General features: G+C 36.5%; 6 protein-coding genes and 1 non-coding gene across 8 annotated transcripts; 4 read left to right on the top strand and 3 right to left on the bottom strand.

Moving 5' to 3' along the window:
* Positions 1 to 7,529: 7,529 nt before the first annotated feature.
* On the top strand, positions 7,530 to 11,684 carry LOC104892958 (NAC domain-containing protein 71). Its single transcript, XM_010678984.4, has 4 exons — positions 7,530 to 8,358; positions 8,739 to 9,007; positions 9,112 to 9,396; positions 9,668 to 11,684. Exons 1-4 carry the CDS (start codon positions 8,202 to 8,204, stop codon positions 9,944 to 9,946), a joined length of 990 nt encoding a protein of 329 aa, XP_010677286.1. The 5' UTR covers positions 7,530 to 8,201; the 3' UTR covers positions 9,947 to 11,684.
* A 1,583-nt stretch (positions 11,685 to 13,267) lies between these two features.
* LOC104892960 (hypothetical protein) lies at positions 13,268 to 14,480 on the bottom strand. Its single transcript, XM_010678985.3, is given in 3 exon segments — positions 13,268 to 13,836; positions 13,839 to 13,861; positions 14,259 to 14,480. Coding segments are annotated over 3 exon segments (690 nt in total). The 5' UTR covers positions 14,428 to 14,480; the 3' UTR covers positions 13,268 to 13,338.
* A 2,986-nt stretch (positions 14,481 to 17,466) lies between these two features.
* TRNAC-GCA (transfer RNA cysteine (anticodon GCA)) lies at positions 17,467 to 17,538 on the top strand. The gene has a single exon. It is a non-coding gene; the product is annotated as a tRNA-Cys (tRNA).
* Positions 17,539 to 17,627: 89 nt separating this feature from the next.
* LOC104892961 (aluminum-activated malate transporter 12) lies at positions 17,628 to 20,621 on the bottom strand. Of its 2 annotated transcripts, XM_010678986.4 has the most exons (6): positions 20,018 to 20,618; positions 19,731 to 19,871; positions 19,348 to 19,620; positions 18,702 to 18,814; positions 18,465 to 18,608; positions 17,628 to 18,366 (listed from the first exon to the last, which is right to left on the bottom strand). In XM_010678986.4, the coding sequence occupies exons 1-6, from the start codon at positions 20,322 to 20,324 to the stop codon at positions 17,713 to 17,715; spliced, it is 1,632 nt and encodes a 543-aa protein (XP_010677288.2). In that variant the 5' UTR covers positions 20,325 to 20,618; the 3' UTR covers positions 17,628 to 17,712. The 2 variants fall into 2 exon arrangements, with proteins under 2 accessions (XP_010677288.2, XP_048500788.1); XM_048644831.2 differs by lacking the exon at positions 19,348 to 19,620 and having other exon boundaries at positions 20,018 to 20,621.
* An 11,847-nt stretch (positions 20,622 to 32,468) lies between these two features.
* LOC104892962 (MND1-interacting protein 1) lies at positions 32,469 to 38,220 on the bottom strand. Its single transcript, XM_010678987.4, has 2 exons — positions 36,021 to 38,220; positions 32,469 to 33,235 (listed from the first exon to the last, which is right to left on the bottom strand). The coding sequence occupies exons 1-2, from the start codon at positions 37,713 to 37,715 to the stop codon at positions 32,729 to 32,731; spliced, it is 2,202 nt and encodes a 733-aa protein (XP_010677289.3). The 5' UTR covers positions 37,716 to 38,220; the 3' UTR covers positions 32,469 to 32,728.
* Positions 38,221 to 38,886: 666 nt separating this feature from the next.
* Positions 38,887 to 39,423, top strand: LOC104892991 (uncharacterized). The gene has a single exon (XM_010679019.2). It carries the CDS (start codon positions 38,887 to 38,889, stop codon positions 39,421 to 39,423), a length of 537 nt encoding a protein of 178 aa, XP_010677321.2.
* A 762-nt stretch (positions 39,424 to 40,185) lies between these two features.
* On the top strand, positions 40,186 to 43,213 carry LOC104892963 (tobamovirus multiplication protein 2B). Its single transcript, XM_010678989.4, has 5 exons — positions 40,186 to 40,406; positions 42,168 to 42,230; positions 42,315 to 42,379; positions 42,518 to 42,608; positions 42,818 to 43,213. The coding sequence occupies exons 1-5, from the start codon at positions 40,272 to 40,274 to the stop codon at positions 42,857 to 42,859; spliced, it is 396 nt and encodes a 131-aa protein (XP_010677291.3). The 5' UTR covers positions 40,186 to 40,271; the 3' UTR covers positions 42,860 to 43,213.
* The last annotated feature ends 15,579 nt before the right edge of the window (positions 43,214 to 58,792 follow it).

Here is a 58,792-nt window from a genome sequence, read left to right as displayed (position 1 = left end):
TGATAATTTCATAGAAAATTTTCTCTATTCACATTTTGTATTTCTTAATCTTTGCCTTTTTGTGCTACAACTGCTATCCTACCCTGATTCTCTATATATACAAGGCAAACATAAAACCTAGAGAAGTATCTCTATATGAAGACAAAAATACAGAATCTATCCCAGCTGTACAAAGAGACAAAATAAAGATACAAGATCAGTCTAGACTAATATTAGGATTTAGGAGCACTGATATTGTAAGGTACATGACACAGCAAGATGTGTGGAACTCCATGCTTGTATATTTGTGCCAGCAACCAAAATACCAATTAGTTATAGCAAACGAATTAATAATTTATCATTATTAAGTGTAATAGCTAAAATTATTCTTCAGAGAAGTCCATTGTCATTACCTTTGGTAATGCTACTCCACCTAAGATATCCATTTTCTTCCTAAAATTTCATTAGTAGCCATTACCACTTACGAATGTGGTATTGGGTGGTAATGTAAATTTATAAAAGGAAACCCATGTTTTGTGATAAAGTTTCACTCCCATGGTCATTCACATGAAAATTTCTTTACATATCTCCACTAAATTTCATTACTATTTTACCCCTATTTATCAGTTATCACCACTAACCAAACGTGATATAAGAGCAAGAATCTACATGACAGGAAATGGAAATAGTCTCAATATTAAGTTAATTAGAGGTTCATACAACAGCCCAATGACCCCCTATCAAAGTATTGTACTAAGTCACTTGGAAAGTATGTCGTATTACTATATATGAGTAACCAATACTTTACCATCCTTTCTTTCCTTACTTTGTTACTCTAAGCAGGAAGGAGATATAATTGAACTTTTTGTTGTTATGTTAGCCTTAAACTGTTGAGATATTTTAGGCATATTTCCTATGGTTTGTTATGATTCTATCCTATCTTGTATTCCTATCTTTTAGGAAGATTTACTATCTTTTGTATGTGGCTCCCTACTATATTATGGGATGCATTTACACGTGAGAATCATAACAACAAAATCTTCTTCCTCTATTTTCTATTTTATCATGGTATCAAAGCAGGTTCTGCAAACCATCATCAAACCCTAAATTTTTTTCTCAACCATTTTTTTTCGGCATGGCTGGCGAGGATGCTCCTCCGCCACCGCCACCCAAAATCGATTCATCATCACCTTTTTATCTCGGCCCCCAAGATCGGCCTGGTGATTTTATCACTCCTACCCGCCTTCGTCATGATAATTATGCGGATTGGGCTTCTGACATTCATCTTGCGCTGGTTGCACGACGCAAATTTGGCTTCGTCGACGGCAGTATATCGGCGCCTATTCCACCATGTACCGACAGTGATTGGCAAACTATTCAAGCAATGCTCGTCTCCTGGATCACCAACACCATCACCCCTGAGGTAAAAAGTACATTAACTAAATTTCGTGATTGCAAACGCTTATGGGATCATCTTCGTCAACGTTTTTCTGTTGTTAATGGCCCTCGCATTCAACAAATTAAATCCTCTATTGCTCGTTGTGAACAACCTCGTAACATGTCAATTTCCACCTATTTCGGCCAATTGAATGTCTTATGGGAAGAGCTTTCTCTTCTTGAACCTCTTATCACATGTTCTTGTTGTTCCAATTGTACTGCTGGTGATCTTCACAGTCAACGTCGTGAAACCTCTAGATTGCATGAATTTTTAATGGGCTTGAATTCTGATTTGTATGCCAATTTGCGCTCAAATATTTTATCTATGGATCCCTTGCCAAACCTTGATCGGGCCTATCATCTTGCCATACAAGATGAACCGGTTCGGCCCTCTTTATCCGCCCCCCTTGACAAGCCGACAGAGGCTCTCGGATTCAATGTTCGTGGTCCCGCCCCTGCTGGCCGTGGATCCTCCAAACCAGTGTGTGGTCAATGTCACAAGCCGGGTCATGACACATCATCTTGTTGGGCTCATCTTACCTGCACTCATTGTAAAAAGAAGGGTCACGGGGCCTCTCATTGTTACGAATTACATGGTTATCCGCCCGAACGCACCAAAGGATCGGGCCGCGGCAAACCCCCTGCTCGAGCCAATGCCGTGGCTGCTGGTTCTATTGGCGCGGCTTCCAGCACCTCGCCTGCCCCTTCCGCCGTCACGGACAGCAGCCCTTCTTCATCTCTATTCAGCCCCGACCAGTGGAAGGCTCTAGCGGGCCTCTTTGGTAATACTTCTGTGTCTTTTAACAGATTGAACGGTACGTTTGATAACTCTTTGTGGATTATAGATACTGGTGCCACTCACCATGTCACTGGTGTTAGTTCTTGGTTATTTGATGTAGAATATAATGCTTGTCCGGTTGGCCTACCCAATGGGTCTTTTGTTGTTTCCACCATGGTTGGTTCTGTTCGCCTAACGTCTCATATCACTCTTAAGAATGTTCTTTTTGTTCCAAATTTGAACTGCAATTTACTTTCTGTGTCGCAACTTAGCGATGATTTACAGTGTGACGTTCAATTTACATCTTCTATGTGTGTCATACAGGACCCCATGAAGGCGCTGATTGGAACGGGGATTAGGAAAGATGGCTTATATTATTTTTCCGGCTCTGATTCTATCCATCATGTCTCTACTTCTTCTTCCCCATCGCTTATGGAGCTCTGGCATTGCCGCATGGGACATCCATCTGAAAAGTCGTAAAACTGCTCCCTCCTCTATGTAATCATAAGGGTCACTTAGATCCAAATTGTGAAATTTGTTTTCGTTCTAAACATTCTAGACACAAATTTCCCTCTAGTGATACTCGTGCTTCTCGTATCTTTGAAAAAATTCATTGTGATTTGTGGGGGCCATATCGCCATGTTTCTTCTAGTGGTGCACGTTATTTTTTAACCATAGTTGATGATTATTCTAGGGCTGTATGGACATATCTTTTGATTGATAAATTGGAAGTGTTTGCTGTTTTCATGTCATTTGTTGCTATGGTTCATCGCCAGTTTTCTCAATCCATTAAAATTGTTCAAAGTGATAACGGCACTGAATTCAATTGCTTACTTGAGTATTTTTCGGCCACTGGCATTTTTTTTCAAACTTCCTGTGTGGGTACTCCAGAACAAAATGGGAGGGTAGAACGAAAACATCAACACATTCTAAATGTAGCCCGTGCCTTGCGTTTTCAAGCTCACTTACCTATCTATTTTTGGGGGGAATCTATTCTTGCTGCTGCTCATCTTATTAATCGCACTCCCTCTCTCTTACTTAATGGCAAGTCTCCTTTTGAATGCTTATTTGGTCGTATTCCTGCATATGATGCTATACGTGTCTTTGGTTGTCTTGCTTTTGCTCATAACCAAAAAACCAAAGGGGACAAATTTGCAAGTCGTAGCCGTAAGTGTGTGTTTTTTGGGCTATCCTTTTGGTAAAAAGGGGTGGAAATTGTATGATCTTGACACTCGTGAATTTTTTGTGTCTAGAGATGTCAAGTTCTTTGAGGCTACTTTTCCGTTTCTATCTCCTGAAGATGTCAATATTGCTCCACAAGAAATGTTTCCTGACCCCCCTTATATTCACTATGACTTTGATGAATATGATTCTCCACCACATTCGTCTTCTGCAGCTCCACAAAATTCCCCTTCCACCACCATCCAAAAATCGGTCTCCCCTGCTCAGCCCACTGCTCCACAAAATTCTTCACCTACTCCACACCATTCGGCCCAAACACCACAAAAATCGGCCCAGCCCCCCACACCGCCTGCTTCTGCTTCGCGTGCCCAGCCACAAAATGATGCGCCAGCCCCGCCCACATCTCCAGCCGCTTCCCCTTCCGGCCCAACACCTAGTAATCCCCCATCACTCTCGCTTGGGCCCTCCTGTGCTGACCCGTCTTCTTCTTCGGACGCGGCGCCCATTTCTTCTCCCTCTGATCCGGATGCGTTCCCCTCTTCTCCCACGGCCTTAGGATGTGGGCTTCGTGCCAAAATTCCCTCCACTCGACTTCGAGATTACATCACCAATGCCGTCAGTGCTCCTAATATAAGCTCGTCTCATCCTTCTCTCTCTTCCACTCATCCTTCAGGTACTCCTTATCCCCTGACTCACTACGTAAATTGTAACAATTACTCTGTGAATTACAGAAAGTTTCTTGCAGCTCTTATTTCTGAACAGGAACCACGTTCTTTCAAAGAGGCTATGAAACATGACGGCTGGCGGGCCTCCATGCAACAGGAGATCCGGGCCCTTGAGGACAATGGTACTTGGACGCTTGAGCCCCTTCCTTCGGGCAAGCATGCTTTGGGTAGCCAGTGGGTGTACCGCATCAAATATCATTCAGATGGACGAATTGAACGTCTCAAGTCCCGTTTAGTTGTCTTTGGCAATCATCAGCAGGCTGGCATTGACTATACAGAGACTTTTGCTCCAGTAGCCAAGATGACTACTGTTCGGGCTTTTCTTGCTATTGCTGCCTCCAAGAATTGGGAGCTTCACCAGATGGATGTACATAATGCTTTTCTACATGGTGATCTTGATGAGGAGGTTTATATGAAGCTTCCTCCTAGCTTTGCTCGTTCTGATCCTAACCTGGTCTGTCGCTTGCGTAAATCTTTATATGGGTTGAAACAGGCTCCTCGATGTTGGTTTGCGAAATTGGTCACAGCTTTGAAAGGTTATGGTTTCTCACAATCCTATTCTGATTACTCTTTATTCACCTTTACCCGTGGCACTGTTCAGATTAATGTGTTGGTTTATGTTGATGATCTCATTATTTCTGGGAATGATTCCGCTGCGTTAACTCTGTTCAAAGCATACCTTAGTGATTGTTTTAAAATGAAGGATTTGGGGGCGCTCAAATATTTTTTGGGCATTGAGGTTGCTCGTAGTTCATCTGGGCTCTTTCTTTGTCAACGCAAGTATACTCTTGATATCATTTCTGAGGTTGGTCTGTTAGGCGCCAAACCATGTGGTTCTCCTATGGAGCAGAATCACCGCCTTGTACATGATGAGGGTCCCTTATTTGATGATCCTGAGCGTTATCGTCGTCTGGTGGGTCGACTTATATATCTGGTTGTTACTCGACCTGATCTTGCTTATTCGGTGCATATCCTGTCCCAGTTTCTTCAGGCCCCTCATGTGGCTCATTGGGATGCTGCCGTGCGCATTGTGCGCTACCTAAAGGGCACCCCTGGTCAGGGTGTTTTTCTTCGGGCTGATAGTAATCTTTCTCTTCAGGGTTGGTGTGATTCTGATTGGGCTGCCTGTCCCATTACGCGACGCTCCTTGTCTGGTTGGCTTGTCTTCCTGGGGGGTTCTCCTATTTCCTAGAAGACTAAGAAACAACACACTGTTTCTCTTTCCTCTGCTGAGGCCGAGTATCGTTCTATGATGGCTATTACATGTGAGCTTAAGTGGCTCAAGGGACTTCTTTTGAGTCTCGGCATACAGCATCCTCAGGCCATTGCTCTTTTCTGTGATAGTCAGTCTGCCATTCATATTGCAAATAATCCAGTGTTTCATGAACGCACCAAGCATATTGAGGTTGATTGCCATTTTGTTCGAGATGCTATCAAGGATGGTTGGTTGCTCCCTCCTATGTTCCTACTTCTGCCCAATTGGCTGACATTTTCACCAAGGCGCTTGACAAGTCCCAATTTGATCTTCTGATGTCCAAGTTGGGCATCTTTTCTCCACATGCTCCAACTTGAGGGGGAGTGTTGAGATATTTTAGGCATATTCTCTATGGTTTGTTATGATTCTATCCTATCTTGTATTCCTATCTTTTAGGAAGATTTACTATCTTTTGTATGTCGCTCCCTACTATATTATGGGATGCATTTACACGTGAGAATCATAACAACAAAATCTTCTTCCTCTATTTTCTATTTTATCATAAACATACTTAACCAGATTGAATAAATGGAAATGGAGAATTAGCAATAACGAGTAAGAAGCAACTTTTTGTGTTTGTCATGTGAACTTAAAAAGTGAAAAAGGAGTTTGGAGCTTCCACTACGTTAATGGCGTGCTTTTGCAACTCTTAAAAAGGTTCAAAAAAAATGGAGTTTACACACTTTCATGGTCATCAGGGCCATTTTTTAGGAGCACTGGGCCAAGCCCAATGACGCTAGCACTTTAAGAACAAAAGCGATGAAAGTGTATTTGTCCTACTTCATGATGACGTGGAACTTGCTTGGACTTCCATAGCTACATGACTTGACCAAGAAAGCCACTTATTCCCTCCATTAATGCATCCAAAGCTTCAAACTAGGAGGTAATACTAATACCCGCAAGGTAAGATGGAGTTCTCTTACAACTTAGAAGTGGCGGAGGAATTTGGAAATCTCACTTTATTCGAGGCAAGAATCGGACCTTGTTATATGAATAATAGGATGGCTTTCAACTAACTAGGTCAATAATTGATTGTTTGTGCCATTTTCAAATTATTGAGTTAGTATTAACTATTGTGCTTTTTTTTTTTTAAGAAAGAGCTATTATGATACTTTTTGCTCGAAGATTAAGATGATCATTTGAATAATAGTGGAGTTTAAAAAGTGAATGTGATTGGAAATAGTAAACAATATCATACTCCTTTCATTTTCTTTTGTTGCTCTTGTATTTTTCATTGGGAAATTTCATTATGTTGTTTTTATTTTGAATTTTTCCATAAATAATACTACATCCGGTCTTTATTAGTTTATCCATATTCATTTATGGAATGTCCCTTGTAGTTTACCTATTTCTTTTGTTTCTATGTTTGGAATGAGACCGTTTTTATGTCCCACAACATTTTTCTCCTAAAACTTTGTGCCAAATAAATGAATAAACTAATAAAGGACGGAGGGAATATAATTTATGAATTAAATTTCTCATTATTTTTATGTTGCAATAAATATGTTTACATTATTTAGTAGTCATTTTGTACCTTTTTACCTCTTGACCCCTCAAACATTTGCCTAATTGGTTGTTTAACATAGAGTAACTCAAAGAGCAATAAATGTGCCACACTAGTTTTTAGTTATTTTACTTTTTTACCCCTTAAACTTTTCGTATAATTAGTTGCCTAACCTAGAATAACTGAAAGGAAAAAAAATCTTTATTTTTAATTAATTTAATTTTATTTAAAATAGTTGAATCTTGCCTATTTTTTTTGAGTTGCTTTAGTTTTTTCTTTGATTTCAAATAGAAACAACAAAAGACAACCGATGGAGTATTAATAAATAAGAAAATATTAATATGAATTTTCTATTATATTTACATGCATAACAATAAGAGAAGAAAATGAGATTCAAATACCCTCACTACTTCCTCCATTTTAAAATATTATTCATCTGAAATTTTAAATTTAATTGAAATAAAACTGTAAAAAAATATTAACTGAAATGAACTAAATTAAATTCAATTTAGAAGAACATGACCTTACTCTATACTTATTTTTCTCAAGTAAAAAAAAATTAAGAAGAAGAAATGGGGAAATGTGAACAGAAGAGGGCTTTTATGAGAGACATGGCCCCACAATCTTGGAATTTATGAGGGTCGCTCCAGACAAGCAAACTCTTAAAGCCTTTCGGTGTGTGCAAAATTGGACTGCTTGTCTGATGTCTCTCTCCCCATCACCTATATATAAACTCTTCTTCCCCCTCTTTCTTTCACTCTTACACTCACTTGCTCATTTTCTCTTTTCCCGCCTCTTTTTTTCTTCTCTCTCTCTCATCATTTTTCTTCCTCTTATAACAACTTTCCATTTTTAGCCGTCAAAAATCAGTAACTAGAACGATTTTTAGCTTCTGGGTACTTCAAAAACTTCCAACTTTCGTAACTTTACCTAGTTTTTCGTAGTTTTCACTCAATTTAAAGTTGTGGGTATTGCTAAGACACTAATTTTCTGTAGTAATTTGAAGCAAGTTCTTGTTTTTCATTGGATATAATTGGTAAATTAGTGGGGGGATATCTTGACCCACTAAGAACAATATTGGACTTTACCAAAAAAATGCCATTGTTGTACAAAGGATGCATCCTATGGGAGTTCTTTGCTATTCTTGAAGCCAAATTCTGTATTTGGAAAAGCTTCTATTTTTGGATATTTCAAATTGTGGATAGGTATATCATGGGCACTTAGCTGTAGATTTTTGACACCCACCAACTGTTTGTGGAATTGCTTCTTTGAGTGAGTGTACACTTGTGTTTTCTTTGCTTAACTTGATAGTTAGATCCTTTTTTTAGAGGGAGTGACATAATGGGATGTGCAACATTGCCACCCGGTTTTCGATTTCATCCCACTGATGCAGAGTTGGTTGGATACTACTTGAAAAGGAAGGTTGAAGGTCTCGAAATCGAGCTTGAAGTGATTCCTGTGATCGATTTTTATAAGTTTGATCCTTGGGAATTACCAGGTATATTGTTCAATTCCAATTAATACTTTAGAAGGAGATATTAAGATTTGAAAGATTTGCTTGTTTCCTTTGAAAGACTGATTTTGTATATTGCGTATCTACACCTTGATAGAATTTCAAATGAAGACTGCTATTTTACTAGAAAGCAGATGTTTTCTGAATCATAATGATATTTGTTCTGTCCCCATCTACTTTAGATCCATCATTACATGCTAAAACTTTTTCTATGTTTTGGGTGGGGTATCAAACTTTTTACTCTTAAAGCCAATTTAATCGGCTTTCATTTATTCTTCACTTGTGTTGCACGAGGAATCTTTTGTAAGAACATAAAGTTCTTTGATCGTTTATCATGTTTTGATGATGTTTTACATGGGCTGCAGAGAAATCTTTTCTTCCCAAACGCGATATGGAGTGGTTCTTTTTCTGTCCAAGGGATAAAAAGTACCCAAATGGCTCACGTACAAACCGAGCCACCAGAGCTGGCTACTGGAAAGCCACTGGAAAAGACCGGAAAGTAGTGTGTGAATCCTCTGTGACTGGATACCGGAAAACACTTGTTTTCTATCAAGGGCGCGCTCCCTTAGGAAATAGAACTGATTGGGTGATGCATGAGTATCGCCTGTGTGATGAAATGGCACCAAATTCACAAGTAAGAAACCCAAACAGTGATTTGGTACCTTAAATTCAAATACAGTTCATGTTCTGAACTATGTATATTAATATCTGTCCTCTGTGTGATATTCCTTCTCCCAGGGAGTTTATGCCTTGTGTCGTGTTGTTAAGAGGAGTGGTTTCAATGAAGAGGTGAAAGCTAAAAAGGCCAGAAGCAGTTCTAGCAGTAAAGAATTAGTACCAACTGAAGTTTCAAATGAGCCCTTCAGTGTCTCCAGTGACTATCAGTACAACAGCAGCAACTATTCTACCCCTATCTCTTCTCCATATATCACACCAAGGGGAGATTTCGACATAACAGCACCATTGAGCTCACAGTCTCCAAGCATGTGGGTCTCGCCTGAATTCATTCTTGATTCCTCCAAGGTAATATGAAACGAGTGAGCTAGATGACTAACTGTTAGCCACGTAACACTCAATATAACAATCATAATTGATTTTTTTTCTCTTTTATGTGGCTACACTTGAAGCTATGCTTCACATGTTTTAAGGATTTTTAGGTGTTAGATGGCTTGTTAGCCATTTAGAACTTCTCAAATGGAGTTCTTCTCGACTTTTCATTTTCTAAATTCATTTTTCTTATTTTGAGACGGAATATCTGAACATGTCCCTTTGGTGTCATATTGGCTTGATACAGGAATACTCACAAGGGCAAAGGATGGCAACTGACTGCTTCTCACAATGTGACTTTCAAAATTCAATGGCTTCACTGATGCCTTATCAACAACAAGGTATTTCTCCATGTTCTTCATACTCGACCTTCACGGAGATTGAACATGTCGATGATCTTAGTCGAATTGGCTGCATGTCACCCTACTCTGCTAACATGGATTACATGGCATATGTTGGAAATGTCAATATGGATTACGATGGATATGATGCAATCAATCCCCTAAGCTATCAAAATCCCTTCTGAAACCAAAAAGAATCCTTGCAACTCTTTGTTTTGCTAAAATGTGATGCTTGGAGTATTGTTGGAGCACTACTTGGTGTTTGGCGTTCACGAGTATGACTTAACTAGGGCTATCTGAGTCAGCTTTATCTCTCTTTTTCATGTAATATGTAAATTCATCCAAGACAACGCCTTTTTTTGTGTGTTCTTGGATTATCTAATAGACGTTTGAACCTATAGAAAGCTTGTAAGGAATATATTAGTTTGACTACGTAATATGTGTTGAAAGTTAAGACCATTGGGGAATATGCCTTGGGAGTTGTGACATTTGCTTTTTAGAGATTGTCTTCAGAAATGATGTATTAGTCCTTGTCTGTCATGATTGAAATTTTCTTTTCTCATTGTAATATAAGCTCATTTAATAGAAGCTGTTCATGTTCATTGTCAGCTTTTTGAAGTTTTGTTTGTCTCATTTTCAAGTCATTTAGAAGGCTTTTTGTTACTTACTATAATGTTACATGGAAATAGTTAACCTTTTTACTGGCATTTCTGCTTGTAGTCGTGTACTTCATAGTAATTACTAATAGGGGACAAAATATTCCTTAATCTGGTTTCCAGAAATTAAAACCGATTACAATGACATAACATGATAGTGTTATTGTCGATCAAAACAAAATTAACACTACTAAGCTACATACCTATAAAGTGCTTTTATTGTTACATGCTAGCATAGGTACAACTGACAGCGATGGTGTATTAGGCTTTCTGAGGGAATTGGTTTCCCCGGGCGCTTTCTGATAGGTGTATCTTTCCCCATATACTCGTTTTCATCTCAATTATAGAGAGGGATTGTGTTAGTAGCTGCAACTTTTCACTCTATTGTTGTAGAAAACCAGAGAGATGTTGACGAATATACAGGAAGTTGCATTTTCTAGGAGTTGCTTACCTACGCTTAGCATCTGAAACTGCCCATGCGAAGTCCTGCTTCTTGCAATCAACCAAACAATTTTATACTTCACAGAAGTGAATTATTATGGGAATTGCAATTTTCTGAGAAGTATGACTTAGTTTGTCCAACCAAACAACCACTTATTATTTCAAAAATACCTTTCGACCAATCATCAAAAAGAAATGGCCATATATTGTTTTTTCACATGATTTAACGCTTTGAACCACTTAACTATATGGGCACAACAGTATGAAATATTGACTGCCATGAATTAAGGGTGTGATGGAATCTAACTTTATTTTAGCTTCAGTCCTTCATTGCTTTTCCCTGTGCTAATGTCCTCAATTCATTGGAAAATGGTAGTGAATGTTTGCCATAATTTTATTGTCTCAATATCTGAATGATAATTATGCATTGCTTTACTGGAAAAACCAACATTTTGGCTGAGGCTGTTGCTTTTAACTTTTTCGTTTGCTACTCGAATTTGCGGTTGGTAGACTTGGTACTAGATATTAGTGCAATGCAGCTTGAAAGAAAGAAACTCCTGAAGTTAAGTGTTGCGTTCAGCTTTTCATGATATTTTCCTCCCAGTTTCGACATATTCTGATAATATTTTTTCTGTAATACCATCCTTTATCTCCACCTAACCTTGTTGTCTCATTTTCTTTGCCTTTTGTGTTTTCTGTTTTCTTAGTAGAACTCATAAAATCTCTGTTTTTCTTTTCTCCTTGTCCTGTCCCTCTCACCTTCTTATGTTAGAAAAAAATGTACCAAAAGAATACTCTTCATATGTCAATATGCTGGTTGTGTTAAGGTCATTTTGCCAAAAGCTTTTGGGAGAACTTTGGTGCTTTACTGTGATTGCAGGCCTTAAGGACCATCAGAGAAATTTATGCATAAAACTTGTTGTATCTTTATCGTGTCTTATACTTTGTACAAAATGTGTGTCGATATTATTGGCATCCAAGTTTCTCGCATTTTTCCTCTTAAGTATGACACGCTTTTCTATTTGCAGAATTGAGGTAACATCATCAGCAGAATGCTGCTTTTCTATTTGCATGTAAAATCACTGGTATAAATAAAATGAAAGAAGCCAACATAAGCATGCATGAATGAACTTATACCCTGCATTTCCCAGGTGGTTACAACCCTCAGAAGTTAGAATCACTGAAGGGACCAGAAATTATTCTAAAGCCAGTCCATTAGCAGAAGAAGGGCATGAAAAGGTGGCATTTTTGTTAAAGCTACTGCTTTTACCTTTTGCGTTGCGACTAAACACCATAGCAGAACTAGCGCATCAATGTATGAATGCAAGCTTCAGAAAGGGCCTAGACTGTCATTTTCAGCTTCTCCCGTCCCTTTCTTCTTACCTTTTCTTTTATCTTTGTTTTGCCCCACTTACCAACATATGCAAAATAATTCTCTGCTATAAGCCTGTATTACTCGAACTTTCCAAATCATCACTAGGACCTGTGTCACAGCTTATTGCAGAAGTTCTTCACATATGACGAGTATTCAAGTCCATGTAATATATGTATAAGCTTTATAATTGCTTTATCAAAGGTCATGTGCGTGCGCATGGTATCTGAGCTTTCCCCAGACTCTGAAATCTTAAAACCAGACGTGCTTGTCAGACAAAAAAAATCGCCATGGTAAAAATAATTTGGGTAAAATCAGACTTATTTTCTGATGAATTTCTTACAATGTTCTACAAACTTTAAGGTGCGAAAACAATGTTAATATTTCAAACTTTATGTCAGAGATCATATTGTTAGTGGAGAAGCAAAAGGCGAAGCAGCAACTCGTTGATGTCACAGAAAGCTCTGATGACCAGTGGATCACCCAGGCAAGTTATAATCATATTCTCTATTTGCTGAAGTTTCCTCATTATGCTTGTTTTCCCCTTTCTTTTGAACTCTCCTTTAGCAAGCATCTGATAAAAGAAATAGCAAGTAATGAACTTTAATTAAAAGCACTGGAAAAAGGGCTACATCATTAATCTCTTTTCTTTTAACCCTCTTAAGATTCTTCAAAATTTGATTCGCCGGCCTCTAAGAACTCTTTCCATGAGACCTAGTCACCCTACTACTCTATTGTGGATTTGTGGGGCATGAATTAGTTTGGAAACCCCCTTTTGCTTCATCCTTCCTACCAATAATTTTTTGCTACTTTAAGGGGTGTTGAAGGTGGTGTCCTTTTCATGTATTTTGTTTAATCTTCTGAGATTAAAGAACAAAAAATCAGGTGTCAGACTAATCAGAGTTTTATACTGTCATTGTGGATGATGTTTGTTTCTCTAGATCATAGATCATTATAGTAATGCACTGCTTTTGCTCTTATTAGTTTATCAGAAAGGCAAAAAAAAGAAGCTTAGGAGTTTCCTAACACAAAGCATTCAAAAAGCTCTAGAATGTTTTCATTGATCAATTAATTGTCTTGCTTTACAAAGCACATAATGTATGATACATTAGTATAATCTCGCAATATCTGGACTGCAGAAGACTTGGACCTCTTCAAGACTTGCCTTAGATTCCTCTCCAAAAATAGACTCCTTTCCATCAGGCCTCTTAGCATAGGATAACCCCAGCCTAGATCTTGCTTGCCTTAGATCACCAACGCCCGAATTTGCATCAGGCCCCGTAAACACACCCATGACAGGCGCTAGGGGTGGGCCAATGAGCAGCCCATCAGCGCCAAATTGTGGTCCCCCACGAGCATAATCGAAAAGGGCTGCTCCACTGCCTCCAACTTTGGGTAGTATAATTGGATCAGAATTCCCATCCTCTTGCCAATAGAAGAGGAATGCATCAAAACTGTCATAGTAGTCATCTGTGCTTCGGTAACCTTCTGGGTTGAATGCCCCAAACTTGAAGGGCCCGTTTGTGTAACCTATTATTACACAAGGACCCTTGAAGTCACAGAAGTTATGGAAGTTAGCTGCACTAAATCCGTCAATGCTTGCTCTCTATAACAACATTTCAGTTCCTTTCCTGCAGTCAATATTCCCAACAAAAGAAATTAATAGGGGATATATCAAGATTTTAGAATTTCAAATAATGGTTAAAAATTGTGCTTTGGTAATCTTGTCCAAAATCAAATTCTATAAAAGTACAAATCCCGCTACTTAGGATCTAGGAAGGTTTAGTCGTTTAGATGTATTCAGCATTATCCGTAAATCATTTAAAAATGACTTCTTAAAAAAAAATTCCATCAGTGTTGCAACAAATGCAATAAAGCAACAAAGAATTAAAGAACAATCGACAGAAGGATTTAACATGGTTCATTAACAAACTTTTTAACAAGTAATCAGAATTTCTGAATAGTAAATATGATGCACTTTTTTTTTTTAATATGATGCACTTTGATGATATAGGGTAAAGAGGATACCACTTAGAAATGTTTTGGAGACCAGAGAAGGTGGGAAGGGAAGATCAATATCATGGTACTTAGGTTGTGGCCTGTCATCAACGTTATTTTTGCCTGTGCTCCATCCAAATAAATTTTTTGGGCTTCCTCTCCACCGGTAGAATACAGTATTTGAGACACAACAAGCCATTAATTTGTTCAAATAGTCAGCTGACCACCCATTTTTATTCTAGCTTTATATATATGGGGCCAATGGGGGGAAGAAATTCTTATCTTCATGTTTTTGTTACTTTTGAATTTCGTCACTGTTTTCTCTTATGCTATGTTTGGATAGCAAGATTTCATTTCAAATCCTGGATTTGGGTGAAATCTATTGTTTGGATGGCATGGAATTTGAAATTATGGAAATTATCCAAATTCTTATCAAAAGCCTATATTAGTAGAATTTCAAATTCAAGTTAATTCCTTGTCATTTGAAATTCTTTCCTCATACATATCCCAACTCCATGAGTAAACCCACATTTTCTAATATTTATTTCTCTCTCTTCTAGTAAACCCACACTTTTTCTCTCTCCTCTATCAAACCCCCTTTACAAAACAGTGATTAGGAATTGAAATACAAACTTTAAATTCCAGATTTCAATTCCATTATTTGAAATGAAATACAAGTTTCCAAACACTACCTTATATGATTTGAATTCATTTGATGTTGCAAACTTGTGGAGTTGTGGTCCAATATATTTTTACAATGATGTGGGACAATGCTGGAAAATTTGCCAAAAAAAACCTTCTACGAGTTTATTTTGGCGAAAAAAAACCTTATAAAGCATTTTTTGCGAAAACAAACCTAAAACTTTTTTTTTTGCAAGAAGAAACCTTACACCATTTTCCAGTGTTGACCTCTTAATTTTCGGTGTTGACCTTGGCAATCTAGTAATTGCACCCACTCCTCCACCACCTCTGCAGCCCTCACTTCACCCCCACCCTAGCCCCCATCACCTGCAGCCCACCCCCCATCAGCACCCACAACCCCTCTCTCTACCCCCTCAGGCGGAAGCCCCCACCCCCCTTTCGCCCCTACCTATCTCCTTTCCCTTATTCTTCCCTCCCTCACCGCTCCCCCTCTCCTCTCCCTTCGTTCATTGTTGCTCCACCTAGAACCCCCCTCCGCAACCCCATCCCCCCGCAGCTCCCCCTCCCACCCAACCAAGGTTTTTCCGATGCCCTTAAAGCATAAAGATAGGAGAAAAATGGAGAAAGAGAGAGGGGGGTTCGCGGTGGGAGGGGGTGGACGAAGGGAGAGGAGAGGGGGGAGGGAAGAAGGGAGAGGAGATATGGTAGGGGTGAAGGTGGGTGGAGGGTATAATGTGGGGCTGCCACCTGAGGGGGTGGAAAGAGGGGAGGGTTGGAGGCTGCTGGTGGGGTGGGGGGCTGCAGGTGGTGGGGGTGAAGTGGGGGCTGCAGGGGTGATCGGGTTGGTGGGGGGCTGGTGGCAGGTGTTGGTAGTGGTGGCTAGGTGGTGATTAGGGAGGAATAAGGGAAATCAAAGTGGTCAACGCCGGAAAATTTTTGGTCAACACCGGAAATGAGTTTAGGTTTCATCTTGAAAAAATAATTTACTTTTTGTTTTTTCTCGCAAAGAATGCTTTATAAAGTTTTTTTTTTCACAAAACTGAACCTTTTAAAGGTTTTTTTTGACAAATTTTCCGACAATCCTTTTTAATTTTTTGTAATATTACTAATACTTTAAATTTGCATCCTTTACCTAGATGTTAATTCAAAACTCACAATTATTCCTTCATTTTAAGAGATTGCTTATATTTAGGATTTTTTTTGAAAAAATTGAAAAAAATGTGCATTTAAACTTCTAAAATTCAAATTTGTTGTTGGTTTTGGCTTTTAAAAATGTTTGCCGTTGAATCAAGGATGGTGATGTAAGGTTGTAGTAGAAAAATCTGTAGTTTCTTTGAAATGTTTGTTGAAGGAACGGGTACGTCAGATGGATGAGAAGTGTGAGTATGGTCAAGGTGGTGTTCGTTATTCATGGTTGGACTTTGTGTTTTCCGGTTTTATAAACTGGAGGTGTGTTCGAGAGCTCATTATGTTTAGCTCTCATTTTCGCTTGGCAATGATCGTACTGGCCTTTGCCTTGAAAAATTCAAATCCTCAGGCGGCACCCCAGTTTCATCTAGTGGATTTCAGCACGCTCCGTTTCTCCTCCATTATCGAGAAACATGACAGACTCTCGAAAGAGAGTCATGAGTCACCTAGGAATGTGACTCTTCACCAAATCATGAGCCAAGAATCCCACGCGTCAGAAGTTCGTTGGAATTGCTCATGGGGCGAGATGTGAATCTTGTCTTTGGTTCGTTGTCTAGATCGTGTTCGACATTTGTTTCTCCTACCACATCCATCAATCATCAGAATATTGACTCCACCAGCACATTCATCGACCAGCGGCGCCCTACTTAAAAAGCGACTCTTTATCGAATTTGTTTATCTTTGTTTTTTAGGGCTTGTAAGAGCTTATAAAGCTCCTGTAGGTTTTCCTTTATTTTCTGTATGATTGTATTAGTAATAGGTTGTACTTCGTTTTTTAATCAATGTACGTTTTTTCGATGTCAAGAAAAAATCTTCTAAAATTTTGTTTGTAACTTTTCAAATTCATTAATTTAGGTGGAAGAATTGATTGGATTCCTGCTCCAGCACGGCAGCACTGCCTAAGTTCAAACCCATTAGGGAGTGTTTGGTTCATATGATTTTGGTATGAGGTATGGGTTTAGAATGAGCAAAACTCATACTTTGTGTTTGTTTAATAATTTGATAAATTTAAAACCCATACCTCAAACCCATAAGGTATGGGGTTTAAAAACTGAAGGGGAGGTGGGTTTGGCTCATACTAATACCTCTAGGTATTAAATAGAAGAAAAAATTTCATTCCCAAATAAAACCAAACACATGGTATTAGGTATCAAGTTCCAAACCCATACCACCTTAATTTCATTCCTGATTCTAAACTCATATCACTATATGAACCAAATGCCTATATATCAATAATTTGAAGAGGATTTATTAATTTTACTTTGAACTCTAAATAAAAATGTTGTTCCTATCAAAAAAAAAAAAAAAATTAACAAAGTATACGTGACGTGTTAGTTTTAGCTTCACTAGTAAATGGTCAAATCGATTAATCATATAAATAAGTTTGATTTTGTTAGTATTCAACAATGGGTCCATAGCTCAGTGGTAGAGCAATTGACTGCAGATCAATAGGTCACCGGTTCGAACCCGGTTGGGCCCTATGTTTGTTTTTTTTCTTTTGGCATTTTTTATACTCCTTGTTTGTACAAGATGAAATCTAGGTGTAAAACTTGATGTGTTTGCTACCAATTAACAAATTATTCACTAGTAATCGTTAATGACATGCACAATTTTCAGCTAAATCTACACAAATGAAGTACAAATCGATTTATTCTCAGTCAAAACCATGGGAAGACAGGTGATTAAGCAATCCATTGGCAACAGGCTTATCATCATCACAACACTTAACAACAATATCATCCCCAGGCCTAAACTCTTTAAAATGAGCTATCCTCCCAAGCTCTTCTACCTCGTCGATGACATGATCCAATCTAGCAACCGTCTCCACTAGCAACGATGCAAATGCTGCAAATGGGAGTGCCTCAGCAAACTCTAAGCTTGTGATGGCAATCTTGCTCAATGTAGGTCTCAACATTCTTCTGTCTCCTACAATGTCTTTCTCCTTAGGTGTTAAGGCCTCAGTAGCACTAGCAATTTTCTGATCTCGCTTACTCTTCCACTCGAGTAGGGCAGAAGAGTCGGTCTTAAAACTTGATATGGCAACATTTGTTGGGAGCTTTGTTAAGGGAAATAAATTAGGTGGAGTAGGATTCTGGCTATCAAGGGTGGGATTAAGAAAGAGACGAGGTTGAGATTTTAAGGCGGTGTCAAGGTCTTGTAATGCTTCATGGAGGTGGTTTGAGAGGATAGATGGGGAGCAATGACGCCTGTTTTTTATGCTGTTCGAAAGTTCTATAAGAACTTTTGAGACTTCTGCTGCTAGCCGGATGCAGGGGTCCTTGAATAATGCACGAACTGCTTTTGGAGTCTACATGATTCAAGAGGGAGAACAATTATTGAGAAGAATTGGTAAGAACAAATAAGCAAAAAGTAGTATGAATCAATAAAGAAGTGCAATTGCATTACCTGAATTTCAGTCTGCAAACAGCCATGCAGAGCAACAATGGTGTACCCGAAATGGCGAAGAACTGTTCCTACCTTAACATACTGCTTCCATGGGAATCTGAAGCAGTGTCTTGGCAAACGAGGCTCCCAGCTTGCATATAAGGCCTGAAAATTACCATATAAGTTAAATTCATATCAAATTATCAACCATTGTTGTAGCCTGTAGGTAAGTTGAAGCAAGATTTTAGTGCATCTTACCAGGACCTCATCTGCAGATTTTGAATCTAAAATTTCTTTATAAATGGGGCCGTCAGATAAATTGTCTTCTAAATCTTCTGAATTGGAGTCACAAAAGTATTGGTTCACACATGCTGCATTCATTTTGTACAAGACATTGTTATAATTGCTCCATATATGATGAAAATTAAGAACATACAAATAAATTTAAGCCCACAAAAGAAATAAAAGGGTACTCCTGTTTAAAATACAAAATTGTCACATTGTCCTTCATAGTTCATATGAGTGGCCAGTAGGGGTATATGTGAAGTGTGAACATAATAATATTTCTATTTAGGATATACGGTAAATTTTTTTAGGACATCCCAAGTTAGTTTTTATGATAATTACTATTTTCGAATGAAGTATCATGTTGTTCTAATGATGCATATAGAAAGAGGGCTTCAAAGCTCAACTTTCATTAATCATGTGACCGTGAACCCATAAAAATTTTCCCTAGATAGAGATCTCAGGTCACACTCACAATTCTCTAATAGTAACCTGTCAACTTGGATTGTTTTTGGCTCGGATTCTGTCTTGAGTTCGATTAATGAACGAGGATGACTATATTCACATATCACATATAAAAGCACAAGTTATACATCTCAGACCTCTTTGTTCTGTTTACCTTCAATAGACCTAGCAAGGCCATCAAGTTTGGAAACAGTAGAATTATGTAGATCTTCCCCTGACCAATTTGGAAAAATGAAAAGACTCATCAAGAGGCATATCCCACATCCCATGACAATGGTATAGAGTCGTTGTTGCGCTATATGCAGGACATCATCGACACGATAACTAGACACCGTGATCAAGTTGAAGGTTAGCAAGAATATCACCACTCCGTAATCATAATTCTTCTTTATGTATGGGAAGAATCTTATATATGTAGCTGATGCTCCTGCCAACATCAAATCACAATTCACAAGGGGAATACTATTCAGTAAACTTGTAAAAAAGATGAAAGTGTTCATAAGATTGGAGATATGAATAACCTACGTGGCTACGTACCAATCAAAAATACGGCAAATCCGATGAAAATGGCGCGAAAGACATGATTAGATCTATTGGCAACAAACTCAATAAAAAATGCCAGTGATCCTGCCAAGACTGTCCCAAGTCCTCTGTTCAATCCCTTACATAATGTTGCCCCTACATCAAACCATTTCACAAGTAAAAATAAACTTCCTGAACACCAACATACGCATATTGACATAAATCTAAATACTGACCTATTGTTTAATATCACACTATCAAGAACTCAAAATAATTTACTATTAATCAAGCAACAAACTAACCTGCAGTAAACTCGAGCACAACTACAACAGTCATGACTGCCCAAATAGCATTTTGTCCAACGCCATTGAACAAAGGCTCCAAGAGATACAACAACGAAACCAATGTCAATGACAACCCCACTTTAAATGCATGGATGAGCCGCCTAGGGTCCTCCCTACCCACTTTCCAAAATGTGCTCCATATTAAACCTCCAAGCTTCATCATCCTCTCTTTATAGACTCCCATCTTACCCTTCCCGGAGCTCCACTCGTTCGCCTGCCTCGAAACTGGATCCCTTGCTTTAGCTTCCATGTTTGTAAGCTCCATACACAACTTCTCAATGGACCTAGTTTGCTCCCTAGAGGACTTCAATACAAACAAAATGATGATTAAAGTGGCTTATAATGCTATGCTTAGATGTTACTTTTGAATATTAACATGAAGATCTTAATCACTGTTAATGGATCATTTTAAGTTGTAGTGTCTTTATATAGGTTATTTGTGGGTGGCAGATTTTATTGGGTGGCTAGTGGACTTGAGAGTTTTGGGAAGTTTCTGGAGTTTTAATGAGTGTCACAAAGTGTTGATACTAAGAGGGAAGGTATGGTGTTACTTTATGTGAACAAGAGAGTGATCTAATACTTCTTTTCTATGATATTCACAATTTCACATGCCTTTCATTAAGAGTATGGCTTTGATAATAAGGGTGGTTGTTTTCAGTAGGTACGTAGTTTTAGCCTTTAGGGAAGTCAAACAAGAAAAGAAGCCAAATTTTTTTCAACTCCTAGAGTCCTACTAAACTAAGGCTCCGTTTGGTAAGGCGTAAAATATTTTCAGTGTAAAATAATTTTCATAGAAAACAATTTACAATGGAAAACACAATTCCAAAATTAGTTTTTCGTTGTTTGGTTACATGTAAGAAAAATGATGAAATGAAAGGAAAATGAAAGGGAAAGTAAGGAGGTAGTGAGAGGAGTTAACAAGAGAGATAAAGGAAAATGGTTTTCCCTTCATTTTGAAAGGAAAATGGTTTTCCATCATTGGGAGAGTAATTTTACCCCAAAGGAAAATGGTTTTACACTCTTTTGCCAACCAAACAATGTAAAACTAAAAATAGAGGAAAATAGTTTTCCGGAAAAACATTTTACGCCCTACCAAACGGAGCCTAAAAGATACCCATTTTCTATTCTAAATACTAACCTGTTTTTGAAAATTTGTACATTTTTTTTTCTAGGTCGATCTAACTTGTTTTAAAAAATTTGCACATTTTCTTTTCTAGGTCGATCTAAATATCTTCTTTGTTTCATTGGTAATTCGGATATGGTTCCTACTTCGGTCTCCACAACTCGCCCGAGTACTTAACATGCACACCCACACCCAAAATACTTGGTTTCTTGTGGGATTCAAGACACATAACAATTCTCCATCTTGACTTAAAATCAATAAAACGGATTTCTTTAAGCTGTCTCTCGTAGTGAAGAAATATGCTACATTGAGTATTGTCCGAAGTTGCTTAAGCATGAATCTACAAAGAGTAATCATACAACTTTGAACAAAATAGGGAAACTATACTGGAAAAATGTAAATTAGTTGCTACGCTCACACACCATGGTGAGAATTACAATACCCTATGAAGAATCATAATTTAACAAGCAACATTATTAGATCAATAATAAGTAGTAGTTTAACCACTAGGCTTTCACTAAGGTCTTATGATTGAGCCCGGAATGGGAAAAAATATACTTTTAACTACTACTCTATTCCATAATATAGTGCATATTTCATTTTTGGTGGATCAAACTTTAAAATCTTTGACCAAATTTTCTCATTAATATAAAAAAAAAACTCATTTGAGATCTTCGTTCTCAGATTTGTCACAATGTGTACTTTCATAATATCAACTTTATTTTTATATTTTTTATCAATACAAAATTGAAGATATTGAAGGTCAAAGTTATATCTTAGAGACCTTGTAAAAAAGAAACAAGCACTATATTCTGGGACGGGGGAGTATAATTTATAAGTGTTTTATGTTATTAGTGCACGTTTTAATTTGTACTCCCTCTATTTCTTTTTTTTTCTTCCTATTATGACTTTCACATTCATCAATGCACGTCTTTGACCTTAAATTTCTTTCATTGTGTATTAGTAAAAATTATAACGATTAAATAATAATAAAGTGCTCCTTAAGACGAATCAAACAAGACCCCACATGACTATTTTTTTATCATATGTTGAAATAATTTAGAAGAATTTCTTTAATTATGAATAGTGTCAAGATTCTAGATAGAAAGAACAAAAGAGAACGGAGGGAGTAGTACATTACATAAACAGAGTGTGACCTGTAAGTTACCAAATTTAGGCTATGTTTAGTTCACCTGAAATTTTCTAATCTGAACTTATCTTATCTTATCTGAACTTAGTTTTTCTGATTTGATCTGATCTGAACTTATTTTTTCTGATATGATTTACAAGATCTTATCTTTTATAAAATATGTTATTACTATTATATTATTACTTTGTAATTCATTATTATGCAATACATTATAAGATCTTATTTATAGTATTACTATATTATCATATTATTTCTATCAAACTTTTAATAATAATAATTATTATTATTATTATCATTATAATAATAACAACAATAATAATTATAATCATATTAATAATAATTATTACTAAAAATAATTCTATAACCCAAGTCGTTAATTTATAAGAGCACTTCTAAAAAATTTCACACTTTTCCTTAAAAAAAATGTTTCACACTTAAGAAGTCGGCAAACTTAACTCATTTTTTTTCATATAAAATAAAATAAGATATACAAACAACTATGAAACTTTACCTAAGTACTACTATTAATTTCTTTTTTAATACTAATGGATAGGGTGCAACTTCAAATAGCTAGAGAGATTTGGAATTCGGTAGAAAGAGGTATACCGGATCTAAATTTATAACTCGCACTTAGCTTATTTTGAAATGTAATCCGAACTTAGTAGTTTCGTTGTCATATATTTGACCTACCATATTTTATATTTCTTATTTTGGTCAATCTTTTAACAAGTGGTTTTTAATATTCTATTATTTAAAAACAATAAAATGACTTAAAATAATGATAACAATAACATTTATAATGATAACAATGAGATTAATAATAATTATCAATATTAATAATTAATAAGTACAACAACAACAATAATAATCCTTTTGAACAAATGTACTTGGAAATAATAGTATTAATAGTAATAATGAGTTTTTAATATAAGCATGATCTAATCTAATCTGGTGTGATGTGATCTGATCTGAACTTATTTTTTCTAATCTGATCTGAACTTATTTTTTCTGATCAGATCTGATCTGATCTGAATAGATCTGAAATAAGCAAAAATAAGTTGAACTGAACATAGCTGTAATCTCCCAACAAAGCAAGCCTGATTATTCTTATATACTTCTTCCGTCCCATAATATAGTGCTCACATTTCTTCTTGGATGTCCCAAAATGTTATGTTTGTTTTCTTTTTTATTAATTTGTTTGGACTAAATTATCCTCAATTCCTACACAAACTTTCCAAAATACCCCTATTTTTCTTTCAAAATATGTGTCCCTATTTATTGTTTTTCACCATTCCAACAAACATTCATTGCTTTTTGATTTTTTTAAAAGGAAAAATAAAATAAAGAGCTAATTCCAAGACAAAAGTACCAAGATAGATACTTTATTAAATATAATTTTTTAAAAATCCTACTATTTTTTCTAATTTCTTCCATTCTCATAAAACATAAAAAGTGAGCACTATATTATGAGACGAAGGAAATACATTAATATGACAACTACAGTAGCGCAAGCTTTTTAACCAAGGATGTCTTGGCCTAGTGGTTAAGATTGAGGTGCTGTGAACGATAGGTCACAGGTTCGAATCCCCCCCTCCCCTTCTTTGTACTTTGTACCACCTTCGTGGCTCATATGGATCAAAAAAAAAAAAAAAAAAAAACAGTAGCGCAAGCTTCACGAGTAACAGATATTGACCTCTGACCTCAACCTACATCAAAACTGGCTATATATGAAAGAAAAAAGTCAAACCTCTTTTTTCTTTTGTTCTCTTTCTTCATCTTTTTCTCTCACCCTATTCATTAACCATTTTCTTTCTTGTACACGAGGCCCTGTTTATTGATGCTTAACATTAACACATTGCTAGTTGCTACCAATACCATGCGTGCTGTCTGGTTTTTTTGTTCAACAACAGGGGTTACTTGCATGCTTGCTTTACTATACAACAGATGGACTTCATAGTTTGACCAAAAAGTATAAAATTTACATTTTAATTCTCGATAAATTGATATATTTTCACGTATATAGGTACCTTCTAGGCTTCTAGATAAAATATACTTTTTTTTAAAAAAAAAGAAATTTTATTGCATCTACGATAAGTATTAAAGAAAAACAAGATATAATCAGACAAAGATCAAATCAAATTCGTTTTCGAAGAAATTGTAATGAACCACTAAATCGAACAATACAAAGCAACCCCTTGTATTTGCTGAATCATGTAGCTATTTATAGAGAAGACTATCATTCTGACATAGTCTGGGTAGTGGCGGATCCAGAAATTGAGCCACGTGGGTTCGGAGTAAACATAAATTTCAAATTACATTTTACTATCTACAGTTGCAGTTTTTAATAAAAAGGAAAACCTTCAACAACTGTATCTAACAAAGCTTTCATTCTTGGTTACATTGTAACAAAAAATTATAAATATTATACTAACAAGAGATTATCAATATCTTACAGAACAAATATAGAGTTATAAAACTAACTATCGCTTGAGTATCAATTATTAAGACAATTTTCATTAAATCAAACTATCAATTAAGTGTTGAAAGTAATTATATATCTTAGATATGAACCAATGAAAAAAAAAATTAGCAACTAGCACACTTTTCATTACATATCATATAAATATATGAGCAGTGAATCAAATAATTAAAATAGTATTTCACTCAGTGCATGATTAATTGGAGAACGGGAAGAGAACGGAACATAACCTAGATTCATTACCTTTTGACGTATTAATACTTGGTGGGAGGGTCAGATTTATAGATAAAGGAGACTTAATTAATAAAAGGAGGATTAAAAAATGGAAATAGAAGACCAAAAAAAATGAAATATAAGCTCTAGACCTTTAGTAACAAAAGATAAGAAAAAAAGCAATGCAAAAAGAACAAAAGAAAACACACACAAAAAAAACAACTCCTCTAAGGAGTAGAATTCGCGGCCTTGTCTCAAAGAGACATTCTATCACGCAGACTTTACCGCTAAGCTAATTACTGTAGGGTGAGAAATAACGTGTATTTATTACATATCCTTTCCTTATTTCCTTTATTTTTCAGTTTTCCAACTCCCATGAAAGGAGAGTAAGAAACCAAAAATGGGGTCGAGAACTCTCAAAAAGAGAGAAAATATAAAGATTATTAATAACAAAAACAATTAAAACTAGAAGAAAAAAGAAGAATTAGGGGCTTTACCACCGTCGAATGAATGATGACAGCCCCATACTAGAAGAAAAGGATTATGGTTTTTTGAGGAGAACGAGGAGAGAGGGGAAAGAAGGAGGTTAGGGTTTTTTACTTCCACTACTGGAAAAATGAAGAAGCGTTGCGCTGAAAAAGGCATGTAGGGCTGCGCTTTTTGACAGCAGCCCTTTCAGTAGCAGCCCTTCACTTTTTAAGTAGGGCTGCGCTAGAAAAGCGCAGCCCTTAAGCTAAAAGGGCTGCGCTAGTTAGGAAAAAGCGCAGCCCTTCTAGCTCAGAAGGGCTGCGCTTTTTCCTAACTAGCGCAGCCCTTCCTACGAAAAAAAAAATAAAAAAAATTTTTTTTTTTGACATTTTTACTGATAATCTCACATTTTCTGAAATTAAACAGAAGAGAAGAGAAACGAAAGGAAAATGAAAATACTAAACCCAAAAAAAAAAAAAAGAATGAAACGAAAATGAAAAAACGAACAAAAACTAATACAAGAAATTATAGATCTGAAAATACAAGAACATTAATCAAAACAAAGATGAAAATACAAGAACATTAATCAAAACAAAGAGAAGTATACAAGAACATTAATCATAATATATAAACAAAGAGAAGTATACAAGAACATTAATCAAAACAAAGAGAAGTATACAAGAACATTAATCAAAATATATAAACAAAGAGAAGTATACAAGAACATTAAGATTCTGAAAATACAAGAACTACCTCCAAACATTAACCTAATAATGTTTAAATACATGAAACAAAACCCTAATACATAATTTAAGGGAAAAAAAATTTCGGAAAAACTTAAAATGCCTATTTGGAGGCTTAAACGAACTCGGATGGCTTAAAAAGCCTAAATGTCACAGCATAGCGGTGAGTTTGACTCGTTGGCCTGTTCCGCTTCCGAAAAGGTATCACAATAGGCAATCGGACTCCGTCGACATGTTTAGTGCAAATCATTTCAAGGTTTTTGTCGCAAATGTTTATGGGAGCTTTTGAGAGAGAAGAGAGGATGAGAGAGAAGGAGGAAAGGAATAATGAGGGACGTGAGAGAGGAGAGAGAATGAGGGATAATATATTTGACGAATCCCGCTTAATATTTGAAGCCCGCGAACTTTTTTATTTCAAATTTTTTCAAAAAGGGTTGCGCTTTTTTTAAAAAGCGCTGCCCTACATAGCAGAAGGGTTGCGCTTTTTAAAAAAGCGCAGCCCTTCTTACCTACGGAAGGGATGCGCTTTTAGGAAAAAGCGCAGCCCTTTTGCTATGTAGGGTTGCGCTTTTTTAAAAAAAGCGCAGCCCTTCACTAGTAGGGCTGCGCTTTTACAAAAAGCGCAGCCCTTCTTGCGCAGCCCTTTCTGTTTTTTCCCCTAGTGTTCTTCAAAAGTCTCATCTAGTAATATGAACATATTAAAATAATTTTGTACACTTAATTCAACCCCCTTTCTTAAGGGGAGAGAAGGAGGCTAGGGTTTTATACTTGTTTACATGTCACTATATATGACAATATATAACACTAGAATCTTGCATAAATATTGAGGATATTGGAGATTCTTGCCAATGGAAAGAGAGAGAAGTTCCAGGCAAGTGGATCCTTTATGCAAGTTTTGTGTTTAATTTAAATTAATACTTCTTTAGTTTTTAATAAGTATGACATATTGACTTTTGTACTATGTATTAGGGATAGCAATGGGTCGAACTTGAACCGGATTATACATAATTCGACTCCGACCCTACAAGAAGTCGGATTTTAAATCCGAGTCCGACTCCGAAAATCCAAATCTGACCGACTTAAAATTCGAACATCCGACTCTGAATCTGATCCGACTTAAAATCCTAACATTCGACTCCGAATCCGATCCGACTTTTTTTAACCAAGAATTTGTAACTAATACTTCATTCGTTTCACAATAAGTGAAACATAGAGAAAGTGGTCGGGGAGTTACCAAGGAATTTAGAGAGAGAAAGTTGGGATCAGAATAGAGTAGAGTGAAGAAGTATTGAAGTTGTGGTCCCTTCTTACTTTTAGGTGGTACTTGAATTTTTTGCACGCGATGCGTGTTTGAATTTTTTTTTCAAAACAAAAACTCGATTTTCTTCGGCATAAGAGTCAAAATTTGAATATTAGACATACGAAACATAATTGTTTTTAGTTGCAAAATTTGATTGGTTTAGTTTCTGTCACTTAAGTCTCACACCATTATTTTATTTTATTTTTTACTTTTCAAAGTTAAATTCTATGAACAAAATATAAAATTTATTGAATTTATTTATGTTTCTAATATTATAATTTTTTTAGTTGATTTTTGAATTCATTACAATACTTCATAAATTGTAAAGAATGTGGACACTTTGATTTCAAGTCAATTTTTTCATAGGTTGTTGTTTGTAAGTAAATTTTAAAGTTTTTATAAAGTTTTCTCATTTTAGTGATTTGCATAACGTAAATTATGCAATTTTATGATTTTAGTTGACTTGTGAGTGATTGTTATAATTATATTTTTGGTATTTTTGTTCAGACCCCTTTGATTTGTAAGTGAATTTGTAATTTAGAATGGGAAGGGGGTAGCATAGTCTCTTCATTCGGGGACACCATAGCTTCCCCCTTCCCTTATATAATAGAGATATGTTGTACTTTAATTCTTGAATGATATTTTACATAAACCTTTTTATCTTGATAATTAATCGCTATTATATAATAGAAAAAGATAGGTCCAAATATATGTAAAAGTTTCATTATATAGAGGAAACACTATAAGAAAAGTGAATAATTTTTTTCCTTGTCTAACTTCTAAATTATGATTTCACTACAAATACACCTCTATTTTTTATCATGACCCACCATTAATTGTGAATGGTTCTTGAGAATAGTGATTTGTAAGTAAATTTTTGTAAATGTTTTTGTATGTATTGACGTTCTAGGTTATTAGTTTTAGTTTTATGTTAAATTTTAAGTTTTAATAAAGTTTCCTGATTATTTGAAAGATTTACGTGATTTTTATAACGTAATTTTCTCAACTGTATGAGTGATTTGTAAAGTTTCTTCTTTTAAGTGATTTGTGAGTGAGTGTTGTAAATTAATTTTCGGTAGTTTTCTTTGAGTGTCGATTTTGATTTTAACATTCCTTTTGTAATTTAGAAAGGGAATGGAGCAAAATAGGCATTACAAAAGAGGACACCATTGCTCTCCCTTTCTCTTATATAATAGAGATATTTGTAATAAGAGTGAATATTTTTACCATTTGGAGCTTGGTTTCACTTATTGTGCTTATTCCAAATAAAGAAAGTGTTTCACTTATTGTGAAACAGAGGAAGTATATAATATAAACTTTAGCATGATATTTACAAGATTTCAACTTATTATAATATTCACATTAAATAGTTAGAAATATTTATATTCAAAATTATGTATTGATAATATGAAAATCAAAATATTACGACTATTAATAGAGATGTAATATAAAGCATTGATAAATTACAACGTATATTACAAAGAATATGAGATTTAAAAATTTGCTACATATATACAATATCTTGCTGCCTTTTTCACTTCTTAACCCGTGCATTCTCAACCTCTCCTTTCGAAGAATCATTGCAACGACGCCAACGACCCTCTATTTTTCCACCTGTCATCGCAGTAAATCAACCACGTGGCTATCCACCATCAAGGGAATGAATGGCATTATTTTTTATTTCATATTTTATTTTGCTACTTTTCATAATTTTTGTCTATTACGAAATTGAAAATTTTACGTTACGACGTGATAAATAAAAAAAATGAAAACTTTGAGTTTGAAAACAATATGTTAAAAATAATTGTGGTAAGAGAATATGATATCAATATTATGTTGGAAGTTACGTAATAAGATTGTTAAAGATGTACTCCCTCCGTTTTTTTTTTAATTGGTACATTTTCCTTAAATGGTTGATTTTTTAAAATTTCTACATTTTTCTTATTTGGCCCACCATAAATTGATACTTTTATATTTGTTTTTCTCTTTTTCGACCCAAAAATACTACTTTTTCACTTTTTCTCATTATTTAACATTAAATGGATCAAAAAACACACTCCAAAAAGCTTGAAAGTGACATTGCATAAATGGTTGTGCATACAACAATGTAGCAATAAAAAAAGAAGAGAGTATATACTTGTTAAGTCTTTTTAGTTAACTACAATTATTACAAGACTTTATCATATTTTATTTCAAACATTAAAGAACAAAGTCATAGTGTATTGATGGTTAAGTTCTTACTTTTCATTTCAAAGGTCACATGTTCGATACCTTACACTTAAACATTTTTTAAAAAGTTAGGAGTATACATGAACATAAAGCATTTGCATTAGAAATTTGAGGAGAGTGTCACGTGGCACATAGACGTTCTTTCGCACGCCTTTTAATATATTTGTATAGATGCTGCAAAGCGTCAACTAGACCTGGGCGTCGGCCGGATCAGGCCTGTTCGCGGGCTTTGGGAGAGTGGTGGGTCGGGCCTGAAATTTCCAGATTTTCCCCGCGAGCCGGGCTCGTGCCTCCTGCAGGCCTGACCCGTGTTTTATGTTTTTTTTTTGGATTTTTTTTTACAGTTTCAGGCTAAAAAAACAAAGGAAATGAATGTTCGGTCCATGGGCCATCTAGGCGGGGTTGTGCCGGTGTGGGCCTAAAATAAAATTTCTTGACCATGATAGGCCCGCGGCCCACGTAGTGGCAACGGGCTGAGTCGCACCTCGAGTTGGCTCGTGCCGGGCCAGCCCGCTTGCGGACCCAACCCATGCCCACCTCTAGCGGCAACAGATCTTCAAGTATTATTGATTGAAATCCTCCCTCCGTTCTTTTTTAGTTTATTCGGTTCTTTTGCATATAGTTTTAGGGGAAATAATTAGTTTTTAGACCCGGGCTATATTCTGGGTACTTAAAAAAATTTCATCTATTGATAATTTAATTTTAAAATAATTACATTATATATCACTTGGTGTAGTGGTAAATGTATCTTAATTCTTATTAGTATGTCATTTGGTCTATTCAAGACATCATTATATTTTTTTTTTCAAAAAATATGATGACCAGTCTGTTGTTGGATCATTGCACACGCGACAAAATTCTAGTGCAAGAGGAAAGGCTCCCCATGACACATAAAAGCACAACTAGTAGGTCATTTGGTCTATTCAAGACATCATTATATTTTTTTTATGACCAGTCTGTTGTTGGATCATTGCACACGCGACAAAATTCTAGTGGAAGAGGAAAGGCTCCCCATGACACATAAAAGCACAACTGAATTAAATTATATCTGCAAAGGAATTTGTGCTATGATTAATAATTTCACTGACCTTTTTATGGGTGTTGCTATCTGACCTTTGAACTCCATCTCCTAATTCGTATTCTCGAACAACAACAATAAGATTTGATTAGCATCAAGAATAATTTATAACGCAACTCCATTAATTACGAAGTAGATGACTCTAACGATTATGGTGAATTTCGAAAGAAGAGATGGAGCAAGGGATGACTGCAAAAAAAGAAATCAAATAAGAAAGATAAAGCTTATGGCTGGAAGTAAGAATTAACTGCCGCATTACTAATTACAACACATATCGATAATTTTGTGGAAACATAAATCACTAAAAGATGTTAGAACATATAGTAAATCTTCGGAGATCCTTACTTGATGGCAGATTGAGGGTGTCACGTGGCACATAGACGTTGTCAAGAAATCTCAAATATGGAGAGCAGAGGACGAGGAATAAGAGTGATTAACAAAAAGATGGACGTGAGAAAAGAAGCAAAAAGAACGAGAGCGACCACATGTTTCCACATATCTATATATATATAAATATATTAAAAGGCGTGCATAAACAAGAAACTGAGCCACCTGGCGCTCTGCCCCTCTCCCTAGAGAGTCTTAGTTCATGTAATCCATGTACAATAAAAAAAAAATTAGAAATTGCGTAATATAACGTTTGATTCTCGAGACCTCAAGTACATATACTAAAGTTTTAACCACTTGACTAAATTGTATTTAGGCTCCGTTTGGTAGGGCGTAAAATATTTTCAGTGTAAAATGATTTTGATGGAAAACAATTTACAATGGAAAGCACAATTCCAAAATTAGTTTTCCGTTGTTTGGTTACATGTAAGAAAAATGAGGAAATGAAAGGAAAATGAAAGGGAAATTAAGGAGGTAATGAGAGGAGTATACAAGGGTGATAAGGAAAATAGTTTTCCCTTCATTTTGAAAGGAAAATGGTTTTCCATCATTGAGAGAGTAATTTTACCCCAAAGGAAAATGGTTTTACACTCTTTTGCCAACCAAACAATGTAAAACTAAAAATAGAGGAAAATAGTTTTCCTAAAAAACATTTTACGCCTTACCAAACGGAGCCTTAGTGTTATTATCATGAAGTATCATATTAATAAATGAAATTTTTTCTTAGCCGGAACATAACCCATACCTAATAACTAGTTATTTTTCATTAATCGTGATAATCTCTAATACGACACATTACCATTGAACTAACACACGGGGCATGAACAATGATATAACCAAGAGAAACACCAAAAATGAAGTCGACCCATCTGATTCAATCAATTCTATATGTCATTATGCAATTGTTTTGAGAACAAGAAACAGGACCCCTTTAACCGACTTATCAGCTCTAATGTCATGGCTAAAGCCTGGAAACAATTGCAAAACAAGCTCAAACCTCCGCAGCACCTGTTTTCTGGGTTTCTATTTTCTAACTACTAGAGCTTACATGATTCAGCAAGATCATTGAATAAAAGGTTTCAAACATCTCCACGAGTACGTTGATAAACTACTAACTTTACATGAGAAAGTAAATCAGGGAGCAATAGCAATCACCATGCATGTGACTAAATCAGTCAAAAAAAATCACAACCATAATTTCACCCACCAATAAGTAATAAAAACTTGCCCATCAGAGTGTTAGCACAAGTTTTCCCTTTTCATATCTATGTAGACAACAGGGCTCTACAATAATATATACCATGTAAAGTTTACTGATTCATGTCGAATCACCTTCCCAGTGACTTATTTCACTTCGTTTTTAATTTAAATGCTTCCATACTTTGAAAACAGAAGCATATAGCACGGTTCCCCCTCCCCTTATTATTTACATACAGCTGGGATGTTAAAAGTTTTAAGCTGGGCTGTAAGAAATTACAACCACAAACTGTGCTCTGTATCTACGAGCTCGCGCCAAAAACACGAATTCTTTGTTCAATGGGACACCGGCAACAAGGACAAGTCGCTTTCCCTTTCTTACCATATTTCTCGCCACAGTTGGCACACATCACTTGATGTGCACAAGGCAGGAACACAACAGAGACTTCCTCTTTCATACACACCAAGCACTCTCTCTCTGATCCTTCCTTCTCCGGTTCATCCAATTCCCGTAGAAGCTTTGCAATAGTTTCCCCTTGATCTTTTGCTGCTTCAGGATTTTCTGTAGCAAAAGCATCTGATGAATCATGAGGCTCAATAAGTAGTTGTGCATTTGCTTTGAGGCGAGAGAGTTCCTGCTCCAGCCTTTGGAGATCATCCTTGTGACGCTGGAAGTCCATATCTATCCTTAGGCGCAAGGCTTCAAGCTTACGCTTGTTGTTACTCTCCGTTGCTTCCTTGGAACGTCTTTCTTCCTCCACCTGAGTCATTGCAACTTCCTTGTACTTGACTTCCCTCTTCCACTTCGCCTGCCACGATATACTTGAAACATAAGTCCATAGTAACTTTACGCAAACTTCGGCCAGAGATGAACAATTGAGCTACATAACAAGCATGGACGGGGTATGTACCTCATCCACTCAAGGGAATACGGAGAAGAAAGGCCCAAATATATCAACTAACTAACTAAACAAGGACATATCGACACATGATAACATAAAGTACATGTAAACAGACTGATGTACTCACAGTGCCTTCATGAAAATCATTTGATTCATAATTAAATCCAATGGTAAAGTTGGCACCTTGAACTTGAAGAGCAAAACCGCTTATATATTACTAGTATATCGAAAGCTATGTTACTTGTGACTCTGGTACTTGTATCATAAATTAGTATGTTCCTAAGTGTCTAAATTGGTTATTTTATTAAAGATTTATATGATTTTGGCCCAAAATGAAGTGTCAAAGTCAAGGATCCGAGACGGATGTTTGAGGTAAAATGAAGAGTCCGAGGAGCATAGCATTCAAAACCAAGTGCAGGAAACTAGACATTGATCTCCAGAATGATTTAATCATTTTAATCCAAATATGCCAGGAGAGCCACAGCTGGTTATTTAGAAAATAAAGAACAATGCACAAGAAAGAAATATGAAGAGTATTCGAAATATGTAGGGCTAAAAGTTACTAGTTTGTACTGAATCAGCCACCTTACCTCTATTCTCTTTCTGGTTGAGGTATTCGGAGACATTGTTTCCTAATGTGCATTTGAATTTTAGTACACAGCTGTAGTTACAAGCTAGCTTCCTAGCAATATCAACAAAATACACAGAAAATAGAACGGACCCATCCTCTCATTTCCGGAACATGTAGGATTTAAGTTTTTCCCAAATAAATTGGCCAATACACTATCTTCAACTCACTTCTTAACAAGTCACATACATACTTCAAGATTTCCAACTTCTAGATGACTGGGATCAAAACACAGGAAGGTTATAAGAGCCTCAAATGCATACCCAATCAATTAATTATGACAATAGTAATAGTAGAAAAAGACTCTATATGAACTTCTCAATTCCCTATATAACTGCAGAAACTTAAATGCTCGCACAACTTGGCTTCCTGAACAAAGTTTTATTCCAGACAATATTTCAATGAATCTTCAATATCTGCATTCTACATAAGAAAGTTTTCAAGAGAAGCAAATGATGTTGTATAGTATAATGATAACTAACCTATACTCAAAGACACAAAATTAACATTTCTCAAAAATGCTGAATAATAGTCTCATATTTTGGTAACATCCTATTTGAGAGTCACCCCAAGTACCTATAAGTTTCAACTATTACCATCACTTCCCCATTGTTCTAATATACCTAGCAAAGCAGTCCTCCATTAACTTAATGCTACCACTTTTGAAGAAAGATAATATATAGTAGCAAAATTCACCCTGGATAAATAGGTATAAGAAGTAGTTCTTTGTTTCACAATAAGCTCAATTTAGAACACTTCTTCAGCTACCCAACCACTGATCATTTCATAAGATCGACGTAAACGTTTCACAGCTGTCCCTAATATGCACTTACCTTCCATTTATAACAAATAAATGAAGTTGTTGCAAATTTAGGGGTGTTCATAACCAGGTACCCGAAATATACTTGCCATATACTCCTTCCACCTCATAATAAGTGATATTTTACAATATTACACATAAATTAAGGATATTTATCCATGACATCCAATATCTGCTAAATTGAGCAACATGTGCCTATATTACACACTACTTTCGGCATGCAAAGGGCCTCATGCTTACTTAGTTTAAAGTCAAACAATACCCTGCAGGGTGTCACCCAATATGAACGGCTATGAAGTTCCCTCTAAGCTATGGTCACTTGAATCTTAGCCCTAAAGCTATATATATGTTCTTAATTTCTTCATGATTTCGTGGATAAAGGAAGAAAATCTGGTTCATGTCACCCTCCCCACCATTGGACCTGAATCCAAATCATACCTATAGTAGATTAGGTCTACACACAAGACAGAATCTCGGAGGCCTGAGATACTAGCTCAAAGGCCTTGGATACCTATGATTTCAAATCATAGCTCAAAGACCTAGGATACTAGCTTATTTTATTTTCTGATGAACAAATTTCTTGTCACAATCTCGAACATCGCCAACTCCACGCAGCCCTTTCCAAACTAAACAGGGAGGAATCTTTAAAGAAAAAAATTAACATACCTAAAAGGACACTATGCACAATGGTCAACTATTCACATATGGAATGGCCTAAGAAAGTTATACAGGCCAAGACGTAGGAAATAAAGTTATACATTTGACATCATAAAGCTAACACTAGCAAGGTTCCCCATCCATCTAAAAAAAACAGAGGTAGTATGACTGTGCTCACTGGATTCCAAATCAGCTAAAGAAAGGAAACAGACGAGAATATTTCAACGACGATAGGCCATGAAGTTACACAAAGTCTCCTGCTGTTGGAACAATATGAATCAGTGACATGGAATGAGACAGCTTATTGCATGAAAGGGCACCATGACTGCATCCACGTCAAATAGAGAATTCTAAATTACCTTGAGAAGTTATCAAGAGAGTCTAAGTAGGCATGGCATGGCACCATGACTGCACCCACGTATTCTAAATTACCTTGAGAAGTTATCAAGAGAGTCTAAGAAGGCATGGCATGACAGCAATATCATTTGCACTGATAGAGAGTATTCGGCGCAGAAGTACACAGAGAAATGATTGTGCTCATAAAAACAGATCACAGGAATATATGCAATGATTACATGTAGACACACCTCAGCTTCCTTCTGAGTTGTAAGAATCTGCTTCAACTGCTGTTGCAGGTCAGCAATCTTCCGTTTTTCAGCAGCAATTTCCTCCTGTAACTTTGTTTTCTGCTTCTCCCAAGCAAGAAGTCTCTTCAAGCACTTCTTCTCCCTCTTTGCGACCTCCAAACAAGTTGTGACTGACTCAGATGCACTCAACTTAGAAGCCTCCATCTCTGCTCTGATCTCAGCATTCTCAACCTCAAGCTGTCTAACAGCTGCATTTGCACGGTCCACCTGACCGCTAGCCTTTCTTAGAGCATTCTCCATTTCCGATAACCTCTTCATGGTTGTATCTTCCAGGGTCTGCTTACCCTTTTTTAACCTCTGAGTCTCATCTCTCTCGGTTCTTAATATCTTGAGTTCTGTCAGATCACTGCTAAGTTTTCTGGCAGCTTGCATTGCCTTCTGATGAGCCCATTCCTTTCGCTCGTTTACCTGCTTCTCTAAATCCTTCACTTGATGCAACAAAGTCAAGATTATCTCATCTTTCTGATCCTCTGTAACACACTCTAAGTTCTCATCAAGATTCAAATCTCGAAATTTATTCAACAAAGAGTTTACAATATCTTGGTTATTATCACTAGACTCAACAGACGGGTCACTTGGCACATCAACATCCGGGACAGTTCCTTTTGAAGAGTCTCCACTTACTGCAGAATTGGTGCAAGGTTGAGATTGTAATTGTAGCTGTTGTTTAGAGCGGAACCCAGCAGCAAAAGCTGCAACATTCCTCTTCAACAAGGACTTCATAGAAGGGCTGAGATTGAACCTTTTGGCACAATCAATCTCTCTCTGAATGCTAGCTTCTGAATACGAGAAAACCCCACCAATTCCATTAACAGGATGCTCCGAATTGGGTCCATTTCCAAAACCCCAACCCCCATGGAACTTGCACAATCCAGGGGAGACGCTAATTCCAGAACTAGAGGCGTTGTCACTAACACTTTCCACATTGCTCACAGCACTTCCACAAACACTACCAGGGGAGGGAAGCATAGGAATTTCAATAGTACTCGCCCGACCCACATGAAGATCACTCATAAGGAGGCACCACATTGCATCCCCTCGACTTAAATGGGGGCGAACTTGCTGCAACAAACAAACCATACCCGCAAGCGAATACTCCTCCAACTGCCTCAAATCCGTAAATACAAGCTCAGACTCCTCATGATCGCCATCATCCCCACAACACCCACTGTTCAAATATGCCAATGAATTATGCAAGATATTAGTTAAAACATCCATACCACCATAGCAATGCCCATTCCTCAACACAGCTTTCAAAGCAACGTCCTCATCATACCCCAACGCAACGAGCTTTGAAACCGCCTCATTATACAAAAACTCCAATTGCTTCAACAAAATTTCCTCTAATTGTTCCTCAGTACAGTAACCCCATCCACAGTCATCAAAACCAGGGTTCTGGGCACTGCTAGAATCTGGGTTATTAGGGTTTGAAGCACTATTTTGCACAGAATCATTAAAACCCATGTTATAAGTCCAAGGTTTAAACCCAGATTCAAGCATAGATTTAGCCAATGCTGAAGTTCTTTCATTAATAACACTTTGATGATGAAGATTATCAACATCTGTGTTTGTGGGTTTCATTGATCGTGATCTTCTACTTGTTCTAATGTGTTTTTCCCTCACAGTACAACCCATTTTTTTTATTTTTCAACAACGTATAATAAATTTAAAAGAAGAATAAACCCCACTATAAGACTGAGTAAGAAACGCTAAAAAAAATACTCTGCTGTATAATAAAGATTCGATCAAAAAGAAAAAAAATTCAATTTCTTTTGAATTCTATTCTAATTTGATGCAACGTTGAATGGAATTAAAGAGGTAAAATCAATAAATGAAAGGGTGAGAATTGATTTTAGGGTAAATTCAATTGAATGAGAAATGAACTCACATATGAGAGGATTGACGATCCAACGTAAGCTTTATTGTGGTCCGTTGTATGAAGCTGCGCATGAACAAAACCCGCAGAAGTGTGAGAGAGTACACGAATATATTGGGGTTGGTGACAGAGACTGCTGGTATTAAATTTATAATTAGTGTAAAAAGAGAATAATTAAATCAAAATGGATACTAGGTTGATTGAAAGAAAATTTGAAATTACACATCTAATAAACAAAAATCAACAGTGTTTTTAGGGGGTATAAGAAAAGTACTTTCGAAGGTGAATGAAGGGGCAAAGGTGTATTGGAAGGAATTTGGTTACCAAATGCATATGATTGATATGAAGATGAAAGTTAGTATTGATTAGTAAAGCAAGATTAATAGAAATAGCTATTCATGTACAAATTTGTGTATAAGATAGTGATTAGAATGAGTTGCTTTCATGAAATAATGAAAATTCAAAATGTTCATAAAAAATTGCAAATTTAAGCATCGTAAGATGCTATTATGTGAGTATTAGAATTCTTCATATGTCGTAGTATTATCGCATTCATATAAGTACAATTTGTATTGTATTTTTATACTTGTAGAAAATTCATCTTGATCCTCGTAGACTTTGCCTCCAAAAAGATGGGATTTTATTAAAGAAAGAAAAATATCCATTGTGAATATGTATTGATCTTATTAATATGCTTATTCTTACAAATCAAAAGTTAATTAGTGAAGTTAATTGAGTAATTAATAATTAGCGTGTGGACAAATACAATTGCAACCTCCAGGTGAATGTGCAGGAGAGTAAACTATATGGGGTTCTGCAGTAGGAGGTTGAGTTGAAGAACTTTGTCCTTCTGGCGCTTGTGGAAACCCGATTGAAGGTGGTAGTGGTGTGTGACCTTGCTCAGCCGATGGCGATGGAACCATAGGTTCAATGATTGATGGAGTTGGTACAGGGGATTTTGATGTGATGGGTGTTGGCGAGTCCCCTTCTTTAGGTGGTGGATTTGTGAATGTTGGAGGTTGCTCAACTGGCGACCATGAAATAGGCGCTTTTGGGTCTACCGGTGTTGGTGGATTCCCTTGTTCAGTTGGTGGGGTTGTGAATATTGGGGGTCGTTCAACTGGCGACCATGGTAAAGGTGCTTTTGATTCGAGGGGTGTTGGTGCATGCCCTTGTTTAGGCGATGGAGGTGTAGATGGTTGTTCAATTGGCGATGATGGTGAAGGTGATGTTGGTTTTAGGGTTGTTGGCGGGCTCCCTTCTTCCGGTGATGGGATCGTAGGAGGTTGTTCGATTGGCGACCATGGTGAATGGGATTTTGGGGGGTTCTCTTTGATAGGCGATGTTGGAGGTTGTTCGACTGGCGACAAAGACGCCGGTGGAGGAGATCTTATAATTTGTTGGGGTGGTGGAGAGGTCAAATCGTGTGGAGGAGGTGAAATTGGTGTTGGTTTTGTCTTAGCATGATCACAATATTTCTTGAAGTAGGGAAGCAAATGTACTCGTCTAAATAAAATGTGAAACACACATTTTTTGTCCAATTCCTTCACAACCTCACAACACAATGGACTTACTATGATTTTACCTTTCTTGAGTGATCGCAATGCATCATACTCACAAACTTGTAACCCTATGATAGCATCCTCACATTCAGGTTCATACGGTTCAGGACACCACCATTTTCTCTTATCTAAACGTGACAAATTTCCAATAGATTTGTCAAAAGATGGTGATAATTTTTGTTTTTCAGTGAGAGGTAGAGAATGTGACTGAGTTGATTGTATCACTATTACCAAGAATAAAAGTATGAGAAAATTTAAACTAAAGCCTCTCATACACCTATATTTTGAATCCATTCTAACTCAAAGGAGAAAACTATTTTTACTTTTGGTGATTACACATCCTATCAATATGCGAATATATAGTGCTAAAGTGAACAATAATTTCATATATCAAATTAAAGTTATAAGAGGTTACATTTATATAGGTTTTATTACAATTATTTATTCAACTTAAAAGTGTGGAAGTTTTGGGGTTTAAATAACATTAGTTAAATATGTCAAAGTTAATTGTTGTTGATACATTTAGTAAATAGGGACGTTACTATGTTATAACTCATAAAGTCTATATTTCAATACATGTTTTTCTTTTGGTGTTACAAAACTACTAGTATTAAGTACAATAAGGTAGACGATATTTAGTATATATCTCATCAAGATTTTACCAACGAAGTTAGATGAGCGACCGGGTATATGTTATTTACATTAACTAGGCATATGACTATATGAGCAAAGAAGTTGTGGAGAAGGGCGAAAATGGCGACGGTGGGAGGGCGAGTGGGATCAACAAGAGAAGGAACGGCGAAAGCATCGGTAGCAGATCAAATATCGCAGTCAATTCAATCCACCTCTAATCTTCTGCAACTTATGCAGCAATCTTCTCCCTCTCAGGCATCTTTCTCTCTCTTCTCATGATTCGTGATTTATGGAAATTCCTAACATTTTTGCGAACTTGATAAATTCGACATATTGTTTACTTGTACTTGTTGAAGATAGTTATTTTCATTTCCCAATTTTCTTATTGTCGATTTTCTAGGGTTCTTGAAACTGCATATTTGAATGTGATTTTGGTCCTTAATTTTGAGCTTCGGTTTAGGATTGATTGAGTTATACATTGTTCTTGATTTTGCTCATTGATTGATTTTCTGAATTTCTTTTAGAAATTAGGGAACTCCAGTAATTATCATATTAATAGAATATGTAAATATGAAGTATTTTTTAACATTTGGCCAAAAGAAGATACTAAAAATTGGACTTCTTAGTACTTTTTTCGAATGCTGAGTGACAAATAGCGCGTAAGTGTGAATATTTTTGTTAGATGAACAACTTGATGGGTAACTGAAAATGATGTGGATGATAGAATAATGAATGTATAGAAACTACCTCGTCATCTTGGCGTGTAAATCCGAGCTTAGGCCCAAAATAGAATTTTTAATCAAGTTGAGTAAGTCGAGTATTGGTTTCTCTAATAGTGTTTTGATCTGTAATAATAGTTGTATCCCTGATCTTGTATCCCACGAAATGGCTTTTGGCAATGAGTAGTGGGTTAGTTTAGTTTTTTTTTCTTGTGTACTTATTGCAAAAAAAAAAAGGGAACACTGTGAAAGGTGAATTATCTTCACTTGAAATTTGTTGAACTTATCTGAATAAAACTTGTCGGAACTTTTTATAACTTATTGGAACTTATATTTGATGTTATTGGAACTTATCAAAACTTGTTAGATTCTGTTGGAATTTATTTGAATTTGTACTTATTTGTCTAATAAAATTTTTAAGGTGAAGAAAACACATCCTAATTAATAACAAGTAAATAATTACCAATTATACGAGATAAGTTCCTTTTTTTATTTTTTTGGTTCAAGCTAGATATGAACCTACCTATTTTTGTGGATAACGGGAATAGTCAGTTGGCCAAGTTTGATGTTCTCTTGCTTTGTTCAGTTGATTTTGACAGACAAGCTTGGTTGATACCTAACTTATTGTGCATACTGAACCCTAATTTGATCAAGTGCCTAGATTGTCTTGTTCATTTGGCAAGGAAAATTGCTGATTAAGGGGGGGCCAAATGGGAAACTATATGTACCCACATACTATATAAAGAAATGCTTGGTGTATCACAACTCATAAAAAATGGAATTGACGAAGACACTTTAGTTACATTGAAGCAATGGTATTATGAATAAAGAGTAAGTTAAAATAAGGATAATAAGAAATCAAGCTGAATTCTTAATGGGAGAACTGACAGGATCAATGAAAATTTTGAGTAAAAGCCTTTTAGTAGGTGAATACCAATAAGCAGAAAAAATTACTAGTTGAGTGGTGAAGTAGCTGATGCATCAAATTATTTCATAACCTAGGTTGAGAAAGCAAAAGAAACGAATTTTAGTTTCAAGGTGGAGAAAGCTTTTACATAGCTTTTTTTGGGTTCCGTGATAGCGAAGAACTAGTAAAAGGTGTGTGCCTAATTAAGTTGTGTGTTGTTTTTATGATACCGATAGCAAGGTATCTGGTGATGCAGGGCAAACAAATGAACTGACTTGTCTTCCAAATGGGGTTGAGACCTGTTTCTCTGAAATGTCTGAGCTCCTTGAATGAACAACGACATCTATAGCAACTAAGCTGGTTGATCATGTTGATTTTGTTCATGTATAGGGTCACCTGGCTAAGCTTCCCAAGAACCTTTTGGCAAAAAGATACCATCAGAATACAGGGCAAGTATGTTAAAATCTCTTGTGGAACACGTTAGTGCAGTTTGCCTCAGTTCAAGTTTTTTTCTGAATTGCTCTAGCAATGATGCAGGTGTTGCAGCAGCTGCCACTAGTGATTTCATCACTTGATGCATATATGGAAAATGGATTACACAGGTTTGTGTATTTTGATAGTATTTCTTTTTTTTCCAGGGAGTTAGACCAGATTTTTATTGAATCAGTAAATTATCTGCCAGTTAAATCATTTGGTCATTCCCCTTTCCATATCCTCATCTTGTTTGTTTAAATGTGCAGCATTCCTCATTTAAAAACTGTAACGCAGCTGCTTGCAAACATGGAAAACTCCCAGCTCAAGTCTTCCACGCAACCTAGTCTCTCCGAACGGGTAAGTAACTATCTTCCCCACTTCCCTTGCCACCCGTGAATAAATTGATTTCTATGTTTAATGTTTATGCAATGCGAATCATTTCAGCTGTTGAAGCTATTTAAACTTTATATTGCTGGATTTGATTTAGATGGCCATACATGTCCTTTGTAGATTTTTCTATCACACTGTAAACTTCTAGAGTATTGATGACATTTCTTGCATTGCAGTCTCAAGAGGGGGAAGCAAAGCAATCGTCAGGGGAGTCTTGAACTTCCAATCTGGAGAGGAGTTGTCCTTTGGAGGGATATTTGCCCATATGGGTAAACCTTTAACAAGCTAAGGTTTCGATTGCTCCAAGGTGTGGGACCTGCTTTTTTTAACATTTAGGTCCTAGATACTAAAATATATTCTTTGAATTTTTTCCTGCGTTCCATCTTGATGTACATGGCCCTCTCTTTCCTTCTTTTCCTTTCTTTCCCCCTCTATCTGTGAGGGTGGACAGGTAGAGTTGAATAGCATGAGAGTTGATGCTGCTGTCTGCTGTGGCTTGCATAAGTACTCTGTAGAAAAGCATATATTGTTTTTGTGTCATTCCTGGAGTATGTAAAATTATGTTGATGCTACTGCTTGAATGATTGGCGCGCGCGCACACACACGCGCACACACACACACTATATATATATATATATATATATATATATATATATATATATACTTAGTGAGAGTTCTCTATGTCCCAAGAGCTGCAGTTTTGTCTAGTGTGTACACTGAACCACGAGAATTCTTTGATAAGAACAAGTGAATTACCAGATAGACTACTATAGCTGAGAACATGCATTATGATTCTTATCATTTTAGGAGATTGTGTATGTTTCATTACTTCCAGTTGTGGACTGTGTAGTTAGCTTTAAACATGGATTAAACAGGAACATCTCGTACTTCAATTGCATGTGCACCTACTTGCAAAATGATTATTTATCACCAGTAAGAAGCCCAGATTACAGGTGTATATGAGAAAGCGGTAACTTGACGCCTAACTTAGGTGTTGTTTGGTTGACATTGTTTAGTATAGGAAGTTGGACTTCCTAGGAATTTGAATTTCTTGGTATTGTTTGGTTGACAAATTAATGGGAAGTAGAATTTCTTAGGAAGTTTCACTTCCCACAAAATGAAGGAAATTACTTACCTTGGGGGGACCTAGGTAAGTGAAAATTCCTATGGAACTTTTACTTTCCATGAATTACCAAATAACATTTAGCACTTCCTAATTTGGTAGAATGTAGGGAATGCAAATTCCTTCGAAATTTATTTTTCCATGTAATTATATTTCCTAGGAATTGGTAAATGTTGTTTGGTAATTCATGGGAAGTGAAAGTTTCATGAGAATTTTTACGGTCCCCTAGGTAAGTAATTTCTCCATTTTGTGGAAAGTGGAACTTCCTAGAAAATTCAACTTCCCATGAATTTGTCAACCAAACAACACTAAGAAATTCCAATTCCTAGGAAGTTCAGCTTCCTATGCTAAACAATGTCAACCAAACAACACTTAGTAGGAAATATAATTGCATGGGAAAATAAAATTTCAAAGAATTTCAAACAACACAAAGGCAACATACATAACAATCTAAATAGGCCCTAAGGCTTTAAAAAAGCTACATCTTTGGGCCATAAACCCCATGGGAAACACTAAGCAACTTGAAAGGCTATTCCTTCAACCAAACGCTCCTAAAACCCAACCCTAAGGGGGCAACTCGTCTCGGAAGAAAGGTGTCTTGCACCTTGCAAAGGCTGCCAACAAGGGGGAAAAATAGACCCTTATGCTTTAAAAAAGCTACATCCTTGGGCCATAAGCCCCATGGGCAACACTCATCAACTTGAAAGGCTATTCCTTCAACCAAATGCTGCCAAAACCCAACCCTAACGGGGGAACTGTCTGGGAAGGAAGCACCTTGCAGAGGCTGCCAGCAACGGGGAGAAGCACAAAGGCAGCCAAAGAGCATAAATTTACTTACCGCCTCCGTTGATTGAAGGAGTGAAACTAGCTGCGTCAGCTGCCCTTCCAACTTGTGAGTATGCTTCTTGTGGTAGTGGTTTTTGCTTTTTTTTTTTCGAAATTTCTTTCACCATCATTGCCAACGTGTGAGGCATCTTTGGCTGAAGATCAATTTCAAAGATACCATACAAGTTGAAACGAGAAAAGAAAAAACTCTAATAGGGAAAAAAACACTTAGTTAAAACGTATCAAAAGAGATACGAGTAAAAGAAAAACATAGACGAGAAAAAAAAATTGCTTACCAAAAATAGCCATAAAAAGCCATCAATTAAGCGGCCCATCTTATACTATTTCATACCTTGACTTAAGTATGACAAAGCGCCTCACCCTAGGCATATGAGTCCACCTCATTTAATTTTTCGATAAATTGGACGTAGGATGTATAACAATCATGTCTAGATGAAACTGAAACGATGATGCAGCACACTATCATGAGGAGGACTGTCTTGATCCTCTGATCACTTGACCTTTCTCGAGGAATGCAGATAGTCTTAAGTGTGGTAGACCTAGTTTGTGCGTTTGTACAGGTAGACCAAATACCCGGGTGAAAGTCGTCAAGTCCTTACTATTTTCAGGGATAACTGGTCTACCCCTAACGGGCAAACCAGTCAAATACAGAACGTCCTTTAGCTTGACGTTCATGTATTGACCACCACATAACTTAAAATAGTGTATTCCATTTCGATTTTCTTCCTTATAATATTGCATGAACGTTTCAAACAATGGTGTTGGAAAGTTCACTTGGCCATGAGATTGGTGAATCTTTAACAATCTCAGCAAGGAACTCCCCTCACCATTGGAATTAATCCGCTCATCAATCAACTTTTGAAATGTAGTATCTAATCCTGACCACATTGCATACAATGTATCCATCTTGGAGCATTTATCTCATACCTTTTTTATGCTAATAATAATATGTCACAAGGTATATCCATGACTGCAACATGTCAACAACTGCCCTGCCCAAAACAAAAATAGGATTTCATACCATGAATCTCTTTCGTGATCTTTAGACTCTTTCTGGATGTTTTGCGGAGGGGGTTGGTTTGTCAATTTAACACTTGTTTATTGGAAATTTATCTGTAATTTTTTTTCCATACTGAAGAACTTGAAGTGCTAGGGAGATTAAATACTACATTTCAAAACTTGATTGATGAGCGTATTAATTCCAACGATGAGGGGAGTTTCTTGCTGAGATTGTTAAAGTTCACCAATCTCATGGCCAAGTGAACTTTTCAACACCGTTGTTTGAAACATTCATGCAATATTATACGGAAGAAGATGAAAATGGAATATACTGTTTTAGCGTCTGTGGTGGTCAATGCATGAACGTCACGCTAGATGACGTTCTGTATTTGACTGGATGGACAAACCAGTTATCCCCGAAAACAGTAAGGATTTGACGGCTTTAACCCGGGTATTTGGTCTACCCGTACAAACGCACAAACTAGGTCAACCGCAACTGAAGACTATATGCATTGATCGGGAAAGGCCAATTGATCAGATGATCAAGACAATTCTCCTCGTGATAGTGTGCTGCATCATCGTTCCAGTTTCATCTGGACATGATTGCTACACATCCTACGTCCAATTTGTCGAAAAACTGGACGAGGTGGACTCATATGCTTGAGGTGCGGCGTTGTTGTCATACCTATATCAAGGTATGAAACAATATAAGATAGGCCGCTTAATTGATGACTTTTTATGTCTAGTTTTGGTAAACAATTTTTTTTCTCGTCTTTGTTTTTCTTTTCCTCATATCTCTTTGGATACGTTTTTAACTAAGTGTTTTTCCTCCTTAGGGTTTTTGATTTTCTCGTTTCAACTTGTATGGTATTTTAGGGATCTTCATCTTCATACACAATTCCGACATCATCTTTCACACACTCACTATATTATTTCGCTCCTTTCTTTTCTTAGCTTTAGCGTGGAAAAAAATTGTATTTTGTCCCCATTCCACAACCACTCTTGTCTATTTCTCTGCCTCCAATACATCTCCTCCTTCTTTTCCATTTCATCCATTCTTTTATCCAGGGATTGCATTTGTGCTTTGATGTCTCGCATCTCCATAGCAAAGTTATTGTAGGTTGGGAGCCCAAGGTATTTGTCGTGTTCTTCAACTGTCTTAAATTTCAACTTCATCTGAAGCAAATCTTTCTTCTGTGGCTCAACGTTTCGGCTTTCCATATTCAACTTTAGACCTAAAGCAACTTCATAGATAGAAAAAATATCCAGGACTTTTTCCACTTATGCATCATTTGCTCAAATAAACAGGAGACTATCATTTGCTAAAAAAAGATGGGAAATAGGCGCGACCTTTCTTCCAATTTTAACTCCATGAATCTCGTTACTTTCCACCTCTCTAAGCAAAACTGATAAACGCTCAGCACACGTAATAAATGGAAAAGGTGAGAGTGGATCACCTTGTCAAAGACTCCGAGAGGGGAGTAACTTCCTAGAAGGTTGGCCGTTAACCAAAATTGAGAACAAGGCAGAGTTAACACATCTCATAATAGCTTGGACAAACTTGCTAGGAAACCCTATTTTTGCCATCATTTCTTGCAGAAAGCCCCACTCAACCCTGTCGTAGGCTTTACTCAAGTCCAATTTGAGTCCTAGGTATTGTGGCTCATGTATTATTGTAGGGAGGACCTTTCTTAAAAGATTAGCAAGAACCTTCGATACAATCTTATAGAGCACATTACACAAACTAATGGGTGTGTAATCCGCCCGAGACTCACACACCTTTTTTTCGGAATCAAAACAATATGTGTCTGATTGATCGCTCGTATACCATCACCTCCATTTAAAACCTCTAAGACTTTGCTAATCACATTCGGGCCAGTGATACTCCTGAATTTCTGATAAAATAATGCACACATCCCATCTGGACCAGGAGCTTTTGTCGGATGCTTTTGAAGTAGTGTTTCATATATTTCTTCCCCTGCGCACTCCGCATCAAGCAAATCAAACATTTCACTAGATACTGTTGCATGCACTTTTTCGATTATGGGTTGCACATCCACTAAGTTATTCGACCCAAAAAGATTCTCAAAGTGAGTAACAAATACCTCACTTATCAACCTTGCAAAGGAGAGAAACACAAAGGCAACGTATAGGAGTTCATAACAATCTAAATAGGCCCCCAGGCTTTAAAAAAGCTACATCCTTGGGCCATAAGTCCATCATACCAACAGAAATATCAACCTTGCAAAGGCTGCCAGCAAGGGAGAGAAACACAAAGGCAACATAGAGCAGTGCATAACAATCTAAATAGGCCCTCACGCTTTAAAAAAAGCTACATCCTTGGGCCATAATCCCCGTGGGGAACACTGAGCCACTTGAAAGGCTATTCCTTCAACCAAACGCTGCCTAAACACAACCCTAATGGGGCAACTCGTCTCGGAAGGGATTAGCCCTTACTTCTCACAAAACCTGGGTTCGTGCCTAATACATCAATCAGGTTCAGGAGTTAACTGGTTTGAGGGACACAACCCTTCAATAAATTCAGTACAGTTACTGGCCGTGGCCTTAGTTAAATCAAAGTTCACAGGTTTCCCAAACTCAAATAAGCTATTACAAGTAATACATGCTCTCCTCGCTGCCTTAGCAATTACAAGTTTTTTCCGATAAGTGTGTAATGCTTTTGTGTATGAATTCTAATGGTTGAACTTCTCAAGGGGTAACTTCCGACCGAATAAAGACTTGAGATAAAGATTCAAAAGCACCCCACTTAGTTTCAGGGTTCAGAATGACGGAATTGTTGAAGCACTTTGTTTGTGACGGAAAAATAAGGGTAACAAATATTATACTATAAGGTAGAGCTGATCAAAATTAGCCCCGCCAGAAAAAATGCGGACTTTGGGCAAGACTTTTTCGGCTCGATTCGGGTCGGACCCAATTTTTTCTTTTTTTGCGCCGGCTTTGGAAATCAATTTTCAGACATCTCAATTAATTTTTTTGGGCCCGACCCTAAAAAGCTCGAAAATCCCGCTCCAATATTTCGGGCTTTGGGCAATAATTCTAGGCCTGAATCCAAGCCGGTCAACTGCATTGGTTTGTGGATCAACTCTAATTTTTACTTTTAAAAAAAATCAATAAATGATGCACCTAAACTCCTAAAGTAATTGCACCCAACTGCATTTTCTCCAACCACATAAACACCCAACTGTAGTTGTCTTCAACTGCATCTATTTAATGTTCATTTTCAACAAAAAAAAAATAAAAAAAAATCAATAAATACATAAACACCAGCAGCAGAGGAGAGAGCCTTAAGCGGTGAAAAGAGGAGAGAGCCAGAGCCAGCAACCAGCTCATCCGGCTCATCTCAGCCAGAAACACATAAGGTAATTTTCTTCAACTGTTTCTTGAATTGAATTTTTTTGAATTGAAATTCGGAGGAATTGCATGTCGTTTAATTTCATAAGGTAATTTTTTCTTGAATTGAAACAATAAATGATTGCATGTTGTTAGTTTTAATTCATGTCGTGATTTTGTTTGATTGTGATTTTGTTTGATTTTGATTTTGTTATTTTTATGTGATTTTGTTTGATTGTGCTGTTTTTAATTCATGTCGTTTAATTTCATGTAAATGTTAATTTTTCTGCTTTGTTTGTTGCTATTTTGAAGCAATTTCTAACCTTTAATGTAGAAGTTTCAATTTTTTTAAAAAATTATTTCATGGAATTTATTGTTGTTGTTGTTGTAATCAACAATCAGTACACAAGCTTTGTAGTTCAATTGTAATCTACTTGACAGGCCACATAGAGAAAAATCTAGGAATTTTAGAGGGAGGGAGGGAATACACATAACTATACCCCTACATAATTTCAGAAGTCTTTAACTTGCTGCTTTGACAATGCAAAATCTATACCCAACAAATTGTAATGCAAGGCCCAACCTGAATACCATCGAATTTTATAGTACTTCTGAATTCTGATTGAAAAAAAAAGAATACTTCGAACATGAAAAAACATGTTGAAAATTAATAGTAGGGATAATGAATATAAACCACCATACTGGTTCGATAAGTTTTATTTTGTTCACAGCTGACTCATGCGGTATACGTTGAATAACTACAGCTTAACGGAGTTCATTGATGCAGGAGCAACAAATGTTGATGATTCTAATGTAAATTGTTCTTGTGCTTAATTCTGCTAGTAAGGGAGGTCGTTTTTTGACTTTTATAGCTTTGCTTTAACACATTTCTTATTTGTTTACTTTCTTAAACTAAAAGTGGCTTTTGACGTCATTAGTAGGTGTAATTGAGCTTGAAAATCATGATGTTAATTGCTTAATGCTAAGGTGCAGGGTGGTTTCTGATCTAGGAGACAGGAAAAGTGAGTAAAATATTCTGAAATGTGTTCCTTAATATTGAGATTTGCTGCATGGACAATTCTTTTTTTTGAGAATTGGTCTAGGATACATGCTCTCCTCGCTGTCTTAGTTACATCAAAGTTCACAGGTTTCCCAAACTCAAATAAACTATTACAAGTAATACATGCTCTCCTCGCTGCCTTAGCAATTGCATCAGCTTCCTAATTTTGCTCTCTCTTCCTCCATTTAATCTGAATGGAGCTCTCTTTCAGTGCCCTGCATGAAAGGTACATATTATAGTATATGTCAGCACTCAAAAAATCACCATTGATTCCTTGCACATTTGCAACCAAAACCCTCTACATTTCCTTCTAAAGGACACCTGTAGAAGTTAATATACATAAATTAATTGACAAAGTGGCACAAGTTCGCAAAGCATTCATCCTCTAAAATAACAATACATCAGTGTTCATATATAACACCATTAGAAGCATTGTGCTTAAATAGGTCCAAATTTAAGAGCATATAAGATAAGGCAGTGTTCATATGCCATAGCTAATACAATAGTCCCGAAGGAGGTCCAAATTTAAGACAGAAACAAGTATTACAATGATCATTGTCTGATTTTCATAGCTAATAAAGATGCTACAATATATTAGTAGATCAAACTCCATAGATTGCATCGCACGCGTTTGAAGGCTTCAATAGATGAGATTACCATAGTATCCTACAGGAGCAAGGAAATCAATAATTCTACCCTATTTTTAAACAAATATAATTTTTGAATTGAGACACTTTATCAGAGTCGATCAACATCATTTTACTATAAAAAAATAGCCAAGAAAATAGAAATTGCTGTCTGCCCTACTCCTTAGTCATATTAGACTACTCCGTCGAGTTCAGAAATCAAAATAAAATGACAGAATTCTTTCAACTAAAGGAACTAATGACATAATTTAAACTATTAAAGATTTAAAGGATGAAGGGACAAACAAGTTACTTAGCCAGAAGAATGTTTAAGACGATGAGCACTTACATGCGTATCACCAATTCGCCATCAGACTTTTTGAGGATCATTAGACACTCGAAAGATGCCCATACATCTTCTTATCAGACTCAATAGATAATAAGAGCTGCTCCTCACTTCCCTGACTTTCTGCAAGCCTTCACATCATTTCAACATTCACATGTAGCCCATGATTTAGCATTGCACTATAAATATCATTATTACGCTGGGCTTGCGCATAGGTAATTTGACCGCTTAAATACAACTGAAACATATTTGAAGCAACTCGTGCAATCAAGCCCTCATTGACAAGTGAATTGTGGCTTCGCTTTCTTGAATTCCCAGAACCGGAAAATTGCTTCACACTGTTATTGGTCATAGACTGAGAAGTTTCAGCCACAGTAATCTGCGGTACCTTTGGTATGAGGCACATGCATAGCTCCTGCAATATTTAGAAACACAATTCAATCTTAGTACAAAAATTATGCCGGTACCATGCTGTTTTGGAATCAGTTGGAGTTCGTTCTTACCCTGGATCTGTTGCCGCAAACGCACCAATCTATACTCTTACACATATTCATAATCTGTAATAAGGTCAAACATTCCAAGTTTGGATTAGCCCTAACCTCTACTTCTCGATTGTACTTGGCCATAATTGAAATCCACAATTCATTGGTTTCCCAAGTTTTAAAGCACTCTCTAACTTGCTGCATACCATATTCCTTGATCACTAAGCTCAAAAGGTCTCTCTTTTCATTGTTAAATGTAGTTTTGTACAGATGGCCTAGGTTGGTGTATGGGTATGGGTATGACAGCTGGACCCTTGCTCCCTTACTTCTGTTGCCGTGAGATAGTGACCCTCTAAGAGGGGTTTTAAGCCTCCATAATCATTCGTAGCACTGGGCAAACACACAAAACAGCACCCCCAATCCACGCAGAAGAAAAATGTAGTCTTTTTATTATTTGTGATTGTGACTGTTTCTTCTTTATTGTGTACAATGTTTCTTCTTGATACGGATCCCAAAGCTGTGGGATTCTTTGGGCATTAAGGATGCTAGGCAGGAGTTGGAGGCTGGGGCATTGGATCAGCACCCATTTCCAATGGCATGGATAATGGACAAGTTGCATTCAAATCCCGCCATTTTCCATGACCACAGGAAAGGTTATCAAAGGAAGATGCACCTCGCTTTTCAGGATCTCAAAGATGAGGTATATTTTCAAAACTTCCTTGTACATATGTATAATTTTTTTTTTGGGGGGGTAAATATTCTGTTTCTTGTTGCTGTTGCTGCTTCTGCTGCAACACTTTTTCTCATTGAGTTCCTTTGTGATTTGGTTATATGGTATGAATGGTATTGACTCGGTTGAATTATTTAACTTGTGCTAGGAACTGATATGGCTAACCAAAATTTATGGAGATGAAATGTGGACTTAAATGATGCTAATGATGATTTATGGATTGAAATGATGGATTAATGAAAGATGAGAGAATTAATATGAAACTAGTTTTTTGCCCGGCGTTGTCCGGGTGAAGTTTTATTTGCTTAATTGTCATATATACAACGTGTTGCAAGTGGCGTTTATGATAAAACATTCTTTTTACTATCAATGTTGTTCGTTATTAAATGAGTTTAAACTATTCATTTGCTATGAATTAATCCATATATTATGTGTAACCCTAACTTTTCCCGTAAAAGTCGCGCCTTTAAAATTACCTACTAATACGGCATTTCATCGTCATTTTTATACGGGTTTGTAGATCTCGTTATTTAATATTCCATGTACCAAAACCGTCTGTTTGAGTGTTTGGAACTCAAAAGTCTTGGATATTATTGATGAGTTTTTTAAATGACCAAGGAAGACATTTGCGTCGTGAGTTATTGACTCGTGGGTTAAACTTCATTGTTGGGGGACCTTCTAGTACTTGTTCAATAATCAAGGCCTCACTCAATTTTCTCTAACTTAGCTAGTCTTTTAATTTCTTGCTTGTCTATACTTTGAAAGTTTTAACTTTGAAGAAAATAAATGAAAACATCAACTACTAAAAAAGTAGTAGAATGGCCAGTAATAGGTCTCGATCTTGGAAGAACCTACTCGTGTGAATGAATATAACAACATGATCGTGTGGAGATAGCCTTCGGGTACTTGACGACATATCCCCATTGGAGTCAGTCCGATTAACTTGCACCGTGCGCCGGACGATGAGGACAGACACAATTCGTCGTACGACGATGCTCATTAGTCCCCTCGGGGGGAGGGGGTTCGAGCGAGCCCGATTTCCCCATAAGGGTGACTAAGAAATAACGTTGGACAACAAGAGTCAATAACTTGGGTAGTACTCCCTCTTTTAAGAATGTAATTGAATAATTTGAAAGATTCGACATTTAATTGAAGAACATTTGGACTTTGGAGTATGACACAGTCATGTTGACTGTTTTTTGCAAACCAACACCACTTCCTCCACCTTCACACATCTTCTTTCCATGTTCCTCTTTTCTTCCTTCATCTTCTTCCAAGCAAGTTAAAGCCTTTCTTAGGTATAAGAAGAATCAATTCGTTAATTCTTGAGTTATGAAGTTGAATGAGTTAATTGGAATTTTGAAATGAGAAAAAATGAATAAAAAGATAAATTAAAGAAAAAAGGAAGAAGAAGAGTTGACAGTGAAGTAGTAGAGTAGACAGTAGAGAAAGTGGCGTGAAAATGGCAGTGAAAGTTGTGCTTTAGCCTTTTAGGCTTTTTGACTTTTTATCATTTTTATACCTTAACTTTTTTAAAAAAATTATTTATTAAACTTTTGGGTCGGGCCGGGATGAGCCACGAGCCTAAGAGCATGACCAAAATTGAAGGACTGTAGTACTTAAATTTTTATGAGGGCCACCGATAATTATGAGGGAATGTTTGCACCTAAAAATTATGAAGCCTTGATTATGAATTCAGTAGTTTTCTTAGGCTTGAACCACCCATTTTTTCTTGTGTCACATATATGTTTAAGTTGTAATTAGAGAGTAATTTTTCTCTGTGTTGTTCTAATGTGCAAGTTCTGCATTTAGCCAGTAGAAATGTCAACGACAAACCGTCAATGGAGTATAGAGAGTACTAAAGGAGTACTCAACAAATGGGTTTCATCACAATATTAGAGGTTAGCTCGAACCTTGAAGAAGCACTTCCACATATATGATGGTGATGGTGTGTTAATCAATCTTATGATGATGGTGATGGTGGGTTCATGGACTATATGCTAAATCGAGCTATCAAGCTATCGAGCCGAACTCGAACCTTAAAAATACTTAACGAACTCGAACCTGAAGGGGGTGTTGCTTTTATGACGAGGATCAACTTAAGGTATTGTAATTCTTGAAAGAAAGCGTTCTCTGTTGATAGTAGAGAGACCCATATCATTTGAACTAGGGAAAAAAAGTTTTAATATGAGCCCTTGAATGTTAACTGGCAACTAATGATGAAAACAGGTTAAAGTGCCATTGTATGGTTGTGACTGTTATGCGTATGCTCTTTTAGCTTCTGGGTTTGTAGATCTCGTTGTTGAATCTGGCCTGTAGTTAGTGGATTGTTTCACCGTCAGAATCTACATAATATCATCATCAAGTATTAATATATTAATACAAATAATATAAAATAATTATTATATTAATTATTGTTTACTTATATGTCATATGCCTAAATGTCCTTTTTAGGCATATTTTACTTAGATGTTATATACCTTGAACTTCAGAGGATATCACAATTATTAATGGACTAACTAAACAAGCTACTGTGTCTTTTCGTTGGGTGTGCACAAAGCAAAGTGGTCCAAGAACCATGATAACCGGGGTGGAAGCTACTTGCACCAGACTTCCAAGGAGTCATACTTTTGTGGCAATTACTGCAACATGTTGGTAAAATTGGGCACAAGGTTGAATACAAGGCTAGCTCTATTGTGAGGCTTTGGCAATATGGGCTACAATAACAACTACCTATGGTGGTGGCAAGAAGTATCTTTGCTAGAGATCTCGGGAGTCTTGCATCGATATGAAGTTCGAAGATGATGAAGTTCTTTAGTTTGATTTATTTCTTTTTATTATGGTTGGTTTTAAACACTAAATTACTCAGGTTTAAACTTTGAATAGTAGAACGGGATTGTGTGACCTTGTGTCTTTGTTAAGTCATAGACTCTTTGAAGCTCATGGTATTTATAGAGGAATGTATAAAATCATTGAGATTGTGATCAATGAAGTTGGATTTTCATGATATTGGTTCGCTACTCAAAGACTACAACCAGTTGAAAGCATATTGTTGTTGATGAAATGCCGTATTAGTAGGTAATTTTAAAGGCGCAACTTTTACGGGAAAAGTTAGGGTTACACATGATATATGGATTAATTCATAGCAAATGAATAGTTTAAACTCATTTCATAACGAACAACATTGATAGTAAAATGAATGTTTTGTCATAAACGCCACTTGCAACACGTTGTATATATGACAATTAAGCAAATAAAACTCCACCTGGACAACGCCGGGCAAAAAACTAGTTTCATATTAATTCTCTCATCTTTCATTAATCCATCATTGCAATCCATAAATCATCATTAGCATCATTTAAGTCCACATTTCATCTCCATAAATTTTGGTTAGCCATATCAGTTCCCAGCACAAGTTAAATAATTCAACCGAGCCAATACCATTCATACCATATAACCAAATCACAAAGGAACTCAATGAGAAAAAGTGCTGCAGCAGAAGCAGCAACAAGAAACAGAATATTTAACCCCCCCCCCCCAAAAAAAATTATACATATCTACAAGGAAGTTTTGAAAGTATACCTCATCTTTGAGATCCTGAAAAGCGAGGTGCATCTTCCTTTGATAACCTTTCCTGTGGTCATGGAAAATGGCGGGATTTGAATGCAACTTGTCCATTATCCATGCCATTGGAAATGGGTGCTGATCCAATGCCCCAGCCTCCAACTCCTGCCTAGCATCCTTAATGCCCAAAGAATCCCACAGCTTTGGGATCCGTATCAAGAAGAAACATTGTACACAATAAAGAAGAAACAGTCACAATCACAAATAATAAAAAGACTACATTTTTCTTCTGCGTGGATGGGGGTGCTATTTTGTGTGTTTGCCCAGTGCTACGAATGATTATGGAGGCTTAAAACCCCTCTTAGAGGGTCGCTATCTCACGGCAACAGAAGTAAGGGAGCAAGGGTCCAGCTGTCATACCCATACCCATACACTAACCTAGGCCATCTGTACAAAACTACATTTAACAATGAAGAGAGAGACCTTTTGAGCTTAGTGATCAAGGAATATGGTATGCAGCAAGTTAGAGAGTGCTTTAAAACTTGGGAAACCAATGAATTGTGGATTTCAATTATGGCCAAGTACAATCGAGAAGTAGAGGTTAGGGCTAATCCAAACTTGGAATGTTTGACCTTATTACAGATTATGAATATGTGTAAGAGTATAGATTGGTGCGTTTGCGGCAACAGATCCAGGGTAAGAACGAACTCCAACTGATTCCAAAACAGCATGGTACCGGCATAATTTTTCTACTAAGATTGAATTGTGTTTCTAAATATTGCAGGAGCTATGCATGTGCCTCATACCAAAGGTACCGCAGATTACTGTGGCTGAAACTTCTCAGTCTATGACCAATAACAGTGTGAAGCAATTTTCCGGTTCTGGGAATTCAAGAAAGCGAAGCCACAATTCACTTGTCAATGAGGGCTTGATTGCACGAGTTGCTTCAAATATGTTTCAGTTGTATTTAAGCGGTCAAATTACCTATGCGCAAGCCCAGCGTAATAATGATATTTATAGTGCAATGCTAAATCATGGGCTACATGTGAATGTTGAAATGATGTGAAGGCTTGCAGAAAGTCAGGGAAGTGAGGAGCAGCTCTTATTATCTATTGAGTCTGATAAGAAGATGTATGGGCATCTTTCGAGTGTCTAATGATCCTCAAAAAGTCTGATGGCGAATTGGTGATACACATGTAAGTGCTCATCGTCTTAAACATTCTTCTGGCTAAGTAACTTGTTTGTCCCTTCATCCTTTAAATCTTTAATAGTTTAAATTCTGTCATTAGTTCCTTTAGTTGAAAGAATTCTGTCATTTTATTTTGATTTCTGAACTCGACGGAGTAGTCTAATATGACTAAGGAGTAGGGCAGACAGCAATTTCTATTTTCTTGGCTATTTTTTTATAGTAAAATGATGTTGATCGACTCTGATAAAGTGTCTCAATTCAAAAATTCATATTTGTTTTAAAAATAGGGTAGAATTATTGATTTCCTTGCTCCTGCAGGATACTATGGTAATCTCATCTATTGAAGCCTTCAAACGCGTGCGATGCAATCTATGGAGTTTGATCTACTAATATATTGTAGCATCTTTATTAGCTATGAAAATCAGACAATGATCATTGTAATACTTGTTTCTGTCTTAAATTTGGACCTCCTTCGGGACTATTGTATTAGCTATGGCATATGAACACTGCCTTATCTTATATGCTCTTAAATTTGGACCTATTTAAGCACAATGCTTCTAATGGTGTTATATATGAACACTGATGTATTGTTATTTTAGAGGATGAATGCTTTGTGAACTTGTGCCACTTTGTCAATTAATTTATGTATATTAACTTCTACAGGTGTCCTTTAGAAGGAAATGTAGAGGGTTTTGGTTGCAAATGTGCAAGGAATCAATGGTGATTTTTTGAGTGCTGACATATACTATAATATGTACCTTTCATGCAGGGCACTGAAAGAGAGCTCCATTCAGATTAAATGGAGGAAGAGAGAGCAAAATTAGGAAGCTGATGCAATTGCTAAGGCAGCGAGGAGAGCATGTATTACTTGTAATAGTTTATTTGAGTTTGGGAAACCTGTGAACTTTGATGTAACTAAGACAGCGAGGAGAGCATGTATCCTAGACCAATTCTCAAAAAAAAGAATTGCCCATGCAGCAAATCTCAATATTAAGGAACACATTTCAGAATATTTTACTCACTTTTCCTGTCTCCTAGATCAGAAACCACCCTGCACCTTAGCATTAAGCAATTAACATCATGATTCTCAAGCTCAATTACACCTACTAATGACGTCAAAAGCCACTTTTAGTTTAAGAAAGTAAACAAATAAGAAACGTGTTAAAACAAAGCTATAAAAGTCAAAAAACGACCTCCCTTACTAGCAGAATTAAGCACAAGAGCAATTTACATTAGAATCATCAACATTTGTTGCTCCTGCATCAATGAACTCCGTTAAGCTGTATTTATTCAGCGTACACCGCATGAGTCAGTTGTGAACAAAATAAAACTTATCGAACCAGTATGGTGGTTTATATTCATTATCCCTACTATTAATTTTCAACATGTTTTTTCATGTTCGAAGTATTCTTTTTTTTTTCAATCAGAATTCAGAAGTACTATAAAATTCGATGGTATTCAGGTTGGGCCTTGCTCAATTTGTTGGGTATAGATTTTGCATTGTTAAAGCAGCAAGTTAAAGACTTCTGAAATTATGTAGCGGTATAGTTATGTGTATTCCCTCCCTCCCTCTAAAATTCCTAGATTTTTCTCTCTGTGGCCTGTCAAGTAGATTACAATTGAACTACAAAGCTTGTGTACTGACTGCTTGATTACAACAACAATAATAAATTCCATGAAATAATTTTTTTAAAAAAATTGAAACTTCTACATTAAAGGTTAGAAATTGCTTCAAAATAGCAACAAACAAAGCAGAAAAATTAACATTTACATGAAATTAAACGACATGAATTAAAAACAGCACAATCAAACAAAATCACATAAAAATAACAAAA

The sequence above is a fragment of the Beta vulgaris genome, chromosome 5 (genome assembly GCF_026745355.1).
Source record: "Beta vulgaris subsp. vulgaris cultivar EL10 chromosome 5, EL10.2, whole genome shotgun sequence".
In the NCBI taxonomy this organism is placed as follows: domain Eukaryota; kingdom Viridiplantae; phylum Streptophyta; class Magnoliopsida; order Caryophyllales; family Amaranthaceae; genus Beta; species Beta vulgaris.
This window is presented reverse-complemented; position numbering and strand designations above follow the sequence as displayed.

Bases quoted from the DNA above. Each gene is read 5' to 3' on its own strand.
- LOC104892958 (XM_010678984.4), top strand. From the start codon at position 8,202: ATGGGATGTGCAACATTGCCACCCGGTTTTCGATTTCATCCCACTGAT. The intron at 8,359-8,738 runs GTATATTGTTCA...CATGGGCTGCAG, and splicing joins TGATCCTTGGGAATTACCAG to AGAAATCTTTTCTTCCCAAA. The intron at 9,008-9,111 runs GTAAGAAACCCA...TCCTTCTCCCAG, and splicing joins AAATGGCACCAAATTCACAA to GGAGTTTATGCCTTGTGTCG.
- LOC104892961 (XM_010678986.4), bottom strand. From the start codon at position 20,324: ATGGAGCTTACAAACATGGAAGCTAAAGCAAGGGATCCAGTTTCGAGG. The intron at 19,621-19,730 runs GTACGTAGCCAC...TGATGTTGGCAG, and splicing joins ATTTGCCGTATTTTTGATTG to GAGCATCAGCTACATATATA. The intron at 18,815-19,347 runs GTAAACAGAACA...AAATGAATGCAG, and splicing joins CCTTGCTAGGTCTATTGAAG to CATGTGTGAACCAATACTTT.
- LOC104892962 (XM_010678987.4), bottom strand. From the start codon at position 37,715: ATGGGTTGTACTGTGAGGGAAAAACACATTAGAACAAGTAGAAGATCA. The intron at 33,236-36,020 runs GTGTGTCTACAT...ATATCGTGGCAG, and splicing joins CAACTCAGAAGGAAGCTGAG to GCGAAGTGGAAGAGGGAAGT.
- LOC104892991 (XM_010679019.2), top strand. From the start codon at position 38,887: ATGATTGATGGAGTTGGTACAGGGGATTTTGATGTGATGGGTGTTGGC.
- LOC104892963 (XM_010678989.4), top strand. From the start codon at position 40,272: ATGGCGACGGTGGGAGGGCGAGTGGGATCAACAAGAGAAGGAACGGCG. The intron at 42,231-42,314 runs GTATGTTAAAAT...GCAATGATGCAG, and splicing joins ACCATCAGAATACAGGGCAA to GTGTTGCAGCAGCTGCCACT. The intron at 42,380-42,517 runs GTTTGTGTATTT...TTAAATGTGCAG, and splicing joins ATGGAAAATGGATTACACAG to CATTCCTCATTTAAAAACTG.